Source organism: Mustela erminea, chromosome 7 (assembly GCF_009829155.1).
Source record: "Mustela erminea isolate mMusErm1 chromosome 7, mMusErm1.Pri, whole genome shotgun sequence".
NCBI lineage: Eukaryota > Metazoa > Chordata > Mammalia > Carnivora > Mustelidae > Mustela > Mustela erminea.
Genome location: NC_045620.1, coordinates 25,411,915 through 25,483,303, shown reverse-complemented (window position 1 = coordinate 25,483,303; position 71,389 = coordinate 25,411,915). Strand labels below are relative to the sequence as shown.

The 71,389-nt window shown below is 46.3% G+C and overlaps 1 protein-coding gene across 3 annotated transcripts; it reads right to left on the bottom strand.

Annotated features, from left to right (window-relative positions):
• Positions 1–31,092: 31,092 nt before the first annotated feature.
• COMMD7 (COMM domain containing 7) lies at positions 31,093–52,079 on the bottom strand. 3 transcript variants are annotated; one of them, XM_032350991.1, is made up of 9 exons: positions 51,793–52,074; positions 43,176–43,226; positions 42,980–43,082; positions 34,010–34,066; positions 33,891–33,928; positions 33,339–33,429; positions 32,955–33,004; positions 32,314–32,362; positions 31,093–31,782 (listed from the first exon to the last, which is right to left on the bottom strand). In XM_032350991.1, exons 1-9 carry the CDS (start codon positions 51,874–51,876, stop codon positions 31,706–31,708), a joined length of 600 nt encoding a protein of 199 aa, XP_032206882.1. In that variant the 5' UTR covers positions 51,877–52,074; the 3' UTR covers positions 31,093–31,705. The 3 variants fall into 3 exon arrangements, with proteins under 3 accessions (XP_032206882.1, XP_032206881.1, XP_032206883.1); XM_032350990.1 differs by having other exon boundaries at positions 43,176–43,229; positions 51,793–52,073; XM_032350992.1 differs by lacking the exon at positions 31,093–31,782 and adding an exon at positions 31,789–32,222 and having other exon boundaries at positions 43,176–43,229; positions 51,793–52,079.
• Between the last annotated feature and the right edge of the window lie 19,310 nt (positions 52,080–71,389).

The window sequence follows — 71,389 nt, the reverse complement described above, 5'->3', positions numbered from 1 at the left end:
GTTGGTTAAGCAGCTGCCTTCGGCTCAGGTCATGATCCCAGGGTCCTGGGATCGAGTCCTACATCGGGCTCCTTGCTCGGCAGGGAGCCTGCTTCTCCCTCTGCCTCTGCCTGCCTCTTTGTCTGCCTGTGCTCGCTCGCTCTCTCTCCCTCTGTCTCTGGCAAATAAATAAATAAAATCTTTAAAAAAAAAAAAAAGAAAGAAAGGGAAACTGAGGCAGCAATAGACCACCACTTACCACAGAGTATTAGTATTTGCTAAGGGCATACTGTGGGCCAGACCCACAGCTGGATGCTGAGGGCAGCACGTAATGAGAAGCCCAAGGCTCCTGCCCTCCTGGAGCCTAGATTCTAGTGGTTTCCAGCCCCAGCCCTCCAGGAACCCTGCCTGCATCCCCCTTCAGCCCTGAACACAATGGGAAATTTCTCCAGGGGTTCTTCAAGGTCCTACTTAGGCCTGGTTCTGGGCTGCTGAACAGGGATCCAGAAAGGGCAGGGAAACCCAACTAGTGCCTTCCCTAGGAACTAAATCAAGGCCCTGGGCAGGCCAGAGCTGTTCGGAGGGGTCTGGTCAACTGGAAAGTCAACAGGGGCCACCCATTCAGGGTGTAGCCACCAACTCCTGGGGGTGGGGGCACAACAACTCTCACCAAGTGGAAGGCCACTTGCCCAAGGTGACCCAGGCCTCACCACACCTTTGTCCCTCTGGCTCCCTACCGACAGAGCTCAGAGGTAGCTCCCTCCCTCCCAGCTCAGAGGTAGCATTTTGGCGATTGGGTCCAGCGCCTCCGACATTAGGTCCATATCACAGCCTGGGAAAGGGAGAAATGGGGCAGTGGAAGGATGGCCCAAGATCACCCCAGCTTATGCACAGGCAAAATGGGAACCAGGGTTGGTCGGTCCTCTCCACCAGCTCACACGCCAGGCTCACATGCATAAGGAGAGGCACGTTTACAGACCACAGAGGGAAGCTCCTTTCCTAAGCAACCTCCAACTTGGTTTTGTTTTTGCGTTTGTGTTTCCAGATGTCACCTGAGCTGTGAAACTGATGGGCCCCTCTCAGTGTGAATGGCAGAGAGGGTACCTTGGAACTGCTCCATCTCAGCAGCCAAAAAGCTGGATTTATATTTTTAAGTGGAATTTTAAATGTTTGGGGTGTTTTCTTTTTTTTTTTTTTAAGATTTTATTTATTTATTTGACAGACAGAGATCACAAGTAGGCAGAGAGGCAGTCAGAGAGAGGAGGAAGCAGGCTCCCTGCTGGGCAGAGAGCCCCATGTGGGGCTTGATCCCAGGACCCTGGGATCATGACCTGAGCTGAAGGCAGAAGCTTTAACCCACTGAGCCACCCAGGCGCCCTGGGGTATTTTCTGAGACAGAGAGTGAAAGCATGAGAGAGTGCACGTGTGGGGTGGGGGGAAGGGGGAGCAGAGGGAGAAAGAAAATCTTAAGTAGGTTCCACACCTAGCATGGAGCCCAGTGTGGGGCTCGATCTCACGACCCTGAGATCACAGTCTGAGCAGAAACCAAGAGTCAGACACTCAACCGACAGAGCCACCCAGTCACCACTAAGAGGAATTTTTAAAATTGCCAAATCCCCTTGGTTTAAAAAAAAATAAAAAAAGAGTCAAACTAGGTAGGAAAATGAAAAAAAAAATAGGAGAATAGCTAAATAAATTATTAAGACAGTATTATAAAGCCATTAAGTAACTTTAAAGGAAATGTTAACACTGTGAGAAAATATTCACCATATAATGTCGGGGGAGGGGGGAGCCGGCTCTAGAGAATATTACAATTAAAATATATACTTATATGCATATGTATGATCCACATAGAAGAACATTACTGGAGAGAAATACAACAAAATAGCAATGACAGTTATCTCTGGGCAGTGAGATGACAGATGACTTTCATTTTCTCCTTTACACCTTTTTGTAGTTTCCAAATTTCACCGTGAGTATGAATTGCTTTTATCATTAGACATAAAAGAGAAAGGCAGGGGAGGGGTTGCCCTTGCCCAGTCTCATTCCCTCCACCTCCGCCCACCCTCCACACAGAGCTGGGTAGCCTCTGGGCTCTGTCCTCACTGACCAGTCCAGCACTGACCAGAGCTGCGGGACCCTGGCCAGGCCACCGGAGCTGAGGACAGCCGGCACAGAGGTTGTGGGATTCACTGGCCATCTCTGCCTGTGGAGGAACCGGCAAGGGGACACTGCCCTGCCCGGGCCTTTCAGAAGGGTCAATGGCAGGTTGTAAATTTCCTGGCCAGGGACACTGGGATTTGATGCTCTCAGGGGCTGAGAATCAGAGCATTCATTATCTGCTGCATGAGAGAAGTCATCTTCTTTGTTCTTTGCATTTCTTTCAGAGCTGCTGAGTGCAGCAGGAAGGCTGGAGGAGCGCTGACCTGTGTCACCCTCCCACCGCGGCCTTAGGCTGGCTCTCGGCTTCCCCACGTGGGACTGGAGCACCAGACCCAACGGGTCTCCCTGGGCTTCTGACCTCCAGGCTTGGGTTTCTTCTAACCTGTGGGGTGAAGCCCAGGGGTGCTGGCCTGCATCCACCCTCCCGGGTGACTGTGCTCTAGGAACTACCTCCTGTGCTGCCCCCTCCCGCCTCGCCCCATTCTCACCCAAAGGAGCTGGACTAAAGCAGAGTTTCCAGAGAGGGACCTCCCTGCTCACTGGGGCTGTGGATTTGGGCGGGTTCCAAGAATGGTGCCCTCACTTCCTTCCAGCTGAGATCCTAGCCTCCCCCTCCCTGTTCTGGAAGCTTCCGCCCTTCTCCTGGGCTATTTTAGCAATCAGGTCACCCGTTGGCTCACTCTGAGCCTGCGGTCAATTAAAACCCACAGGCCCTTTTCACAGAAATGGTGGTATCTCTTCCTCTTCCAGATGCTGCTCAAGTCAGGGTCCTCAGGGTGAAAACAGCATGAGGTGATGGCTGGGTGATCCTACCGGAGCAGGGGGCCCTGGCTCAGGAGCTAAAGCCATGCATTGTTTCCATCGCCACTGTGGCCAGGGTCTTGCAAAGGTGGCTGACAGCATGAAGGGGGAGCTGGTCACAAGGACCTTCGGATGACCCGAATACCTACATGGCCTGTACTGTACCCCGCTGATGCTGGACAGAGAGCCCTCCCTCTGGTCCTCACAGGCTCTGGGCAGGGAGCCAGTCCCCACTTAGAGGGGAACTGCGTGACCTCCGAAGGTCATCATGTGGTTAGCAGCCAGGCTGTAAGGGACTCTGGGGTGCCCCAGCAAAGCCCAAATCCAAGTCGGCTGCTCTGGCACTTCCCGAGGGCCTGGCACATGGCCACTGACCCAGGCTGCCAAATGAGTTCTTTTTTTTTTTTAAGTTTTTTGTTTGTTTTTTTTTTTTTTTTTTAAATTCATTTGAGAGAGTAAGAGAGAGAGCATGAGCAGGGGAAGAGGCAGAGGGAGAGGGAGAAGTAGGCTCCCCGCTGAGCCAGGAGCCCCATGTGGGGCCTCAGAACCCAGAGATCATGACCTGAGTCAAAGGCAGGTGCTCAACTATCTGAGCCACTCAGGCACCCCGTGCCAACTGAGTTCTTGTGATGAAGCCTGGGGAGGCTCCATGCCCCTGGTCCTACTGACATAGCAGGTTCCCAAAACCCCACACAAGACCCAAAGCCCCAAACCCCTCTATTACAGCCACCTGTGCTCTGCTCAGAGCCTCTGAGGATGCTGATCGCCTGCTCCAGCTACATGCTCCAGCTCGCCCCCTCCCACCGCTCCAGGCTGAGGAACATGGTGGGGGCCAGCTGCCATCCATCCCTCCCCCGAAGCATGTGACCCACCACAGGCTCTTCCTGGCCAGCCCAGAGTCAGATGCCAGACCAAGAGCCCTGGGGGACCTGGGGAAGAAAGACAGCAAACATGAAGAAGACTGCGGTTGTAGGGGGCCACGGAGAGCAACGGGATACATGGGCCCTGCCTGCCTGAGGCTGGGAAGGGCTGGAGGCCGGCGGGGGGCTGCAGCAGGAATAACACGTAAGCCATGCATGGAATTGACAATTTTCAAGTAGTCACAATAAAAAAGTGAAAAGACAGAAGTGAGGGGCGCTCAGAGGGTTAATCCTCTGTCTTCATCTCAGGTCATGCATGGTCTCAGGGTCCTGGGATCGAGCCCACATGGGGCTCTCTGCTCAGCAGGGAGCCTGCTTCATCCTCTCTCTGCCTGCCCCTCTGCCTACTTGCGATCTCTCACTCTGTGTCAAATAAATAAATAAGCTCTTTTTTAAAAAAGTGAAATTAATGTTAATAATGTATATTAGTTACTCTAAATTATAAAAAATATTATCATTTCTACATATAATCCATATACAATTGTTTGGACTACTGCTTTGAGAGTCAGTGTATATTTTATTTCATTTTTTAAAAAGATTTTATTTACTTATTTGAGAGAGAGAGAGCACAAGCAGGAGGAGGGGCAGGGAGAGGGAGGGGCTCAGAGTGCAGAGCCAGATGTGACATAGAGCTTGAGAGTGGGGCTTGATCCCAGGACCCTGAGATCATGACCTGAGCTGAAGTCAAGTGCTCAACTGACTGAGCTACCCAGGCACCCTGCCAGTGCATATTTTATATGGACAAGCAACATCTCAATTTGGACTGGCCACATTTCAAGAGCTCAGCAGCTCCATGTGGCTAGTGGCCACTGGCAGGGACAGCACCGCTGGGCTACTGGGTGCTGGGTAGAGGGGAAGTGTGAGATGAAGTCAGAGAGGTAGACAGGGGTCATGCTGGGTTTAATTCTGAGAGCTCTGAGAAGCCACGGGAGGGCTTGAAGCAGGGGTGCCATGTGATCCATTGCTGTCTTTTGAGGCTGACTCTGGCCACATAGAAGGCTCCAGAGTGGATGAGACTGGTGCCCAGAAAGATGCGCAGGTCAGGGCCACACGTGGCCTGTGCCTTGCTGTGGACAGCCACAGGGAGGTTCAGGGAGAAGAGGCCACGGAGAGGCCGTGAGACAGGGAGACAGGTCTTGCCATCTGCTTTTTTTTCTCTCTGCCAAAATTCTTCCCCAGTAACCTTGTCTCAACAGTTGCCTCCCTTCCAGGAAGAGATATGCATGGCTGCTGCTTAACATAAGCCTGAAGAAGCTCAACCAGAAACCTTCTGCCGGCCGCCCAGACTCCAAACGGCTGCCGCTTTCTGCATCTCATAGAATCTCTCAAGAAAAGATAAAGCTCCTAGATGCTCAGTATCATACAGTAATTAGGCGGTCTCTGGGGCTGGCCAGCTTGGGTTCGAATCCCTGCTGCCCTCCAATTAGCTGTGTGACCTTGGTTTAGTTACTTGACCCCTCTGGGCTTCTGTTTCCTCATCACACATTGGCTGTGTAAGTATCTCCATCCCCAGGGGCGACCAGGAGGGGATAATGGGTCTACACCCTACAACAGAGCTCTGAGCAGTGTCCGACATGTAGGAAGCACTCATTACATGTCATCCTGTTATTATTCTTGTCATTAACAGATGAGACAACTAAGGCACAGGGACAGGAGGGGACCTGTTCAACATCACATCTAACCTAAGGAGGGCAGGAAGCAGAATCTAAATGTTCTACTTTCTGGTTCTTCAGGCTGACCCACAATTGAAATCACTGGTGATCCCTTCCTTTGGACACTTGCCATGTCCTCTCCACATGGCAGACGCCATGCTGGCAGCTTGGGGGGCGTGGGGTGGGGGGCCACTGAGATGGTTCAAGCCTCATCTCTACAAAATTGAGTCTTTCCCATTCGGAAAAAGCTCTTTCTCAACCAGTCTGGCCCACAGGGGAAGAAAACGTTATTCAATACAGGCAGAGCCACAGGTCAACTACAGCAGAGTCAAAACAGTGCTGGCCTAAGAACTGGGGGAGCCCCTCCCTGTCCTGCCTGCCTTGCTCTGTGATGTGAGCAGAGGGCTTTACTTCTCTGATCTCAGCACCCCTGGCTGTGCACAGAAGAAAACAAATGTTAACTGAGCACCTACTCTGTAAAACCAACTTCAAGGTGAGGAAAAGGAAACAACTGTCAGTCAGACTGGGTTGTGGCCTCCAAGGACATGGGCTCTACAGCCCAGGTTTTCTGGAATATTCTAGACTGACCCATTCATCTCATAAGAACTATACGCACACTGGATCACACATCCTAAGTTATAAACTATAATTGGACATTATAACAAATTATGAAAGTCTGGTTCACAAGATTTCACAGACCAGTAACATTTCTAAAGAAACGCTGGGAACCTGCAAAGGATTGAACATTTGTTATTCTGCCAAGGAAGGCCCTAAAACCAAATAACAAATGGTGCTGGGAAAACCAGATATTCACATGCAAAAGAATGAAACTGGGCCCTTATGTTACCACACACAAAAATCATCTCAACATGGGGCACCTGAGTGGTTCAGTCTGCTTAGTGTCCCAACCCTTGATTTCAGCTCAGGTCATGACTCAGGGTTCTACGGCTGAGCCCTGCATCAGGCTCCCCACTGAGCATGGAGCCTGCTTAAGATTCTCTCTCCCCCTCTCCTTCTGCCCCTCCCTCTGGCTGCTCTCTCTCTAAAATAAAAATAAAGATAAATCCAACTCAACATGGATTGAAGACTTAAATGTAGTCCCTGAAACTATAAAATCCTAGAAGAACACATAAGAGAAAAGCTTCATAACACTGGTGTTGGCAATGATTTCCTGGATATGACACCAAAAGTACAGACAACAAAAGCAAAAATAGACAAGTGGGACTGAATCGAACTAAAAAGTTTCTGCCAGACAAAAGAAACAGTCAACTGGTGGCACCTGGCTGGTTTAGTTGGTAGAGTATATGACTCTTGATCTCAGGGTCATGAGTTCAAACCCCATGCTGGATATAAATCCTATTTTTAAAAATTTTTTTTTAAAAAAGAAAGAAACAATCAACAAAAGTAAAGATGACTTACAGAATGAGAGAAAATATTTGCAAACCATCAATATCTAAAATACAAAAGGAACTCCTAACAACTCAATAGCAAAACAAACAAACAAAAAACCTGATTAGAAAATGGGCAAATGTAGGGGCTCCTGGGTGGCTCAGTTGGTTAAGTGTCTGCCTTCAGCTCAGGTCATGATCCAAGGGTCCTGCGATCGAGCCCTGCTTCAGGCTCCCTGCTCAGTGAAGAGCCTGTTTCTCTCTCTCCCTCTGCCACTCCCCCTGCTTGTGCTCTCTTGCTCTCTATCAAATAAGTAAATAAAATATTTTATTTAAAAAATGGGCAAAGGAGTGCCTGAGCGACTCAGTCAGTTAAGGGTCTGACTCTTGACTTCAGGTCATAGGGTCATGAGATCAAACCCCATGTCAGGCTTCAGGCTCAGCACAGACTCTGTCCCTCTCGCTCTGCTCTTCCCTCTACTTGTGCATGCATGCTCTCTCTCCTAAATAAGTAAATAAAATCTTTTTTTTAAATGGGCAAAGAATGGGGCTCCTGGGTGGCTCAGTGGGTTGAGCCTCTGCCTTTGGCTCAGGTCATGATCTCAGGGTCCTGGGATTGAGCCCTACATCGGGCTCTCTGCTCAGCGGGGAACCTACTTCCCCCCCTCTCTCTGCCTGCCTCTCTGCCTACTTGTGATCTCTCTCTCTCTGTCAAATAAATAAGTAAGTAATCTTAAAAAATAATAATAAATGGGCAAAGGATCTGAATAGACATTTCTCCAAAGAAGACATAAAAATGGCACATGAAAAGATGTTCAACGTCTCTAATCATCAGGAAAATGGCTATCAAACCACAGTGAGCTATCACCTCACACGTGTTAGATGGCTATAATCAAGAAGACAAGAGACAAACACTGGAGGACGTGGAGAAAAAAAAAAAACAACCTTGTGCACTGTTGGTGGTGCAGCTGCTAGCGAAAACAGTATGGGGGTTCTTCGAAAAAAATTAAAAATAGGGGCGCCTGGGTGGCTCAGTGCATTAAATATCTGACTCTTGATTCCAGCTCAGGTCATGATCTCAGGGTTGTAGATTGAGCCCCACATCAGGCTCTACACTGATTCTCTCTCTCTCTCTCTCTCTCTTCTTCTGCACTAGCCACCCCCCCCAAGCCATCTCCCTCTCTAGGGGAAAAAAAAAAAAGAAAAAAAGAAAAGAAAAGAAAAGAAAAAAATTAAAACTAGAACTACCATATGATCCGGCAATTCCACTTTTGATATGTATTCAAAAGAACTGTAATCAGGATCTCAAAGAGGTATCTTCCCTCCCGTGTTCATTGCAGCATTATTCACAACGGCCAAGAGACGGAAACAGCCGACATGTCCATCAATGCATGAACAGATAATGAAAATGGGATCCACCCATACAAGGGAACATAATTCGGCCATCAAAAAAGAAGGAAATCCTAACACATGCTACAACACAGATGAATCTCGAGGACATAACGCTGAGTGAGTTTAGCCAGTCACAGAAGGACACATACTGCACCATCCCACTTCCAGGAGATTCTCAGGGACAGGGGACAAGAGGAATGGAAGCTGTTGGTCAAGGGTAAGAGTTTCAGTTGCACAGGATGAGTAAGTATTAGAGATCTGCTGTACAGCGTCGTGCATGTAGTTAGCAATACTGTACCACACACTTAAAAATGCCCCAAGAGGAAAGGGCTCATGTTACATGCTTTTTACCACAGTAAAAAAACAAATAAACAACAAAGTATCTCCCGGAAAGGACACTAAAACCCCAAAGAACAGGAAGGTCATCATCTCAGAATAAAGAATAGTCCTTCAAATTAAATAGCTTTTAAATAACCAGAATGTATGTGTGTGTGTCTTGATCTCTTCTCTCTTTCTGCTCAAACTGACCGGTCAACAATTTCTCATCACACTAGGCCTTCTGGTTGGAAACCCCGGAAAGGAAGCCAGGGACTCTGACCACTACCTTTCCCTCCCCCTTTCCTCCCAGGTCCACAGCACTCTGCACACACAGGTGCGGAAAGCTGCTTCTCCTGCTCACGCAGGCCTGGCTCTGCTGTCTGCTCACTGGGCTGTGGGCTCCGGAGGGCAGAGTGCCACCTGCTCTCTGTACCCCTCATCTACCAGAATATGGCACCGGAGCCCGTAAATGCTGTTGGTGGGAAATGGATTCTGATTGACATTGAGAGGCGAAGCTGGCGTCAGGCCTGGGAGACCACGAAAGGACCAGAGAAGGGGAAGAGTGGAAGGCAGCAGGGACAAGGGGCTGAAAGGGAGTGTCCAGAAAAGAAGTTGGTCGCCCCGACACCCCTCCGTAGCAAAGAGTCCCACCTCACAGCCTAGGAGGAAGGTGGGGAAAGGAAGTGGGGAAGGGAAGTGGGGCGGGGGTGGGAAGGAGCCCCGCAGAGAGGTCCTCCTGACTGGACCCAGGGCTAGGACAAAGGGCAGGAAGAGGCTGAAGTGGGCCTTCAGAACCACCGACAGGTGGGAGTCCCACAGCCCCTCCTGGGACGGTCCAGCTGCCCCTCCTGCTCCCCTCAACACTGGCCCGAGATGCCTCAGCCCCACCAGCCAACCACAGGGAGAGCAAAGGGCGGAAGTGGCCTGGGCTTCAGACCTCGCTGCCGGAGATGGGCTCAACGGCCATGCGCCCCCACACCGGAGGAGCCCAGGGCACAACAGGTCCCATGGGCCCAGAGGCCCAGGTGGGGCTCCAGGGAACACAGGAAGGCCAGGGAGACTCAGACAGCCACTTTAAAAACACACTGTGATCTTTCTGCTCACTCTTTCCCTCAGACACCCACCCCTGCTTAAAACCCCTCAGGGTCACCTTGTGCTTGTAAGATAAAGACAGAGGCGTGCTGGGCCGTCTGCAGGCTCCCCTCCTCACTCTGCTCCCATCTGTGCCTCTTGCCCTGGCCATTTGGCTCCATTTGTGGGAATACATTTCTTTGTGAAATTTTTCATATTTGCAGGGGTGCATCTGCTTTTGCTCACTGTGGCACCCCCAACAGGAAGCGGAGAGCCTGGTCACCTTAGTCACATAGGGCTGTTTGTTGGTGGAATGAATGAAGTATTCATTCCAAGAGGGAGGGAGTGGAGGCAGCAAAGGGTTTGGAGATCAGACAGGCTGGGAAGCAAAGGTAGCCGAGACGCACTAGCTGTGTGACCTTGGGCAGGTCACTGCCTGCCGGCCTTTGCCAGCTCGGCTCAGCATAGATGGGTCTAAGATACCCACCTCTTCAGTGTCGAGCAGGAGCCATGCTGTCCAATAAGACTGATTCCTTTACACTTCTTTTTTTTTTAATCCAGCCTTTTCATTTTAGGAACAGGACACTTCAGGCAAGTGATCTACCCAGTCTCATTTAAGTTTAAATAAACCAAAAAGGGAGCACAAACTGGTGCAAACTTTTTTTTGGAAAAAGGCTTAGATGTAACTTGCCTACATCTAAAATGCTTGTGTCCACCAATCCTGCACTGTGTGCTTCTAGGAATTTATCCTATAGAAAATACGTTGTATGTGAGTTTATTTGTTTGGGACTCAGGAAAAAAAACCTCAGTTTTATTTGTTTGATACGTTATTATAAGAAAGAGCAAGTCAGAACACATGGGAGTATTTTTAGAACCAACCACCAGGAGGCACCTTTGGGTCAGGGGCTCCGTCGGATTAGCCCACAGTGCCCGGACTTCTGTGATAAACACCCATGACAATTCCCAGACCTTCTCAAAAGACAGGCCAGCCCTGCTTCATCTTAGCCCCGAAGCTTTTGTTACTGACAGTATCTACATGACAATATCTACGTGTCCTCTCTGTCCTTCCTCACAAACAATGCCCCTTACCCCAAAGAAACAAACAGAAATTCTTACTCTTCTACCTGTATAGTATATTGTTCTGCTGGGATGAATTCTGTCCAAGTCTCCATCTCTCAAAACTCCTTGGTCAGGGGACGCCTGGCTAGTTCAGTTGGTAGAGCACATGACTCTTGATCTCAGGGCTGTGAGTTCAAGCCCCACACTGGGCATAGATAGAGCTTACTTCAAAAGGAAACAAAACAAAACAAAAAACTCCTTGGTCAGAATTCACTCCATAAGAATTTGGAACTTGACTTGCACAAGGTCTTTCATGGGATATGGTGGCAAACAGATGCTATAAATCTGATTTCTACAAATAGGTGGCGAAACCATGGCCCTGCACGACGGCCGAGAGGGGAGAGAGAACCTGGGGCCCACAGTAGCCTAAATAAAGCATTGACCTCAGACTCCAGGTGCATCCTCAACCCTCGAACCTCTTCTGCTGCCTCCCCTGTGCCCTGCTTCTTCGCCCATTTTCATGTCTGTAAATGCAATCTTTCTTTCCAGTCCTGTGTGAACTTGCCTTCTATCCTTCTCCCTGGTGGGGAGAGCATCTGTGCATTTTCTGTCTGCCTCGGGTGAGGGGGCCCTCCCAGGGGGTAACAGTTCCCATCACCCAGCCCCTAACGGCATACATCATTATGTCTCTACCCCAGGGAGTGCGAGGCAAGGATTCCTCACTTCCCTCAGAAGCACCGAGATAAGAGGTTCCTTCCCACCCCTGCACCCTCTGCAGCAGAACCCCCCCCACCCCCGTCCCCCACCCTGCCCCCCGCAGAGCCCTGGTGCCCTGGGCGCAGAGATGAGCTAGGTGACAGTGGCACCAGTGACAGGAGTAGGGATGCCTCCTCATAGAACCCAATCTCCCACAAGATACTCCTTCTGAGTTTCTAGAGAGGCTCTGGGTTTTCCTCCCACTGCTCCCTCTCCCCGCTGCAAAGGCTCCATGTGCTTCCTGCAGTGCCTTCCCTTTCAGTTTGGGCCAGACTGTTTGGAAAGAGGACATCCACTACATTCGTTTTTTCGGCTGCACTGGGCATCAAGATTCTTGGGCTCTGGCGGTGTCTCTCTCTGGGCCCTGGCTCCCAGTCTTGAGAACCCCATGCCCCTCTTAGCTCAGGCACGTTCCATTCTTCCCTGCCCTCTATTCAGCAGCATTTTCCCCATGCTACATTCCTTTTAAGAAGGAAAAAAGAAGGGCACCTGGGTGGCTCAGTGGGTTAAAGCCTCTGCTTTCAGCTAAGGTCCTGATCCCAGGGTCCTGGGATCGACCCCCACATGGGGCTCTTAGCTTAGCAGGGAGCCTGCTTCCTCCTCTCTCTCTGCCTGCTTTCTGCCTAATTGTAATCTCTGTCAAATAAATAAATAAAATCTTAAAAAAAAAAAAAAAAGGAAAAAAGAATAAAGAATCGTTCTTATTCCTGGCCTCTAGGCTGTTTATAATAACAGTTCATGAGGAATTGGGCTCAGAGCTGAAAACACCCCATTTGGGAAGGGGTGAGACCTAGAGGAGAGGGAGGCAGAGAGGAAAGAGGCAGTGACAGCCTCTATCCTGGTCTTCTGCCTCCCTCTTTCCTCACCCCTCATAGAGGCATGACAGGAAGGTCTTTTGACAAAAAAAATAAAAAAAATCCTTCCAGCCTTTCCATCTTCCAGGTACTTGGTGTAGTAAGCAAGGCCCCAGGGGATCTAGCACACCTGCTCATTCATTCATTCATTCATTCATTCATCAGACTGTATCCAGCACCAAATCCTGGGCTGGGGAGAGAGACAGCGGAAGAGGGAACACGTAAGTATATTGTTGGACCTGATGTCAAGTGACATAAAGAGCCATGGGAATGAGGAGATGTGGAGGCCTCCTGGGGAAAGGAACACTAGAGCTGAGGCCTGCCTAAGGAGGAGGAGGTAGCCTGGATGGCCACAAGACACCAGGGCAGCCGACGGAGTGATGGAGAGGCTGGCAGGACCGGAAGCAAGAGGAGAAGCGGAAGCGGAAGATGGATTGTGCGGGATTGCCAGGCAGATAGAGAAACCAAGGCACAGAACTAGGTGTTTTGCACATGGACCTGAAGCTAGTTAGATACCCAACCCACCCAACCCTCTGTTCAAACAGGTCTGAGTCACCTGATGTGGGTCCTTTGTCCACCCCCGGCTTTCCAATTTAAAGGATGTTACTTACATATTCTCCTATCTACCTTATCAGTCGGTGCCTGAGCAAGAAAACCTCACCCATGACCACGGATCCAGCAACCACATACCAAGCACCTCGTAGGTTTGGGGCCTTCTACGATGCCGGGGAGGGGTGTGATAGGAGTGGCTATGGCACCCCACAGCCCCAGTTTATCAGCTCCCACAGAGGGACAGAAACCACCAGCTCAGGATGTGGCAGGTGTGAATGAAGAGGAAGTGCACGAACTGCAGATCTGCAGCCGGGCTCCTTCCCGAGGCCCACTGGGCCGGTCTCTCTCCAGGTGCCCGTGCGGTTGTGGCAGGGAGTGGTTTGGAAATGAGTGCGCATCAGCCCCACACTCCCAAGAGGAGCTCAGGGAAGTGAGGGGAAGCTGAGAGCCAGACCCTGAGGCTCAGAACCATGGGGAAGAGCCCTGCCTCCCTGCCTCCCCAACTCCCCCTGCAGAGACTGTCAAAGCATCCATCCAACAATAATGGGTGTCAGCTGTGGGGTGCCTGGCACTAGGATTACAGGAACTCAGGGTCTAGCTGGGAGACAGACGCTTACAGCAGTGAGTGCAGTGCAGCTGATCAGATGAAGTCCCATCAAGGTGCTGCAGGTGGGGGCGAAGGAGACAGCCACCTCTATCCAGGGACAGATTCCAGCGTAATGCGACGGGTGTGACGCCAACAAGAACAGACACCCTCAGCAGCAAGCGCTGTCACTGGCTGGCTCACTGTGGGTGCCAAGCGCACACACCTGGCTTCATGTATGCCTCTAACAGCCCCAGAGTAGGAACTGCTCCCATTTATTTATTATTATTATTTTAAAGTAAGCTTTATGCCCAAGGTGGGGCTTGAATTCATGACCCTGAGATCAAGAGTCACGTACTCCACTGACTGAGCCAGCCAAGGGCCCTGGAATTGCTTCCATTTTAGAGCTGGGAAAATTGAGGCACATAGAAAGGAGCAACTTGCCCATGGGGCCCCAGGCAGTGAGGGCAGGTATGGAAGGAGGAAGCTGGCACGCTGGTTCCAGAGATGTTCCCCCCAAGTACAGCCCCACTGACCAGGACTTCCAGGAAACTAAAGTGTTTAAACTTGCGAGTTTGTTCCATTTTGTTTCCAGCATCACTAGCCGCCCTTGCTACTTCCAGCCCCTCTCAGCTGGCAAGGCGGCGCCTCTTTTCAGGGGTGTGCCACCAAGACCAGGAGGAGGGGGCAGGCCTGATTCAGCCTGCAGACAAGCCTGGGAGGAGAAGACCTTGACCCAGATGCTCCTCAGCAACTAGATTTTCTAGGCTCTCCAGAGGCTGCCCCCTCCCCTCCACCCCCTACTGCCTGCAGCCGGCTGCAAATTGCTTCCAAATGTTGATAATTACAGCAGGCCCGATCTAATCAACACCTGAGAGGGAGGAACCAGGGGCTCCTCCTTCTAGAGGGTCCCAGAGCACTTGGCATCTTAGCTCCCCTGAGCCTTTAGGACGGAGGCTGGATGTGGGTCATGGACCCTTGTTCTCTGAGGCTGGGGCTTCGTGACTTGCCCAAGGTCATGCATACATTTCAGGCAAACGGGATGGTTAGACCTCAGCTTCCACTTACCAGCAGTGCCTTTCCCTTCCTAAGTTGAACAAGCCTTGAAGGTAGAGCGGAAGACCCACGGGAAGGGACTCTAGTAGCTAGTGTCTGGCCCTCTGCAAAGCTCTGGGCCTTGGGAGGGTGATTTCAAAAGGAAAATGCTGGCACTAGCAGGGATCTCAACAACACCTAGTTTAAACCCTTTCTGGTACAGATAGGGTAACGAGGCACAGAAAGAAGGCGTAATTTGCCCAAGATCACACAGTAAGTTAGATACAAATCCCGGATTCTCCCCATCCCATCCTCTGTGGCACCCAGCAGGAGGGGCTCTTCCTCCAAATTCACCTTCACAGGCCTTCCCTCCCAGAGGGAGTGAGGTTAAGGAATGGCTTTAGGGCTAGGCAGACAGGTTTGAAGCCTCAATTCCCCCACTCAATTACTGTGTGTCTTTCGGCAAATGAATTCCCCTCTCTGAGCCTCTTTCCTCATCTGTAAAATGGGGGTGGGGTGGGTGGGAATAACAACTGCTTCTTAATGTTGTACAGGATGGAATGTTCTACCTGGGCCCCTGGCAATCCTTCCTGGTGCCTAGTAGGTGGTCAGACATTCCACAGATTCCCTTCCCCCCTCTCCCTCAATTTCCCAAGCTCAGAGACACACATCTTCTGCCCAGACTCTGAGGCAGGCTTGACAATCCTCCCACGCTGGCCATGAGCACAGGGCTTCTCTCTGGAATGGTTTCTCTGACCTCGGGGAGATGACAGAGCCCGTCAGGGAATTCTCTAAGGAGAAAGCTCCCAAGGGCTGGTGCATGGATGTGAAGGCAGAATCCCTCCTCGCTCTGTCTCTTTGGTTTCCTGAGAGTTCAGCCCCCTCTCTCCTGTACCCTCAAGAACCTCCTGGCTGTAGAGGCCTGCTGGGCAGAGGGGCTCTCAAGGAGCAGCCCTCCTCTCCCCCGCCCCCAACCCCCTCCACCCCCACCCCACCGCCCACAGACACAAGGCTGCTGAGAGCGGCAAGGGAGCGAGGCGGGCACTGGAGCTGAAAGCTGCTGACGGCAGGCCTCTGAGGAGGAGCACGATGGGGAGGAGCGGGGGAAGGAAAAGAAAAAGAAAGGAGGAGGAGGAGAGAGGCCTGGTGGGTCCTGCTGCTTCCCCCACGGCCCACAGTGGATGGGCTAAGAAAAGCTCTGGGGTAGAAAAACCGCCAAAGATGCACAGTTGCCCTCCCCACCGAGCGGGAGGGCCCTTCCTTCCCAGGAGCCAGCTGCCCCAGGCAGATTAGTATTGGGCTCCGGAAAAGCAGGCCCCACACACCAGTCTGCGGGAGGCTGCCCGCTGAGTCAGCCTCTCTACCTGTCAGGAAATCATTCATAAAAAATGACACCTTCCCAGCGCCCAGCTCCTGGCCTCACCCCAACCTCTGTCCTAAAGCCAGCTACACAACGACACTGCCTGCAGCCTCCTCCCTCCTGCCTCCCCCCTACCCACTTTACACTTTCCTCCTGGGTCAAAGACGAATGAGACCAACATGAAATAAGGCCAGCTCAGCCTTGGTAAATCGGTATTTACTGGTTGCTTGCCCTGGGGACAACAGTAGAGTCAAGAACAGCAACAACTTCACTCAATTATGAACAAACATCAGTGACATGGCTTCCAAAAGAGTTTCACTGTCACAGCCACGCCGGTGGTGGACACTTCTTTATCTTCAGTTTATGTATGGATAGCTAGAGGCTGCCAGGATACCTCGGCAGACACAGATCCTGAGCCAATCCTCCCACAAAGGAAAACTGAGGTCCACAGTGGGGACTTGCCCCGGGTCACACATGCGCTCAGACGTTAAGCCCATGTTTCCCAAATGGAGATGATATTCATGCTGTTCTTCTTACTTCCCATCACTCAAACCCCAATGTACCCTTACTTGGAACATAAAACGCAGGTTGCTTTTCTGAAGAACTGAATTCCTTATCACAGCCCCGTGTGCCTGGGCCCTGCTAACTTCTGCCCTCATCACACTCCCTCTTGCTCTCCTTCTCCAGCCACCCTGGCCTCCTCATTTTTCAAACACACCAACCATGCCTTAGGACCTTTGCACAGGCCACCCCCTTCTGTCTACTGTAAGTTACTTGCCAGGCTTCTTAACATCCTCCAGGACTAGGTTCCTTGTCATCTCCTCAAAGGGACCTTCCCTGACCACCATAAGAAGCCTCCCCCCCAACATACACACACAGATTGTTCCCTATCCTTGCATGAACATAGTTCCTAACCCATTTTATGATTACATTTTCTTTACCTATTTACTGTCTGTCTCCACATGCAGAGTCAGCCTATAGGGTTGGTTTTGCTCACCACGGTGTCCCTATGCCTGATGCAAAGCAGACCCTTGGAAAATATTGTTGTATGAACAACTAAATAACTTACTGTATATGATCAGAATCCCTCAGGCTGACACTCAAGTCCCTCTATCCATCTGACCATGTCACCAAGTTGACCAGTCAAATGAATATGTCCATTTCATTCACTGTTATTTTTTTTAACTTTTTTTTTTTTTAAAGATTTTATTTATTTACTTGAGAGAGAGACAGTGAGAGAGAGCATGAACGAGGAGAAGGTGAGAGAGAGAAGCAGACTCCCCATGGAGCTGGGAGCCCGATGCGGGACTCGATCCCGGGACTCCAGGATCATGACCTGAGCCGAAGGCAGTCGTCCAACCAACTGAGCCACCCAGGCGTCCCTTTTAAGTTTATTTAAGTTCTCTCTGTGCCCAACATGGGGCTCCAACTCACAAACCAAAGATCAAGAGTCACACACTCTGGGGTGCTTGCGGGGGATCAGTTGTCTCCCTTGGCTCAGGTCCTGGGATCGAGCCCTGCATCAGGCTCCCTGCTCTCAGGGGAGCCTGCTTCTCCCTCTCCTACTCCCTCTGCTTGTGTTGCTTCTCTTGCTGTCTCTCTGTCAAATAAATAAATAAATAAATAATATATATATATATACACACACACACCCCCACCCCCCCCACACACACACACATAATAAATAAAATCTTTAAAAAAAAAAAAAAAGAGCCACAAACTCTTCCAACTGAGCCAGCCAGGCACCCCTCACCCCCATTGTTATTATTTAACATTCAGGAGAGAAGCTCAAAAGAGCACGGGAGGGTGGGGGAGGAGCCAGGAGTTTGGAGCCCAGGTCCAGGGCTGCTCTGCCCCACCCACTCAGGCAAGCACTGGACAGCAGGGTCTGTCTGTGAACGATGGTATGTTGGAGTGTTCTGAAGACACTCTGCGAACTGCCATTATTCTAGTCTCTGTGGCCCCAAGGGTGGCAGAGTGTCATCAAACACCCACAGCTTCATGAGAAGGTTTTTGAGCTGTGTCTGCATCAACCTTCTGATCAACCTCTAATCCACCAGGACTCAGACCTACGTTAGAAGCCAAAGCAAATACAGTCAAATGATAGGATCAAGGGTTCTGAACATTATATGGACAGGAGAATCACCCAGGGAGCCTGTTAAAAATGCAGATGCTGGGGCACCTAGGTGGCTCAGCCGTTAGGGTCTGCCTTCGGCTCCGATCATGATCCCAGGGTTCTGGGATCAAGCCCCTCATCCGGCTCCCTTCTCAGCTGGGAGCCTGCTTCTCTCTCTCCCACTCCCCCTGCTTATGTTCCCTCTCTGGTTTAAAAAAAAAAACCGCGGGGCGCCTGGGTGGCTAAGTGGGTTAAGCCTCTGACTTTGGCTCAGAGGGTCATGATCTCAGGGTCCTGGAATGGAACCCCACATCAGGCTCTGCTCAGCGAGGAGCCTGCTTCCCCCTGTCTGCCTTTCTGCCTACTTGTGATCCCTCTCTGTCAAATAAAAAATAAGTAAATAAAATCTTTAAAAAAAAAAAAACAACCTTAAGAAAAATGCAGATGCCCGGGGGTGGGGACAGCCTGGGTGGCTCAGGTGGTTAAGCATCTGCCTTCCTCTCAGGTCATGATCCCGGGATCCTCAGATGGAGTTCTGCATCCAGCTCCATGCTCAGCAGGGAGTCTGCTTTTCCCTCTGACCCTCCCTTTTGCTCGTGATCTCTCTCTCTTGCTCTCGCTCTCAAAAAAAAAAATTTTTTTTTCTTTAAAAAAACACAGGGGCACCTGGGTGGCTCAGTCATTAAGCTCAATCATTAAGTCATTAAGCTTTTGGCTTGGGTCTTGATCCCAGAGTCCTGGGATCAAGCCCTACATCAGGCTCCCTGCTTAGCGCGAAGCCTGCTTCTCCCTCTCTCCCTACTTGTGTTCCCTCTTGCCATGTCTCTCTCTCTCTCTCTCTCTCTGTCAAATAAATAAATAAATAAATAAAATCTTTTAAAAAAAAACATGCAGATGCCCCAATCCCTCTCCATCCCACCCCATGCCAATTTCACAAGTCGGGGCTGGGGCGAGGCAAACGCCCAAGGGGAGGGGATTCTGATGCACAAGGGAGGCTCTCAGTGTTCCAAACCCTGGCAGTGCCCTGGAACCATGAGGGGCTTCTGAAAACACTGCTGCCAGCCTGTCTGCTGCCAGAGATCTGACTTCAGGGCTGGGAACCTGCCATGCGTGTTCTCAAACATTCCTCGGGGGATTCTGTGGTGCAGCCAGGGTTAAGAACCACTGCCTAGATGCTTGTTTTCTAGATTATTCCAGTTGACCCAAGTCAGAGGACCTGGATCATCTCATGGGAGATGGATGTCCAGGGTCAACGTCACCCAACTGCTATGCCCAGCACTTTTGGTAACACCAAACATTTCCTACGGGTTGTGCTGGACACGTCCCCTGCCCTGAGGCCTTCTCACCCACATGAGCTAGGAGACAGCTGGGATAAGGGCCAGACCAGAGGGCAGGGCACAGACGCTCCTGTCACTCTTCTGCCTAACACCTGGCTGTGACTCCCTTCAGGACCAAGTTCTAAGGCAGGCCTGGTAGGATCTCTTCCCAGCCCAACATTAACCCTGGGTTTCTGGCATCTTAAACTGTGGTTAGTTGTCCACAAGGGTCAGGCCCCTTCTCACCTCCCTACGCTGTTGCCCTCAGCAGTACCATCACCTCACCTTGCCGGCCTGCCTGGCTCCTGATGGTGCCTCTCCCCAGTCTGAGTCAGACCTGCCTCGTCAGGGCTTCTAGGGCGTGCCCCACATGCTTCCTCAGGCAAGCATCTGTGACACAGCCCTGGGGTCACTGTCCATAAAAGCAAAGCTGGGCATTCCCAGCAACCCACCCAGGCACACAGGGCCCTGGGAGAGCAGAGGGTAAGCAGGAGCAAGATGGGGTTTCAGGCTACTTTGGCCAGGTTCTTAGAGAACAGAGAGCCTCAGCCAGGCAGTCAGAGAAGAGTCTACTCTGTACCAACCCAAAACTAGAAGGTTGCCATAAGAATGGAAATCTGTAAATTGACAGGCTAGGAATTACCAATTACTTTACCACTTGGTTAGAATCTGGACTCTGTACCAGCTGTGGGCCATTGGACAAGCTATTTAACCTCTCTGAACCAATGGAGATCATTATAGCTCTAAGTCAGGGTTGCTTAAAAGCTGTAAAAGAAGCCTACATATATAAGGCACTTAAGGCAGTGCTTGGCATAAAGAACCACCCAGTAAATGTAGGCAATTATTATTATTACTCATGGAACACCCGTGTAGAAAAGGCCTTTAGAGATCTAAATTAACTCCTACATTTTATAGTTGGAACTAAGGCAGGAAGGAGGAAGGTCCCACTGGAGCTGTGTCCAGCCCTCCCAAACCCAGAGCAGGACCCACTGGAAGAGTGGTGAGAGCTGGTGGGGGCTGCTGGGAATCACCTGATGGGCTGGCAGGATCCCAGCCCAGACTTTCCAATGACTTGGAGCCCGTCAGAGTCCCAACATCTTGGCTCTGTTTCCAGCAAAATCGTTGAGCGTATTTTAGGATCAGCAAAAACCCACAATGCCTTTGGCTGAGCACTTTTCCTCTTCTTGTTGAAGCCCAGGGGTATTTTCGAGGAAATTGAGTCCATCTGTTTCTGATTCATTTGTACTTAACTCATCACCAAGCTGTTTTGTAAGAGCCCTTTGATGTGAAAGCCGCCTTATCCCATAAGCCTCTGTAAGCCTTTATTTAGTCAACAGTAGGTAAACGGTCTCTCTCTCTCTGAAGAAGCCAGAGGCAGCTTCTTGATCTCCCTCAACACACAGGCCAGGAGAAGGGTAAGTGTGGCCCTGGGACTCCTCCTCCTTGGGCTCCTGACTCTGGTCCAGCCTGCAGTGAGGCCTCCCCAACCATCCACCGCCTCTGCTCTGGGGCTAGTGATCCCCCTTGTCCACCATGCGTAGCCTGTCCACGTGGATTTACGGTTTCCTGTGTGTTGCCTGGGTTTCTTGAACTTGATTTCAAGGTCCTGGAAGATGAGAAGCCAGGTCTCCTCATTCACTGTGCCCCGCCATCCCTGCACCATGCCTTGTACACAGTCACAGGGGCCATCACTTCTAAACCAAAAACGCATGGAAAAGATCTCACAAGCTTTAAGGGCTCCCAAAGAGACAAGGGGGCAGAATTTTGAAACTGGGGCTGCCCTATACACAGCAAGCAGCTAAAAGAACCATTGATTGAACTACACACAGAAAGGTATAAAGGGAAGAGTCTGCCTCTCCCTCCCTCTGACATCCAGACAAAGCACACCACAAGTCTCAAATCCGCCCTGTTTCATACAGCAGGATGAAAAAAAATCGAAGAAGCCCCTAACCCAATAGATGAAACTCTTCACTAAAGGGTGACTGAACCATAAGATATTCCTGGAGAAAGCCAAGCAAGCTGTTTTAAGGGATGTCCCTAAATTTCAAGGCTCCACAACCCATGATCCAGAGGCATCTCTATCAGAGGTAGACTGTTTGCAGGGTCCCTACTAGGCTGGTCATCTTCTGTGTTTATTAGAGATGTATTCAGGGTCTCTGAAAGGCAGGGGATGGTGTATGTAATCCTGTGGTTCTCAAATTGGAGCATTTATCACAATCACACTCCAAAGGCTGGTTAAAACACAGATCACTGGGTCCCACCCCAGAGTTCCTGACTCAGTAGGACTAGAGCAGGGTCTTTTTTTCTTTTTTTAAGATTCTACTTAGTTATTTGAGAGGGAAAATGAGTAGGGGAAGGAGCAGAGGGAGAAGCAGACTCCCGTGGAGCAGGGAGCCCCAGTGATGTAGGACTCGATCCCAGGACCCTGGGATCATGACCTGAGCCAAAGGTAGACGCTTAACCAACTGAGCCACCCAGGTGCCCCTAGAGTGGGGTCTAAGACTGTACATCTAGCAAGTTCCCAGGTAATGCTAATGCTATTGGTCTAGGAACCACACTTTGAGAACCATTGGTCTAGCCAGTCCTTCAGTCCTGGCATGGAAATTTTAGGGGAGGGGTGTAGGTACCCAGTGCAGATAATTTTACTTCCTTTTTTCTCTGAATACTAACAACCCAAAGATGGGTGAGAGTGCTGACAATGCACCAACCTCTCTGAAGCAGGCACTGGGCTTAGGGCCCTACAGAGACCACCTCATTTAGTCCTTAACAATTACCCTGTAAGGTAGACACTCTCAATTTTACAGATGAACCCAAAGGTGCACATAGGTGAAGCAAACCTCAAGGTCACACATAGCTTAACACCTGAGCAGATGCACAGCAGGTGGCCAACATATTCTCACAGAACAAGTGTATCTATGAACACAGATGATAAAAGGCAGATCTGACGCCTGGGTGGCTCCCTCCTGGGATAGAGCCCCACATCAGGCTCCCTGCTCAGCAGTGAGGCTGCTTCTCCCTCTATCCCTCCCTCTGTGATCTCTCTCCCTCTCTCTCAAATAAAGAAATAAAATGTTAAAAAGGGGGGGGGGGGGCGCCTGGGTGGCTCAGTCGTTAAGAATCTGCCTTCGGCTCAGGTCACGATCCCAGAGTCCTGGGATGGAGCCCTGCATCTGGCTCCCTGTTCAGCGGGGAGCCTGCTTATCCCTCTCCCCCTACTTATGTTCCTTCTCTGGCTGTCTGTCAAATAAATAAAATATTAAAAAAAAAAAAAAAGGTAGATTTGAACCCAAGTCTGACTCTATAGCTCAGACTCATTCTATCCCATCAGCAGGAAGCAATAAAGGCCGTGCAAGCTCTGGGAGGCAAAGGACTAAAGCTTCTCTGTCTGTCTTACCCTCCCTCCCTGCCTTTTTTTTTTTTCTTCCTTCCTGCTTTTCCTTCTTGATTTTATAATAGTAGTGTTACACTAAAGCTTTTCTGAATCAAATGTACTGTCAAGATGTTCAGGGTCAGGGGCACCTGGGTGGCTCAGTCAGTTACATGTTCACTCTTGGTTTTCGCTCAGGTCACAATCTCAGGGTCATGAGATAGAGCTCTACACTGGGCTTCACACTCAGCCCAGTCTGCTTGTCCCTCCCCGTCCCCAACCTGTGCTCTAAAATAAATAAATAAAATTTTTTAAAAAGAAAAAAAATGTACAGGGTTGGATCTAGGGGACTGACAATGAAAAGGAATGGTAAGGAGCTGGTTCCAGAGAGGCCATGGGAGAGAAGTGGGACTACCAACTGGAAGAAAGGAAGACTCCCAGATTATGGGTCAGGCCAGCCCTGAGGAATCATCAGGGCCTTGTTAGGGACAGGCATCCAGAATTAATTCAGGTAGTTGGTGTGGAGGAAGTTAACTGTTTTGGTTCAAACATTTTTTACAAAAATAATAGATGTTCTTTGCAATCTTGGGGGCAGGGAAGAGGCTGGTTTTTAATTTTCACCATTTTCAGTTCTGTTTGAACTTTTGACTGTGCACCTTTCACATATTATCTTTATAAATAGAGCACACTAATTTATGTGCATATTGAAAAATTTAGAAACTACAAATAAGTGAAAGAAAAAATTAAAAACCTGTAATTCTATGTAAACATTTTTTCCAAGAGTAGGTTCACGTTGATTTGTCTTGTAACCTGATTTGTTTGCCTCTACATCATGACCATGATCCCTTTTATAATACTATCTTCTTCAGTGTCAGTTTCAGTGGCTGCATGTTATCCCATTCTATACCCATACCATAACGTATATAACTGATCTCCTATTGCCTAATTCTAGACTATTCTCAATTAGTTGCTAGTATAAATTTTGGTTTATTTTTGGACTATTACCTTTTAGTCATCATAGGATCACCCACTGTTCAAGAAAAGACCAATTTGGGGGGGAAAAGTGTCTAAAGGGGTGCCTGGGTGGCTCAGTGATCCAGAGGCATCTGGATAAGCATCTGCCTTTGGCTCAGGCCATGATCCCAAGGTCCTGGGATCGAGTCCCACATTGGGCTCCCTGCTTGGCAGAAGGCCTGCTTCTCCCTCTCCTACTCCTCTGCTTGTGTTCTCTCTCTCACTGTCTCTGTCAAATAAATAAAATCTTAAAAAAAAAAAAAAAAAAAGAAGTGTCTAAAGATTCTTCCTACTTTAACACAGAAGAAGAAATAAAATATTATTGGGGCGCCTGGGTGGCTTAGTTGGTTAAGCGTCTGACTTCAGCTCAGGTCATGATCTCAGGTCCTAGGATGGAGCCCCATACCGGGCTCCCTGCTCTGCAGGGAATCTGCTTCTCCCTCTCCCTTTCCCCCAGCTTATGCTCTAGTGCTCTCTCTTTCCCTCTTTTGCTCACTCTCTCTCACATAAATAAAATCTTTTTAAAAAAAGAAAATATTATTGGAGATGTTTCAGTGGGGGGGGGGGTAGCTTGTGTAATAAATACTTCCTAGTTTATTTAAGTTCTGTTAAAACCTTTTCAATTTTATGGAATTTTATGGAATGTGTTTATCTCTTAAACAAACAAAAGCCCTTTCTAGTTGGGAGTTAGATGACCAAGGCTCCAAATATCACCCTGTGACCCCATGCAAGTGTAACCCTTTTTCCCAGACTGGTGAAACAACTCCTAACTCTGAGAGTGTCCTGAGCTTCAGAGGAGATGATGGATGTAAAGGAATGAATGCTGGAAACTATACTAGTGTTCCTGATTCTAAAATCATCAATGAAAGAAACAACCCACTCCACTGGTCAGCAGTAAATGGACAAAAATAAAAGAGACTCAGTGCGTTAAAGCCTCTGCCTTTGGCTCAGGTCATGATCTCAGGGTTCTGGGATCAAGGCCCCATACTACGAAATATAAGCTAGGTATAAAAAGTTAAAAACTCCTGATGTGTCAATAATATAGATGAATCTCAAAAAACATTATGCTAAGTGGAAAAAGCTGGGCACAAAAGGTTCACACTGAATGATTCTATTTACATTCTGGAAAAGGCGAAACTATGAAGACAGGTATCAGGTCAGTGGTCACCTGAATTAGGGGTAAGAGAAAAGGACTGCCTATGAAGAACATGGGGGATCTTTTGGAGGTGATGGAAATATTCTATACCCTGACTGTGGTAATGGTTACATTACTACATACATTTATCAAAACTCAGCTGCACACTTATAAAGAATGAATTTTTAAAGATTTTATCTATTTGCTAGAGTGTGAGAGTGAGAGCACAAGTGGGGGGGACTGCGCCATCCAGGTGCCCCCCCCAGGGGCCCCCCAAAAGAGTGAGTTTCATTGCATGTAAGTTATGTCTTAAATTTTGACTCCCCTCGGGGCACCTGGGTGGCTCAGTGGGTTAAAGCCTCTGCCTTAGGCTCAGGTCATAATCTCAGGGTCCTGGGGTGGAGCCCCGCATGGGGCTCTCTGCTCAGTGGGGAGCCTGCTTCCTCCTCTCTCTCTCTGCCTGCTTCTTTGCCTACTTGTGATTTCTGTCAAATAAATAAAATCTTTAAAAAAAAAAAAGTTAAAAAAAATAAATTTGACTCCCCTCAACACACACACACACACACACACACACACAAACACACAAATACAGTGCCATCCAAATACAAGGTATCCTCCATCAGACTTTACCTATAATAATTTTCACAGAAATTCTGAAATACCTTTGTGAAATATTATGCCAAAAAAAAAGCAACCCAGAAAAGACCAAATATCTTCAAATATTTTCAGGAAGATATTTGTTGTTGGGTTATCTGGCTTTTGGAAAGGCCATTTCTATACTCTAGCAAATGCTCATGTGTGAGGCAGCTGGTCCCACTGTGGAGCAGCTGACCACTTGGGACTGTTCGGGGATTTTCCTTGTCATCACCAGCTTGTTTCTTTTGTTTGTTTTTTTCTTTTTTATACCACCAGGGTAAAAAGAAACTCTGTGTCAGAACCAAACAGTGAATGTTTCCCCACCCCAAACAGGACAGTTCTTTTTCCTCCAGGGAAGAATACAGGTCTTTCTGGTTGATCTTCTCTTGGCTTGACCATTGCTATCTCAACGAATACTATGCTCCAATAGCAAATAAAATACAAAATAAGAATAACCTGCAGCCAAAAACTAGGTTAACAGAGAGAAGATTTCTTTCTTTTTTTTTTTTTTTTTTTTTAAGATTTTATTCATTTATTTGACAGACATAGAACACAAGTAGGCAGAGAAGCAGGCTCTGCACTGAGCAGAGAGCCCGATGCGGGGCTCGATCCCAGGACCCTGGGATCATGACCTGAGCCAAAGGCAGAGGCCTTAACCCACTGAGCCACCCAGGCGCCCCCAGAGAGCAGATTTCTAAGCAGGATAGTAACAAGAGTGAATCAATGCAAAGATGAAATACAGTTAAAAAGGCCCTGCTCAAATCCCCCAGCATTGCAGCAAAATCCCTAACTGTCTACAGGCCCTGATCAATGCTCCTGATTCAATAGGTAATATTTGTGACAAGACCCCAATACAACAAAGTGACTAGAGGGGTTCCTAGAGTTCATAATGAAATCTGAACTAGAGCAAACGGGAGTGAGGCTATACTCTCCTCCTGCATAGAAAAAGAGGTGCTGAAAATACAAAATTGTCAGTTACCTGTGCACACAGCTTAGCTTCCCATTCCCAAAGGAACCAGAGGAGCTCTGGCCCACAGGAGGCGTTCCAAGAGCATTCTTGGAATCACGCGGCAAGAAGCTCAGGGGCTGGTGGGAGATGGCCCTTGGAAGATGGGTGCCCAGCCTCACCGGCTGCCTTCTATCTATGATCTCTGCTGAAACTAAGCAATGATCAAACTAACTTCCCCCAAAGCTAGGTAGGTTCACTAACAGTCCTGCCAGGGAAAATCTATACACAGCCTCATTTCATTTCAACTGACAACAGACCTGTGACCAGGCAGGGGTGTGGAGCTGACTCATGTTAGGGTTACCGAGCTGAAAAACAAGTCTTTTTTTTTTTTTTTTAAAGATTTTATTTATCCATTGGACAGGCAGTAATAGTAGACACAAGTAGGCAGAGAGGCAGGCAGAGAGAGGGAGGAAGAGAAGCAGGCTCCCCGCTAAGCAGAGAGACCGATGTGGGGCTCCATCCCAGGACCTTGGGATCATGACCCGAGCCGAAGGCAGAGGCTTTAACCCACTGAGCCACCCAGGCGCCCCTGAAAAACAAGTCTTATCAAGAAACTCATGGGCTGGTGTGGAAGAGAATCCTGGAAACAAATGATGACAATTATTTGATAATGAATAGCTCACCATTAGTTGAGCAGGCATCATGACCAGCTCAATAGCCCGGTGAGGGAAGAACTACACCCATTTCAAAAAGGAGCTATCTCAAGTTGAGAAGTCGGGGGCTTGCCTGAGGTCACACAGTTGGAAAGCAGAGGAGCCAGGACTGGAACCAAGCATTCTGATTCCAGAGCCTACACCTCTGGCTTCTGTAGTGGGTACATTACTGGAGACCAGAGATCTTATTATGGCCTGGACATGTCAAGGGAGGCCCTCAGAAGTGCCCTGCATGCTACATCTCGAAGCATGGACAAGCACTGTAGGCCCAAGAAGAGGCAGATGGCTTCATGGCTTGACAGCTGTCAGCAGTCTGGTAGGACCGGACACTCCTGGAGAGGATACATGCCAAGACTCAAGGGAGAGGGAGGGGTAGAAGGTATAGGCAGGGCCAGACTGGGGGTTTGGTGTGCTAAGAGGTTTGGGCTTTACCCTAGAAACCAGGCAGAGTCATGAGTATCGGGATCTGTCTGCTGACATGAGACTTGCCTGTAAGAATGCTCACGCAGGAACAGTTCAGATTGTGGAAGCTAGGAGGTTGCAAACTGGGTTGGGACCATCAGGAAGCCACTGTTGTGATACAGGTGGGGTAGGAACGCTTGAATTGGGCAGGGCACAGAGCTCTTTGGTCAGAATCTGTCCAGTGGCCCAGTGGGTACAATTCTTATGGATTATCCGAAGACCAGGGCTGGATGGCTTGCCAGGCTGAATCCATTTCTGGTCTCTCAGGATCCCTCTGAATGAACTAAAGCAGGATACCCATGACTCACAGGGTAGCACTGACCTCTGGTCAGGGACCAGTTTCAGTCTCTAGGGATTGAGGACTTCATTTCCCTATATGTAAGTATGAGTGGATTTAACTAGACTGTATTTTAGGTGTCTAAAATTCACATTCTGTGAATTCACCTTAGATTTCCATTGTAGGCACATGAGGCCCTCAGAAAGCTCACACATTTGGACACTGTCCAAAAGCATCAATTTGCTCTTCTTTGGTGTTTGTAAAATTAATCTGGTAATCCTTCATAAATTGGAATAATCTCTATGTAAATCAGTTGGGCACTGTGATAGTTAATTTTGTGCATTAACTTGACTGGCCTGCTATGTCCGAATATTTGGTCAAACATTATTCTGCATGTTTCTGTGAAAGTGGTATTTTGGGGGGATAAGATTAATATTTAAATTGGTGGGGGACACCTGGGTGGTTCAGTCAGCTGAGTGGCTGCCTTTGGCTCAGGTTGTGGTCCTGGGGACTTGGGGTTCTGGGATAGAGTCTGGCATCAGCAGTGGGCTCCTTGCTCAGAGGAGAGCCTGCTTTTCCCTCTTCCTCTGTCCCCCTACTCCCCACTTACTGACAAGTAAAATCTTTAAAAAAAAAAAAACATTTAGGCTCAGTTGGTTGGACAACTGCCTTCGGCTCAGGTCATGATCCTGGATTCCCGGGATCGAGTCCCGCATCGGGCTCCCAGCTCCATGGGGAGTCTGCTTCTCCCTCTGACCTCCTCGCTCGTGCTCTCTCTCACTGTCTCTCTCTCTCAAATAAATAAATAAAATCTTAAAAAAAAAAAAAACATTTAAACTGGCAGATCTTTATTTTTTAAAGTATATGTGTCCTTAACATTACCTGATCGATGGCCAATGTTGTTGCTGTTGGTTTTTTTTTTTTTTTTTAAGATTTTATTTATTTAATCTTGGCTTGAGTGAGAGCAAGAGTGGGCATACACACAAAGTGAGAGGGAGGGCAGCAGACTCCCCATGGGGCAGGGAGCCTGATGTGGGCTCAATCCCAGGACCTGGAGTTCATGACCTGAGCCCTAGGCAGACGCTTAACAGACTGACCACCTAGCTGCCCTTAAACTGGTGGACCTTTGTATCAGAATAAAGTAGATTCCCTTCCATAATGTGGGTGTGCCTCATCCAATTAGTTCAAGGTCTTAACAAAGACTGACTCCCCTACCTCCCCAGCAAGAACAAATTCTTCTAGTGGACTGACTGTCTTTGGACCCAACTCCTTCCTGGGTCTCTAGCCTGACAGCCATTCCTGCAGATTTTATTAATTTATTATTATTTTTTTGAGTAATCTCTACACCCAATGTGGGGCTTGAACTCATGACCTGGAGATCAAAAATTGCATGCTCTTCTGACTAAGCCAGCCAGGTACCCCATCCTAGGGTTTGTTTTTTTTTTTTAAGATTTATGAGGGGGGCGCTTCCCCCTCTCTGCCTACTTGTGATCTCTCTCTCTGGCAAAAAAATAAATAAAATCCTTTTAAAAAATTTTACTTACTGGGGCACCTTGGGCTCAGGTCATGGTCCCAGTGTTCTGGGATGGAGCCCTGCATTAGGCTCTCTGCTCAGCAGGAAGCCTGCTTTCCCTCTCCTAGCCGCCCCCCCCGCCATGTTCCTTCTCACTGTCTCTCTGTCAAATACTTAAATAACATCTTTACAGAAAAAAAGATTTTATTAATTTGAAAGAGAAAGCACAGGGGCGCCTGGGTGGCTCAGTGGGTTAAGCCTCTGCCTTCTGCTCAGGTCATGACCCCGGGGTCCTGGGATGGAGCCTTGCCTGCATCAGGCTCTCTGCTCAGCAGGGAGCCTGCTTTCCCCCACCTCTCTGCCTGCCTCCCTGCCTACTTGTGATCTCTCTCTCTCTCTCTCTCTCTTTCTGTCAAATAAATACATAAATAATCTTAAAAAAAAAAAAAAAGAAAGAAAGAAAGAGAAAGCACATGTGTGCAAGCAGGGGGAGAGGCAGAAGGAGAGGGAGAGAATCCTCAGGCAGATTCCCTGTTGACTGCAGAGCCTGTTAGATTTCATGACTCCTGAGAACATGACCTGAGCTGAAAACAGGAGTTGGAAGCTTGGGGCACCTGGGTGGCTCAGTCATTATGCGCCTGCCTTCCACTCAGGTCACAATCCTAGGCTCCTGGGATGGAGCCCCACGTCCTGCTCCCTGCTCAGTGGGAAGCCCGCTTCTCCCTCTCCCACTCCCTCACCTTATGTTCCCTCTCTGACTTGTTTCTGTCAAATCAAACAAACATACAAACAAGTCTTTAAGAGAGTTGGACACCTCACTGACTGAGCCACCCAGGCACCCCAGGAAGGACGTTTAAGAAACAGCAGAGGTTATCTGTTGGAGGAAACTGAGTAAATGAGAGAAGGATCTTTTTACTTTATTCCTTCTTATATATTATACATGCATATATTCTTTGACCTGGCAATTCCACATCCATATATTTATACTTCCACTCATGCAAAATGACATACATACAAAAATACTCAGATGCAGCATCATTTATAGGAGAAGAATGGAACCAACCTAAACACCTACCAGGAGGAAACCAGTTAAAAAAAAAATCATCCATTTGGAGAAACGTGGTGCATCTGTTACAAAGGAGGAGGTTGCTCTGTTGTTTTTGTTTTTCCCTTTCTCTGTTCAGATGTGGAATGATTTCCAGGTAAAGCAGAAAAAAGCAAGACACAAGACGCTGTGTGTACACTATGCTATCACTTGTACGGGAAGTAGGTTAAACTCTATGCCTATGAATTTGCAAATGCAAGAAATATGTCTGGAAGAACACAGAATAAACTTAACAGTGGTTACTAAGGGAAAGGAATTAGGTAACTGGGGAATGGGGATGAGAAGGAATTACTTCACAATGTACCTTCTAAACCATGGGGATGTATTCTCTATTCAGAATTTTTTAAAAAATTCCTGAGGAAGATAAATCATACGCTAGGTGGGACCCTAAAGTCATCGGAACACAACACTCATGCTTTTCTTGATGTTTTTAACCTGAATCTGCCCTGAACTGCTCTTACAAATCCTACCTTTGGACCACAGCTAATTTCACTGAAGACTCACAGCCTTCACCAAAACCAGGGTAACTGCTGAAGATTAGAGCACTAGCGCTCTGCAAGGCAGATGACTCTTTCATCCATTCATAGAGACAACTGGATTCAGACCTTTTCTTTAGAAGTTTTTTTTATTCATTGTCTAACCAACAGAGGTCAGCTTGAACCAAAACAAGCTAAAATAGCCTCATTACAACACAACAGGGCACAACCCAAAATGAGGACAGAGGTTGGCCTCAGTTCTTTTCAGAGCAGACCAAGCAAGTATTTATACACAGGTGCCCCATTAAAAACTGATTAGCAATGCACCACCACCCCACAAATGCAGAGTGCATAGAGAGATCGCTGGGGGCTCCCCACATGTGTCAGCCATAAATAAGCCCTTGCTTTTTTGAGGAAAGGATGACCAGTGTGCATCTTGAGTGCATCTGCTTACTCTGGAACTCTGATGGGGAGGTAACCATTTATTTCCTCCCCTGAATTTGAGATGCAATAATAGCCCGTATGAATACCTAAAAAGTGTCCTGGGAGACAAGGTTCCCTTAACAAAGAATTCAGAGTAATCTTATAGGGCTCTTCAGTACTTAATCCTGTCGTTTTCCAGAAAACTTTGCACATGGGCTCCCAAGAAGCAAGCAGGGCCCTTATCAGCACCCCACAGGCCTGTGAGTGAGGTGCCTCTCAGAGCAGCCACCCATGGAAGAGAAGAGGGAAGGGGCCAGAAATCAGCTCAAACACTCCATGCTGCTTCTGACTCGCTCCATCTCGTGCAGGAAGCTGTAGAACTGAGGCAAGGTTAATTCTGGGGAGAGAAAATTCAGCTTCAGGTAAATGTTTCCAACTCCACAGAATCATCCAAGAAAATGAATTTCCACCCAGAGATTTTTTTTTTCTTCTTTTTTGACTTAGTACATCTAAGCAGCACTTGATGGGTAATTGACCACAATAAAGAACTGAGAGCCTTGAACACAGAAAGGTTCTCGGCTCCCTACAAAAGTGGAGAATTTAAAAATGGCATAACTTCACAGCACAAAGAGATGAAAGGGCATTATTCAGGATGTTCAGCACGACTTTTGCAGCAAGAGCGGCTTGCTCTTCAATCTTTGCTGTCCCTTCTCCCTGCACTTTCCCTTTTTCAAAGAGGCTCTTCAACTGTGGGGTCTCCAACCTGCTGATGGCTTATTATTTATGAGAGGAGAGGCAGTGGAATGGCTACTCCACAGCTCAGGGATGACTTTTTTCCTAGAAGAAATGATTTGTGGTGCTTCACAAGCCCACTGATTGCAGAGAACATGGAAAAAGTGAAAAGGCTCAAACAGGAATTCAGACTCACCTATGTACAAATTTTCAGTTTGATTTCCTTTCTTAACCACCAACTTTAACTGATTAAAAAAAAAAAAAAGAGGCAATAAAAATTTAAATTAAAATGATGACAATAGGGCAAAGAAATTTTTGAAATCTTTTCACTTAAACATCAAAGCATCCAGCTTCTGACTTGAGCATCAAAGAGAAGCAATCTGGATCCATGATCACCAAAACTTCTAACAATTCTCATGACTACAAAACAATCAAGCTTTTAATAAAAATATGAAGATCCTATTAATCTGAGAGTTGGGATGTTAGTGGCCACGTGTCTCGCTGACCACACCGCTCTGAAGTACTTGGCACTTCAGTGAACAGCCGCTTAACTGGGTCTTTAAAAAAATCCAATGACAGGAGCGCCTGGGTGGCTCAGTGGGTTAAGCCTCTGCCTTCGGCTCAGGTCATGATCCCAGGGTGCTGGGATCAAGCCCCGCATTGGGCTTCTCTGCTTGGCAGGGAGCCTGCTTCTCCCCTCTCTCTGCCTGGCTCTCTGCCTACTTGTGATCTCTGTCTGTCAAATACATTAAAAAAAAAAAAAAAAAATCCAATGACAATTTAGTAATTCTTAACCAAGTCAAAAATCTACCCATTTTCACAGATCAGAAGACTTACTTGTAAAAAAATACTTCCCACTTTCTCCAGTTCACTGCTCCCAGATGTCACTGTGACACAAAAGAGAAAATTCGTTAAGTGATGGGTTGACAACGTACCTACTCTCAACACCTCAATCTCACAGGCTGTCCAGCAGAAGCCATGCAGGGATGAACATGAGGACAGCAAAATGTGCTCTTCAGGAAGTCAACTTACCAAGAGCCAAGGACACAAAAACAGCTGCCAAACGCCAGCAGCAATACAGAGCAGCAGTTGCTAGCCCCAACTGTGAGCCCTCAGTCTGTGAGGACTGAGGACGTGTGCTCCCCATGGAAACTATGTGAAAGCCTCTGCAATCCCACCCTACACCCCCCGAATGACCCGGAACTAGCTCTAACTAGTTACCTCCAAATTTCCACTCCATATCTACAAGCTGGTTAATCATCAGAGTTTGTCCTATGGCCCATCGAGCAAGGGTGGGGGCACTCTGCTTCCACTAGAACAAAAGCAAAAAGCTGAAGTCATAACAATGGGGAAAATGCCCCCTCTTCACTCTGTACCCCAAAACAGCAACGTTTAGTTTTTATACAGACAAGGGGAAGAATGCAGAACCAAGGGCTCAGCCTAAATGCACAGATCTGAAAGACGGGCAGTAAAGACCGGCAGAAGACCACATAAATGTTTTCTTTCATTCCAAGATGGAGTCCCAGTTTGGGACAAAAACTGCAGGACAGCTAAAGTCAGTCAAATCAGAGGCAAAAAAACATCAGAGATGCACTAAATAATGCCGCCATTTAAACACTGTATGTATGTCATTTGCATGAAACCCATTAAGCTGGGGAAATGACACAGAATTGATTGATGGCTTTTCCTTAGTCGGCATTTCACACTTATTTCTTTTCATGAAATAAAAACAAAACAATCTTAATTAACTCTGATTAAGAGGAATTATGATACCTTTTCAGAAAAGTAAGTGGCTTTCTCCTCACTAAGACCTATAAGAGAACAGAAAGAAACTTGAACAAAATAAAGAGCTGCCAGGCCTGTCACCCTGAGCAACTTTGGCAATGACCTACCAAGAGTTATGAGATCAGCCCGGACCTGATCCGCTGTGAGACTCTTCTTCAACGCACCTGGGAAATGGGAGAAATCAATTAAAAAGGACGTATCAGTTAATCAACTGGCAGTAAGTATTAACAGAACAACTGATACGACAGAGACGACAGAGGGGATACACAAAAGACGGGGCTAGCTCCAGGAAAATCTCAATCCAGCTGGGAAAAAAAGACACAGAGGAAGCAACTGGAGAGTGGGACAGCATGCTTTGTTTCTTGTACAATGCAAGTGTTTACCCCTCCGAAAGCATGAAAGAACTTAGAAAGCAAGAAGGACTTTATGGGCTTGGGGCTGGGGATACCCATGTGAGCAAGGAATAAGGCCACAGAGTCCTGGAGCCAAGCCCGGGAGCTCAATGTCAGGGTGGGAAATAAGGGCAACAGCCTAGTGCTGCGCTGTGCCATCCAGAACCACTAAAGATGGGTGGGTCATTTAAATTTTATTTTCTCCTAGCACCCCCTTAAATTTTAATTAATTAATTAAAATTAAACAAAATTTAAAATTCTGCTCCTTAGATGTACTGTTTCATGTCCTCAATGGCCACACAGGTCTGGTGGCCATAGTACTGGGCAATGTGGACTGGAAACCATTTCCACCTAGTTAGTTCTACTGGACAGAGCTGCCAAAGAAAATCAGCTTTCAGAAGGTAAACGAAGATGGAGTAACAGCTGGCTTCTACAATTCCCAAGTCACTTCCAGAGGGGCAGACAAAGCTTCCCCTCACAAGCCCTAAGAGCACTCCCCTGTGGGGGCTGCTTTGTTCTGCTTGCGAGGTCCAATTCCTGAAAACAAAGTGTTGCCAGCAATCTGGGCTTCTCAATGATTAACCTCGGGCTACAGCCTAGAGTCACAAATGGCAACCGCCTTAAAATTTTCCACTTCTTAGTCTTCCTGAAGCTGACTAATTAAAGAATAAGGAGACATCCACCACCATCCAGGGAGAGCCCTAGCGTAATACCCTGAGCCCAACTCCCCACCCCCAGCTCACTCCTGAAAAACAATCCTAAAGGCTGTTTGTCCCCTGCAAAATAAACCATGTAAACAAAGGGAGGAAATCTTTTATCGCCAAAATCAGACTGAGCAAGGAAGCCATAGCAAAATGAAAAAGGCAAGACACCAGGAAACCTTGGCCATAAAGGCAATCCAAGACAGCCACTCCCTAGCCAATTCAATTAATTCATGACTACAACATGTATAGCTCCTTAGTGTGTATCTAGCTCAAATCCAGTATTTTACCTGATGATCCCAAAGTACTCTGAAGTGGGGATTACTAATAAAACCTTTAATTTACCAGGAAACTAAAGATAAGAAAGATTAAGCTTTTGGAGAGAAAATGTGGCAAAGCCACAGTCACCAACTACACTGCCAGTAAGTCCCCCACCGGATGTGCTCTTGAGAGCACCCTCAAATATACCTGCAGAGCGCTTTAGCAACGTCAGTAGTAAAGATAAAATGTCAGGAACATAGCTGACGTTGAAGGCTGACCAGATGAATCCACTTCTCTGGCCTCATGGAAAGGCTCATGGAAAGACAGAAGTCACAGTCACTGCACGAGCATTTACTGAGGACCTGCCAGTGGCAGAACTATGCTACTGCTGGGAAACATCCATAGACATACAGACAATGTCTGCCCTCGTGAGGCTCACCTTCTATTGGGAAGAAAGACTACAACAATAATTTAACAAGTAAGGAAGCCATATAGAGCATGGCTGAAAAGTGCCACAGAGAAAAGCAGCAGAGTGGGGTGAGGTTGGAGTGCTAGGAACTCTGCTCAACAGTTGATTAAATACCATTTGTGACTACTGCTCATTGCTGATTCCTCTGTTTTTGTCCAGTGAGAAAGAACTCCCTTGGGAGAGGAGAAGGGGTATTATCACCTTTTCTTAAGTAACAGTTACCCACAAGGACTAAAGATCTTGCTAAGTAATAAAATAAAACCAGGCTTAAACAGTAGTCCTAAAGCTGAGTTATCTATAATCCGGGAGTTATCTGTATCTAGAAGACAATCATAGTATTAGCAGCAGTGCGCTCGCACTCCCTAAAGTATTTCACATTGAGTATCTTCCTTTATTCTTACAGTGATGTAAGAACTTCTATTATAGGGGCGCCTGGGTGGCTCAGTGGATTAAAGCCTCTGCCTTCAGCTCAGGTCATGATCCCAGGGTCCTGGGATCGAGCCCCACATCGGGCTCTCTGCTCAGTGGCAAGCCTGCTTCTCCCCTCTCTCTGCCTGCCTCTCTGCCTACTTGTGATCTCTCTCTGTCAAATAAATAAATAAAATCTTTAAAAAAAAAAAAAAAAGAACTTCTATTATAAGATGTTTTCTGAGGACACAGATTCTCAGAGAGGTTCGGTAACTTGGCTCAAGATCTCAAAGCTGTTAAGTAGCCATGGTGACCAGTAAGCACACAAGGGCCATCCAGTAACCAAATGCAATGTGGGAACCCTCCCTGGATCCCGATGACAGCAACCAACTACAGACAAACAAAATGCCTGAGACAATGGGGACATCTGAACACTGACTGCATATTTTAATTTCAGATACGATAATGGCATTGTAGCTTGATAAGGGGGGGATTTATCTTTATCTTTTGGAGATAATGACTAGGTATTCAGAAATAAAATGGCACGACCCCCTGGACCTCCTGAGATGCGACTTCCGAGATGCGCTTTAAAATAATCCAGTTTGGAGAGCAGTGAGAAGTGGGTGGGGTGTAGATGAAACAATCTGGCTATGGGCTGATAACTACTGAAGTCAGGTGTTTTTAAGAATTACATACTAAATAGTAAAAGAAAAACATTAAAAAACAAAAACAAAAGCCACTGGGCTTTATGCCAACCATGGGAGGTACTGGTCCCAGCTTCCCCACTATAAGATCCTAAACAAGTCACTTCCCTTCTCTAGGGCTCTCTTTATCTGTAAGACAAAGATTAAACTAGAGCAAGCTTACCTGACCCTCTCCCTGCAAAAGAAAGAGGGGGAGGGGGAAGGGTAAGGGAAAGAGAGGACAGGTTCTATGGTTAACTGTTTCTCAGATACTGGGTAAGCAAGTTTCTTTATTGTGGGACTTCTCAGAGCCTGAGATATGTTAATATGTTATGTCTCTCCAAGATTCCAAGGCTGGGGTGGGGGACAGTAATCCTGGCTTCTGGCTGACCACAGAAGCCTTTTCTGGATGAAAATACCAATGGGGGGGGGGCGCCTGGGTGGCTGAGTTGGTTATTGGACTGCCTTTGGCTCAGATCATAATCCCGGGGTCTGGGGATCAAGTCCCGCATCAGGATCCCAGTCCCTCGGGGAATCTGCTTCTCCCTCTGATCTTCTCCCCTCTCGTGCTCTCTTAACTTGCTCTCTCTCTCAAAAATATAAATAAAATCTTTAAAAAAAAAGAAAATAAAATACTAATTTGGGGAAAACTGATCTGGAGGGCTGTGACTCCCCCAGCACTAATAAGCTGTACTTCTACAGGGAAGCCTTCCTAAAAGGCAGGCCCAGGATGAGGGACAAGGAAGAGGATAAGGACTTGGAAGCCCTTACACTTCAGATGAGACTGGGAAAGCCTTGAATGCCATGCTGAGGATTAGGACCTCACCATGCAAAGTCAGCAGCTGTGAGGTGCAACAAGATCTCGGATGTGCTGCAGGGGGGTACTCCAGGCCAGGCAGGAACCAGGGGAGCAGACATGGAGATGTTATTGCCACAATATGGCAGGAAGAACTAAGAACTTATTTTGGGTGGAAGAAGAGAGTAAGTGATTTATAAGCTACACCCTCAGATGCTTAGTTCCCATAATCTGAGAAGGCACAGGACTGAAACTAACTGAACTATCAATATATAAAGCTAAAGTTTAGTCAAACTGTATTAAGTACTTTGCATATATTAACTCATGCATTCCTAGTGCCACAACTATACTGCTCTTATTACTGTTTTTCAGATAAGAAACTGAGGCTGAGGGCACCTAGGTGGCTCAGTGGGTTAAACCTCTGCCTTCAGCTCAGGTCATGATCTCAGGGTCCTGGGATCGAGTTCCACATCGGGCTCTCTGCTCAGCAGGGAGCCTGCTTCCCTTCCTCTCTCTGCCTGCCTCTCTGCCGCCTTGTGATCTCTCTCTGTCAAATAAATAAATAAAAATCTTAAAACAAACAAACAAAAAAACCCTCTGCCTTTGGCTCAGGTCATGATATTGAGGTCATGACCTCAGGTCAGGTCCCAATATCATGGGATTGAGCCCCCCATAGGGCTCTCTGCTCAGCAGGGAGCCTGTCCCTGCCCAACCCCGCCTGCCTCTGCCTACTTGTGATCTCTCTCTGTCAAATAAATAAGTAAATAAATAATAAAAAAAAAAAAAGAAAAGAAAATAAAGAAAGAAAGAAACTGAGGCTCATCTGACCAAGGTTTAAAAGCTATACAGCTAATGTGACTAACATGCTGCAAAGCCCACCTCTTTAATGGTATGCTAGTTCTTCAGGGTTCTCTGCACCAACAGTAAATACCTGCTATAAACAATGACAATCAATCTTGCCTGAAAAATATACACCCAACATCCCCCGGGAGGGGCACAGGATCTCCTAAGTTCAGCTCAACTCATGCAGCATGTACTAAACATCTGCTTTATGTTATCGCTTTACTTGCAACCTTGGCTCAGGAAAGAAGTACAAGATCCTCCTGTGACTTCAGAGGAAAAGCTCTCTGTTAAAGTCACAAAATAGATACATGTAAAACAGCATGAACAATAGAAAGCTGTGAACAATTACAGTCCAAAATGAGAACTGTGGATAAAAACCATCTCTCTGGAGCTAACAGGAAGGGAGGTCACCGTGGACTGAAGTCAGGAAGGCTTTCTGAGGCAACATGGGCAGAAGCTCCCAGGTTGGGGAGGACTGAAGGCAGTTTGACAGGACTGAGGGGGTGGGAAGCGGATCTAACGAAGATGGGAAAGCAGGAAGGCAGGAATACCAGAAGCAGAAATCTCTTTGAAAAATCAGTGTCCACACAACTGTTAGGTAGACAGGTTTCTTTTCCTTTTTTAAAGATTTATTTATTTATTTGACAGAGAGAGAGAGAAGAAAAAGGCAGAGAGGCAGGCAGAGAGAGAGGGGGAAGCAGGCTCTCCACTGAGCAGAGTCCGGTGTGGGGCTCAATTCCAGGACCCTGAGATCATGACCTGAGTTGAAGGAAGAGGCTTAACCCACTGAGCCACCCAGGTACTCCAGTAGACAGGTTTCCACTCACAGACAAACCCATCCCCACAGGCCAGAATGAGACGACTCTGGTACCACACACCCAGGCCCTACCCTACAGAAACACTCACACTGGGGCGTGCTCAATGTCCTGAGGGCAGTCACTGCGGCACCAGCACCGTTTGAGGCTGAAAGGTTACAAAGATGTGCAGCAACAGCATGAAAGAGGACTAACTGAAGAGACATCCAGTGCCTGGCACATTACAGCCCTCAGAAGAATGAAGTCGGCATGGAGAAATCTCTGCGACATACCATGTAGGAAAAAATACAAGCTGAAGAGCACTTTCATGGTTTCCAACCACTCATGAAAAACAAAGACTACACATGTGCATATATGCATGTCCGCCAGTGGACAAGAAAATATAAAAGGATACAGGGGCGCCTGAGGGCCTCAGTTGGTTAAGCACCTGCCTTTGGCTCAGGTCCTGATCCCAGGGTCCAGGAATGGAGCTCTGCATTGGCCTTCCTGCTCAGTGGGAAGCCTGCTTCTCCCTCTCCCAAACCCTCCCAGCTTGTGTTCTCTGTCTTGCTGTATCTCTGTCAAATAAATAAATAAAATCTTAAAAAAAAAAAAAAAAAAGATATATACCAAAATTAAACTGCGATGGTGTCTGGAGACAAGAGTAGCATGAGGGGGTGCTTGGGTGGCTCAGTGGGTTAAGCCTCTGCCTTTGGCTCAGACCATGATCTCAGAGTCCTGGGATAGAGCCCTACGTCGGGCTCTCTGAGCCTGCTTCTCTCTCTCTGCCTCTCTGCCTGCTTGTGATCTCTCTCTCTCAAATAAATTTTAAAAATCTTTAAAAAAAAAAAAAAAGAGTAGCATGAGGGGATTTTTTTCACTTCTGACTCTGCACCGTTACAGGTTTGCAATGAAAATGTATTGAATCAATTTGCAACTGAAAATTTATTGCAATGAGACTGTATCCCCATGTTAGGAAAGACTGTACATTCTCATCCAGCCTTTGGTTCACATGCCTTTAACCCACCACAAAGGCAACAAATACAAAAGCCCTATGAACAGATGATGAGAAATTTCAGAGTTGGAAACCTCAGGATGCTCTGATTTGAACCCACAGAACCTCAGGAGCAAAGAACAAGCAAAGGAAAAGACCTGCACTAAGATATGGGAAGGAGCACAACAGGAACAAATAAATTAAACACCCAACTTTCACTACATCACTGGGATGCGGGCTTGGGAAGATCAGTCCATTGCTAATTTGTAAAGCGCTGTTTTACCTCCTCTCAACCCGGTCAACATTGATTCATTCTTTGAGACTGGCCTCAAATGTCGCCTCTCTCTTTACATAAAATTAACTTTTGATTAAATTGCCAAATCTAGCAACTCTGTAGATAATATACAGTCAAAAACAAACAAGACAACCCAAAGTCCCTCCACCCAGATATAACCACAGTTAACATTCCTTTTTTTTTTTTTTAAATAAAAATAGGACTGTGGTACATAGTTTTATAAACTACTTTTTTAAAAGATTTTATTTATTTATTTGAGGGAGAATGAGTGAGAGAGAGCATGAGAGAGGAGAAGGTCAGAGGGAGAAGCAGATTCCCCAAGGAGCTGGGAGCCCGATGCGGGACTCCAACCTGGAAGTCCAGGATCATGACCTGAGCCGAGGGCAGTTGCTCAACCAACTGAGCCACCCAGGTGCCCTATAAACTATTTTTTAAAAGATTTTATTTATTTATTGGATAGACAGAGATCACAAGTAGGCAGAGAGGCAGGAAGCAGGCTCCCCGCTGAGCAGAGAGACCTATGCGAGGCTGGATCCCAGGACCCTGGAATCATGACCTGAGTTGAAAGCAGAGGCTTTAACCCACTAAGCCACCCAGGAGCCCCTAAACTACTATTTTTATTAAACAGTATATTGTGAACAATTTTCTGTATCATTACATTTTCCTCATTAGCACCTTTTTAAATTATTACAGAATTTGAAAAGAGCAACCTTTTACTGAGGTACTATGCTATGCATATCATTTACATTATCTCAATCTTCAAAATGAGCCCCCTCCATTTACCATGAAAAAGCTCAGATTGGCAGGAAAATGTTAGGAGGGGTTGTTGCCAAGGGCTGGGAGAGACTGGGTACCTAAGTGACAGACCCACATCTACCTAACTCAGAACTATGAATTTTGACCACCAAGATGTTCCCCTGTAAAAATGGACCTCCATGCATTATACTAATCTCTAACTTCTGGGCAATTTCTTTCTTTTTCTTTTTTCTTTTTTTTTTTTTTTTAAAGATTTTATTTATTTATTTGTCAGAGAGAGAGCGAGCGAGAGCGAGCACAGGCAGACAGAGTGGAAGGCAGAGTCAGAGGGAGAAGCAGGCTCCCTGCGGAGCAAGGAGCCCAATGCGGGACTCGATCCCAGGACGCTGGGATCATGACCTGAGCCGAAGGCAGCTGCTTAACCAACTGAGCCACCCAGGCGTCCCTGGGCAATTTATTTCTAATTCTTCTATATCATCAAAACAGTGCTGTGATGGATATCCCTACAGCTAAACCTTCGTGATCACTTCCCTCCTGACTAGAGATTTTCCTGATTGCTCTAAGCAAATTACCTCTGAAACCATATGCAGTGAAAGAACTTTTTTATTTTCAAAATCCATCATGGACTGGTATTTTTGTGAAGTTCAATGAAAATTTAGAAAAATGCATATAAAATATAAGTCCCAGATAGTTAAAGTAGTCAATTTTACATTTTGTATATCTTTCTTTTTTAATATTTTGTAACCTTCGCTTTTTTTTTTTTTAAGATTTTTTTATCTATTTGAGAGACAGAGATCACAAGTAGGCAGAAAGTCAGGCAGAGATAAAGGAAGAAGCAGGCTTCCTGTCGAGCAGACAGCCCGACACGGGGCTCGATCCCAGGACCCTGGGATCATGACCTGAGCTGAAGGCAGAGGCTTTAACCCACTAAGCCACCCAGGCACCCCTACATTATGTATCTTACCACATTAAACACACGCACGCGCACATGAGCGCCCATGAGGTGCCTAGCTGGTTTAGTCAGTAGAACATGTGACTCCTGATTTCAGGGTTATGAGTTTGAGTTCCACATTGGGTGTAGAGACTATTTAAAAATGAAATCTTTATTATTATTATTTTTTTAATTTCATTTATTTATTTGATAGAGACACAGCAAGAGAGGGAAAACAAGCAGGGAAAGTGGGAGAGGGAAGAGGGAGGGAGAAATAGGCTCCCCGCTCAGCAGGGAGCCAGATGCAGCTCTATCCCAAGACCACCACCCTGCCACCAGAATCATGACCTGAGCCAAAGTCAGATGTATAATGACTGAGCCACCCAGGTCCCCCAAAATAAAATCTTTAAAAATACAAGCCCCATTTGAAAAATCAGTATATTCAAAAGATTTTGGCCAAATTGCTATAAAAGCTTCTAAATGCTTACTCTTGATTTCTGTACTTACAGTGCAGAGGACCAGACAGCAGTCTGGGGACAGAAGCTGGGATGCAGACTGCACTCTGAGCTGTACCTCTATTACATTTTACTGCAGTTCTCTGTACCGGGCTTCTTCCCTTCCTAGACTTCAAGTCCTGCCCCTATCTGGTTCTCTACTGAGTGCGCTGGCTCAGTGCCAGAGCAGCTTGCAGACCCTGTGGACTGAAGAATTCAAGTTAACATCTCCAGCCTCAGCTGCCAGAGAGGCTACTCACCGTTTGGAACCAGAAGGAGGCTTTTCACGATGCTTCTGAGAGGGCCAAGACTGATCTGATTGGTGGTGGCAAACTCAGAGAGCTGAGACAGAAACCTTTCCACCTGAAGAAAGGAAACAAACCCAGCCTTCACTTGCTTAGCATCTCAGGGCTGCAGACCCACATTCAGAACTCTCCCTATCATAAGGTACTTTACCTCTTTTGGCTCAGTTAGGAAGTGGAAAAGCACTTCTGTCAAGGCCGAGAACTGCTGTGAAGAAAATGACAGAACATCAGTAACATTCTACTCCTAGGTCAATGTTCCCACATTCCATCCAACTACAGACCCTTAAGAGAGAGTATTGATACCTGTCTGATCATCTTAAAGTTCAAATATTCAAAACACCCACTATCCAGTGTCAATATATCAGTGCTACTATACTGTCTGAAAAACTTGTGTATTTTATTGGAACACTTGGGAGATATACACCGAGACTGTGAGTATATGCATACATATGCATATATACATCTCAAGGGTCCAAGTACACGTGTGTACACACACACACACACACACACACACACACAACCTGAAAGGGAGATCACTGGAAGATTAATAGTAGTTGTTTTTTTCTTTTTGTTTCTATTTCCCCATATTTATTATTCAAGCACAAGCCAATCCAAATAATGTGATTTCTTCTTTTTCCACCCCACACAAATGTTAACATACTATACAAGCTTTTTCTCTACCTGGACTTTTTTTTAAAAGACTTTATTTCTTTATTTGACACAGAGAGAGATCACAAGCAGAGAGGCAGGCAAAGAGAGAGGGAGAAGCAGGCTCCCCACTGAGCAGAGAGCCCGATGCGGGGCTCGATCCCAGGACCCTGAGATCATGACCTGAGCTGAAGGCAGAGGCTTAACCCACTGAGCCACCCAGATGCCCCTCTATCTTGTCTTTTAAAGCAGTTATTTCTGTGTAGTGAGATTTTAGGTGATTTATTTTCTTCTGTCTATCCATATTTTCTGGGTTTCTTCCCCAACAAACGTCTTATTATGTATATGACAAAACAGTAAAGTTATACTTTTATCTACTATCCTAGAACAGTTTATTCTTTTAAGATTTTATTATTTTTAACAGTTTGTTTTCATTTTTTTAGTAATAAAATAAAATTACTCTCCCTGACACCCCCCCAACTCAGTCCCACTGCCCACAGGTAGTTACTGCTAACACCTCTGGCTTTCCCAGAACTGAATTTGAATTTAATTTCTTTTAAATAGAAATGAGATGATGATAGTGAACCTGTACCCTGCACCTTGCCTTTTTTCATCCATTTTTATCTTAGAAATTCATCTGGTCAGTAAATACAATTCTACCCAGTTTTTTTTGTTGTTGTTGTTTTTTGTTTTTAAGATTTTACTTATTTGGGGCCCCTGGGTGGCTGAGTGGTTTAAAACCTCTGCCTTCGGCTGGAATCCAGCCCTACATCAGGCTCTCTGCTTAGCAGGGAGCCTGCTTCCCTTCCCCTCTCTCTGCCTCTCTCTCTGCCTACTTGTGATCTCTGTCTGCCAAATAAATAAATAAAATCCTTAAAAAAAAAAAAAAGATTTTATTTATTTGTAGAGAGAGAGAAAGAGCACACCCAAAGAGCGGGCTAAGCAAGGAGCCTGATGCAGGACTCAATCCCAGGACCCTGGTAATCATGATCCTGGGATCATGACTTGAGCCAAAGGCAGGCACTTAACCAACTGAGTCATCCAGGCATCCCTCTACGCAGTTTTATTTTGTTGTTGTTGTTGTTGTTAAGTAATTTCTACACCCAACTTGGGGCTCGAACTAACAGCCCTGAGATCAAGAGTGGCATGCTCCTTCAACCCAGCCAACCAGGTACCTCTCCAGCCAATTCTTTTAACAAATGCACAGCATTCAACTATATAGATTTAGCGTGTGTGCCTACTCTGTTGTTATTCTAAATAATACTGCAATGAATATCCTCCCACATATTTCTTTGTGACATGTGTCTATACATTTTTTTTTAAAGATTTTATTTATTTATTTGAGAGCGAGAGCAAGCATGGGAGAGAGAGAGCATTAGAGGAGAGCGGTCAGAGGGACAGAAGCAGGATCCCCTTCTAGCAGGGAGCCTGATGCGGGACTCAATCCCAAGGATTCCAGGTTAGTGACCTGAACTGAAAGCAGTTGCTTAACCAACTGAGCCACCCAGGTGCCCTAAAATACATTTTTAAAATGTATCTTAGGTGAAATGATATATGCATTTTAAAATCTGAGAAAATGTTGCCAAACTGTCCTGCAAAGAAGTTGCATGGATTTATACTCATACCTGCCAATGGCACAGAAGCGTCTACTCCCTCAAACTTAATGGATATTCCCTGGAAAAACTTTAACCAAGGCTGAACCAGGGGTTGTCTTTCTGCAGCACTTATGATACTGGGTATTAGCCTTGCATAGCTGCTGATTCTATATAGTAAAAACAAGAAAAGTCAGGGACTAGTTACACACTGTGTCTTCAGACTATGAGTTTTCCTTTATTTCCCCCTGCAATCTGTGGACTGTCAGATCTTTGGCTAACTGTATTTTCTTTTTTAAAAGATTTTATTTATTTATTTGATAGAGAAATCACAAGTAGGGAGAGCAGTGGGAAGAGAGAGAGGGGGAAGCAGACTCCCCGCTGAGCAGAGAGTCCGATGCGGGCTTGATCCCAGAATTCTGGGATCATGACCTGAGCCGAAAGCAGAGGCTTAACCCACTGAGCCACCCAGGCGCCCCAGGCTAACTCTATTTTCTGTGTCATCCTGGGCCTTTTACGAAATGGAGCAGCCGGGATGCCTGAGTGGCTTAGTCGTTAAGGGTCTGCCTTTGGCTCAAGTCATGATCTCAGGGTCCAGGAATTGAGTCCTGCACAGACTCTCTGCTCAGTGTGGAGCCTGCCTCTCCCTCTGCCCTTCCCCCTGCTTGTGTACATTCTGTCTCTCTCAAATAAATAAATAAAATCTTAAAAAAAGAAAAATGGAGCAACTGAGAAGCCTTTCAGTGGCTTTTCCATTTCCAGACCTCAGCCTAGCATTCAGGCTCAATCTCCCTGTGAGGCCTCAACCTAATCTGGTCTGCAGGACCTGCTGAGCCCCATCTCCACTTTTCCCCCATCCCTATCTCCACTTTCCCAGAACCTCCTTTATCCTTCAGTGTCCTGCTGTCAGGACACCACCACCCTCCTAACAAGAAAGTGACCTACCCAGATTCTTAACTTCTGAGGCTCCCTCTTGGAACCTTGCCTAAGGGCACTTAGAACTTTAAATCTTGATAAGAAACACAGACTTGTCTTAGCAGAGAACGCTCTATGTACCTGCCTTAGAATGCTCACAGAGCCTTAGTTATCAGAGTGTGCAGTTAAGCATTTGTTGAATAAATCTTCCCTAAACACCTTTCCCATTCTTTGCCTTTGTATCTGCATAGCTGTCTCCTTCTGGAATGCTCACCTGCTCATCATCATCCATGAAATCAAATCTTAACTATTCTTACCAGTAAATATATGGAAAGATGTTCAAGATCATTCTAGAGGAGAAATGCAAATCAGCAAAATAAGGAAATACCCCTTTTTAACTTATCAGATCTTCAAAAATATAAGTTTGATAAAACCCATGCTGGTGAAAGTACCAGGAAACAGACATGCTTGCACTGTCGATGAGAGGATTAAACTGGGACTTTTCCAGAGGGCAATTTGATAGTCCTAATTTTTTTTTAAAGATTTTATTTATTTATTTGACAGAGAGAGATCACAAGTAGGCAGAGAGGCAGGCAGAGAGAGAGGAAGGGAAGCAGGCCCCTTGCTGAGCAGAGTCCCATGTGGGACTCGATCCCAGGACCCTGAGATCATGACCTGAGCCAAAGGCAGCGGCTTAACCCACTGAGCCACCCAGGCGCCCCATTCCTATCTAATTTTTAAATGCTCCTATCTCTTGACCTAGTAATTCCATTGCAGGAAGTATACCCTTCAGATATGTTCCAAAAAGTAAGCCCAGACACATTTACACAAAGCAATTCACTGACAGCATTGTTTATAAAAACAAAAAACTGAAAGCAACTTAAGTGTCTATTAATATAGGGCGGGTAAAATAAATTATGATAGATCCATTTCAAGGAATTTCACACAATCCCTTCTGTGTAAAAGAAGATTTTAACAGATACCCATATATATAAAGGCAGATGCAGGGTTTTTTCCTACAAAGATACAAAAGAAACTATTAAAATGACTTTCTGCAGACAAGAGAAATAGGTATTCTATTTTAATCTTATACCTTTGGGGGCGCCTGCGTGGCTCAGGTCATGATCCCAGAGTGCTGGGATGGAGCGCCGCTTCAGCCTCAATGCTCAGTGGGAAGCGTTTCTCCCTTTCCCTCTGCCCCCAGGCTTGTGCTAGCTCTCTCACTCTCTATCTCAAATAAATAAATAGAATCTTTAAAAAAAAAATTTGTACCGGGGTGCCTGGGTGGCTCAGTTGGTTAAGCAACTGCCTTCAGCTCAGGTCATGATCCTGGAGTCCTGGGATCGAGCCCCGCATCGGGCTCACTGCTTGGCAGGGAGTCTGCTTCTCCCGCTGACCTCTCACCTTTCATGCTCTCTCTCTCTCTCTCAAATTAATAAATAAAATCTTAAAAAAAAAAAAATTTACACCTTTGAATACTGCTTGAATTTTCTAACTGTATGTGTTGCTTTCATTTACAGCTAGGTGAGAAGACCATAGACCATTTGTTTTCTTCTTCATATTTTTCTGAATTTCCTCTCTTATAACCATTCTAAAAATTATTTTTTTAATCCTATTCTCAAAAATGCTCATTACATAGGACAGGCCACAGGCATCAGAGAACACATCTAGCTGCACTTAGTACTGCGCCGGATCTCTGTTTTCTGACCTGACCTAGCAGATCACAACTTCCCCAGCATAAAAGGCTGTGTCCATCATGCCTTTGCAAACCTCACTGGGTTCAATGGCTTTCTGGTATAGAGTAGGCATTCCGAAAAATATCCACTGAGCAGCAATAAATGTTGATACCCACACTGATACAATGATTCTTTTTCTCCCAGATGCCTAGGCCTCAAACTTCAAAATAAACTCAGCCAATAGAGTGGGTACTTGGAAAAATCTGATCATCCAAAAAGGCAGGGGAAAGACTCCAGCTCATCAGGAAAAAGCTCTGTGTGTTAAAAACGAAGGTAAAGGGGCAGCTGACTGGCTCAGTGTTAAAAGTGTGCAACTCCTGATACCAGGGTTTTGAGTCTGATCTCCCCACCCCCAGCACTGGGTGTGGAGAAACACAAAGAAAAAACAAAGAAACGAACACATCACACACACTCACACACACACACACACACACACCCTGCCGCCCAAAACTTTAAAAAAAAAAAAAAAAAAGGTAAGGACCTAGAATTTTTTTTTTTTTTAAACAGGTTCTAAGTCCAATGTGGTGCCCCATACAGCCCTAACTCATAACCCTGAGATCAAGACCTGACCTAACACCAACAGTCAGACACCTAATCTACTGAGTCACCCAGGCACCCCTGGAGTGTGTTTTAAAGTTAGAATATAGGGGCTGCCTGGGTGACTCAGTGGGTTAAGCCTCTGCCCCTGGCTCAGGTTATGGTCTCAGGATCCTGGAATCAAGCCCTGCATCTGGCTCTCTGCTCAGCAGGAAGCCTGCTTCCCACCGCACCTCCCCCCTCTACCTACTTGTGATCTGTCCGTCCGTCAATTAAATAAATAAAATCTTTAAAAAAAAAAAATAAAGTTAGAATATAAGGGCAAGCTCTGATTTTAAAAGAATGTGGTTTATATTTTTTCTATAAATACCAAGTTGGAGGTAAACTTAGGAAACCTACCGTCCTGCAGCTTCAAAAAAGGTTTTTAGCAGCAGAATCTTTTTTATTCTCCAAATGGAAACCTTCCAGAAAATTCTGCCACATAAACAAGTGAAAGCTAAGCTACGTAGTTGGGGAGATCATCTACAAAGCTCTGTTCTGTATGTTTCATTCCCCAGAATCTAAAGTCAACATCTGGTCCTGAATTCCTGGCTCTAAAACTTCCTGGCTGCCTGACCTTAAAGAGGTAAATTTCTTTCCTGGAACCATTTTTCTTACGTGTAAAATAGGAATAATAACAGCACCTACCTTTTAGGGGTGCTACACATAAAGCACTGAAAACAGTGCCTGCCACATGGTACATGCTCAATAAATTGAGGGCTCTTTTTGACTGCTCTGTGATTCAGTCCCCTTAATCTGTAAAATGGAGATAATAACAGTACCTACCTCCTATGGTGGTTCTAAGGACTCAGTGGCTTAGTAATATACATAAAAGCACTTAGGGGCGCCTGGGTGGCTCAGTCAGTTAAGTGTCCGCCTTCAGCTCAGGTCATGATTCTAGGGTCCTGGGATCCCTGCTCTTCGGGGAGCCTGCTTCTCCCTTTCCCTTCCCCCATTTGTTCTCTCAATCTCTGTTTCAAATAAATAAATAAAATCTTAAAAAAAAATAATTAAAAAAAGGGCACTTAGAAGTGCTGTATGATAAACAGTGGCCACTAGCCACATGCAGCTATTAAATACTTGAAAAAGGCTAGTCTTGGGGCGCCTGGGTGGCTCAGTGGGTTAAAGCCTCTGCCTTCGGCTCAGGTCATGATCTCAGGGTCTTGGGATAGAGCCCCACATCAGGCTCTCTGCTCAGCGGGGAGTCTGCTTCCTCCTCTCTCTGCCTACTTGTGATCTGTCAAATAAATAAATAAAATCTTAAAAAAAAAAAAAAAAGAAGAAGAAGAAGAAGAAAAAGGCTAGTCTAATTTGAGATGTAAAGTGCACACCAGAATCAGAAAAATTAGTATCAAAGCACCCGGGTGGCTCAGTGGTTAAAAGTCTCTGCCTTCCCCTCAGGTCCTGATCCCAGGACCCTAGGACCCTGCATCGGGCTCTCTGCTCAGCGGGGAGCCTGCTTTCCCCTCTCTGCCTACTTGTGACCTGTCAAATAAATAAATAAAATCTTAAAAAAAAAATTAGTATCAAAAAGTAAAATATCTCATTGACTTTTTATATGGATTACATGTTAAAATAATATTCTGATTAAATATTATTTAAAAAAAATTTTTTTTAAGATTTTATTTATTTGACAAGAGAGAGACACAATGAGAGAGGGAAACAAGCAGGGGGAGTGGGAGAGGGAGAAGCAGGCTTCCTGTGCAGGAAGCCCGATGCGGGGCTCAATCCCAGGATCCTGAGATCATGACCTGAGCTGAAGGCAGATGCTTAACTCAGCCACCCAGGCGCCCCTAAAAAAAATTTGTTTCATTTTTACTTTGTTTAAAAAGATTTTTAGTTTATTTATTAGAGAGAGAGCAGGAATGGGGAGAGAGGCAGAGGGAGAAGCGGACTCCCTATTCTAGCTCCCTAGGGAGTCTGACAACTTGGGGACTCAATCCCAGGACCCTGAGATCAGACGCTCAACAGACCGAGCCACTCCAGCACCCCCTTTATTTATTTACTTTTCATTTTTACTTACTTATTTTTAATTTTATCTATTTGAGAAAGAGAAAGCACACACAAGCAGGAGTGGGAGAGGGAAAGAGAGAAGCAGACTCCCCTTCCAGGGAGCTCAATGCAGGACTCAATCCCAGGACCCTGAGATCCTGACCTGAGTGGAAGACAGATCCTTAACTGACTGAGCCACCCAGGTGCCCTATATTTTTTACTTTTTAAAGATGTTATTTTCAAGTAAGAAATTTCTACACTCAAGGTGGGATTTGAACTCACAATCCCGAAATCAAGGGTCACAGCCCTGCAACTCTTTTTAATTTTTAAATGTGACTACCAGAAATGTAAAATTAGATACGTGGCTTACGATTTATGTTGGACAAAGGGGTTTCAGAGTATGTCTAGCATTATAATTTGTGTTACTTTATGAGAAAACAGTAAGCTGTGAGGGATGTTGAGATGAAGGAGACCGACCGCCACCTCCTTGGATATTACAACCTAGTGGGGGAAACAGATGTACCTTTACAATGGTGGTGAGAAGTGTCATTTTCACCTATTTAGTTTGGCTGCCTTGGTGCTTTGAACAGGGCAGGTCAACCGGCAGAGGAGCAGGAAGTTGGCTGGCTGGCATCTGCAGCCTCAACAAGCAAAAACAGCTTTTCCAGCTCCACTACTACCAAGGGGTAGTAATGTAGAGTAATGTCGCTTTTTTGCTTTGAGGACTGCCAGATAGTCCCCCTAATCGGAGCCTCAGGCCATTACCCAACCCTGTATGTGACCACGGATTACCTGCCCCCCCCCACTCCAGGCTCCCCTGACCCCCGCAGGATGCCAAGACCCCCCTCAGTCTCCCTCACCGGCCTCCCTACAGAACATCGCAGTCCCTCCCTGGCCCACCAAATTCCTCAGCTCCCCAAACTCGCACTATTATCTCAGTTCCCCAAACTCCCTTCAGCCTTATCAAGACGCCCCTCAGTTCCTCCGCTAAAACCCCACATATTCTCCTCGTTCCCAGGACTCCCGGAAGTCCCACCTCTGAGCGCCCCCCACACACACACCCCTGCCTCGGGCCCCCTCAGCTTGCCCCGTAGGCCTCTAGAGATTCCTCGGCCTCCCAAACTCGCCTCGGCTCCCGGATACCCCCTTAGCCTGTCCCTGAATCTCCCTCTGGCCACACGGCACACCGGACGCCCCCCTGCCTAGCCCGTCCCACTCTCCTCGCCCCCAGGCGGCCCTCGGCCCATACCCCTCCCCTCCCTCAGCCCTCGGGACCCACGCCGGCCCGCGCCCCGGCCGCCCGACCCACCTGCGCGCCCAGCTGATTCAGCTGCTGCATGTCGCCGCCCACGGCCTCGGGCACGGGGTCCTCCGTGCAGTGCAGCCGGCCCATGGCGTCCGCCCGACCCCGCAGGGCCCGCCGCCTCTCTGCTTCCTCGTCGCGGCCGCCTGCCTTGCCGCACTTCCGCAGCCGCACTTTCGCCACGGCTGCAGCCGCCGCCGACGCCGCCGCGCTCCTCCCCCGGGCGGGGCGGGGCGTCCTCACCGAGCGCCCTCGCGGAGCCGCGGACGCGCGCGGGCCCCGGTGGGGCGGGACGGCCTCGCGGACACGCGCCGATGCGGGACAGGCGCGAACCGCGGGGCGGGGCGGGACGGAATGCACTTGCCGCGCCACCGACGCGCGCGCCCCCGCGACCGCTGGAGAGTCCGGAGAAGCCGAGCTGCCGCACGTGGGATTCCTGAGGGGATCTCCCTCTGCCAGAACCCAACACAGAGCTTGGCCTCCCTGAACCTCGGTTTCACTCTCCGTAAAATGAACCCAGGGATAGCTGCTTAACTGAGTAATCCTCCCAAAACGTTTATAGAGTGTGGCCTGACCCACAGGAGGTCCTCCATCAGTGGCTACCAGCTATTAACATAGTTCTGATGCATTCAGCAGATACTGTTGCACGCCTACTCTGCCAGGCCCAGGAGATAGAGAAGTGAACGATGCAGGCCCAGTGTCCCGCCCCAGGACAGTTCAACATCAGAGCAGAGCGGTAACTACTCAAACTTGGGCTTGCATCAGAATCTCCTGGAGGACTTGCTGTAATGCAGATGGCTGGGCTCCACCCCCAGAGTATCTGATACAGAAGGGTCTAGGGTAGAGCCTGAGAATTTACATTTCCAACAAGATCCTAGGGACCACACTTTGAGAACCCCTGGAGTGGAGTAAAGTGACCCCAAGAAGTGCAAGGACTGATCGTGCCAGGGAGGGTGGTGCTCAGGTCCATGAAGGGAGATGACTAAGATAGTGTTGATCACTTTAACCTGAAACACTTGAACCCCTATGTTGTCTCTTCCCAAGGACCTCTCACAGCCAGGGGTAACTATTACCCTGATCCCCAATGAACAGATGAGAAAACTGAGAGGTGCTCCCTGGAATCTAGTACATGACCCCCAAATCCAAGAGCTTCTTCACTGATCCCTGCACTCAGCCTTGAAAGTTGGGAGGGGAAGGGTAGAAACATGGAGTGTGGGCTTTCTTCTCCAACCTTCACTAAAAATCCATCTGGAAGGGTATGAACAAAATGTCTTCCACCTAGAGGCCAAGTGCGCCTTCCCTTTAGTGATTATTTCATTCATGCACTCATTCAACAGATAATATCAAGTGTCTACCAGAGAGTGGATACCAGGACAGGCATTGGACACCACAGTGACAACTGATGCAGTGCCTGGCCCCGGAGAAGTCCGAGTTTAGTCAGGATAGCAGATGTGTGAAAGACGCTTGTGAAATTCACACGTGTGTGTGAAATTATTAACTGATGACAAGAAGTACAGAGTGCTTTGAAAATGCATGCAGCGCACTTCTCCAAGTCCAAGGTATCTGGAAGAGAGTAAACCAAGTTACTGACAGTGACTGAATTCAGGCCCCTTGACACACCATCCAGGAATTTTTATTTTAAAATATTTTCAACCTTTTAAGAAAGATTCCTGCTGGGGCGTTGTGTTTATTTATATCTTTAAATGTTAAATTACCTTTGTTGAGGTATAATTTAAATGAGATGCACTCCTTCTAAGTGTGTTTCTTTTTTTTTTTTAAGATATTTTTTTAAGATTTTATTTATTTATTTGACAGAGAGAGAGCACAAGTAGGCAGAGAGGCAGGCAGAGAGAGAGGGGAGGAAGCAGGCTCCCTGCTGAGCAGAGAGCCCAACGCGGTTCAATCCCAGAACCCTGGGATTATGACCCAAGTCTAAAGCAGAGGTTTTAACCCACTGAGCCGCCCAGGCACCCCTTTAAATTATTTTTAACTTAAAAAAAACTCCTTTAAAAAAATTTCTTGGGGGGGCGCCTGGGCGGCTCAGTGGGTTAAAGCCTCAGCCTTCAGCTCAGGTCATGATCCCAGGGTCCTGGGAATGAGCCCCATATGGGGCTCTCTGCTCAGCAGGAAGCCTGCTTCCACCTCTCTCTCTCTCTCTCTCTCTTTCTCTGCCTGCCTCTCTGCCTACTTGTGATCTCTGTCAAATAAATAGATAAAATCTTTTAAAAATAAATAAATAAATAAATAAATAGTGAAATAAAATTTCCTGGAGCACCTGGGTGGCTCAGTGGGTTAAGCCTCTGCCTTTGGCTGAGATCATGATCCCAGGATCCTGAAATTGGACTGGCTCTCTGCTCAGCAGGGAGTCTGCTTCCCCCCCTCTCTCTGCCTGCCTACTTGTGATCTCTCCGTCAAATAAGTAAAATTTTAAAAAAGGAGAGAGAGAGGGAGAGAAAAGAAAGAACAACTTTTCTTTTCAAAAAAAAAAAATTCCTTGAGGAAACCACTGGATTTTCCTTCCTCTTTGCTCCCATAATACTGGTGCTGAAGCACACAATAAATATTTGTGGAACTGAATTGGTCCATGTGACAGAAAAGAGGGAAAGAGAAAGAAATTGACTAGAAGCTGCTGTCCAACACAGTAGTAACACAGCAACTATCTAGCCTTCTAGTTTTCTTCCATGTGACAGGTCCTTGGGGCTTCTGTGATTTGTTTTGTTTTGGCATATTCAGGGCTTTCCTCCTTCCCCAGCCTATTTAATCTCTGATAGAGTGTGGTCCTTGAAGGACATGGACACCATCTGGGAATTTGTTAGAAATGTAAAGTACGTGTACCACCCACCCACCCAGACCTGCTGATTCAGGATCTGCATTTTTAACAAGGTGACTCCCGGGCACATTCAAGTTTGAAGTATAATAACAACCATTTTTAGATACTCACCATGTGCTCAGTTTTATCTGAAGCTTCCAAACAGACAACAGGTATAATGATAATACTTGGCACCGTCTACCTATTGTTGCTTATATTATTTCTGTTTTAATGTTTATCACATTGTGTTATTGCTGTCATTTGCACATCTGTCTCTCTCACTTACTAATAATGTTGTCTTGGGCAAATTACTTAGCTTTTTGTGCCTCCATTTCTTTTTTCATTTGTAAAAACGGAGACAATAATAGAACCCACTTGAAAGGATGAAATGAGACAAGGCTCATAAACCACTTAGCCCAGCAACTGGCCATGGTCAGAGCTCAATAAATGCTTATTATTATTCCAATTTTTCATACTTATAGAAAGAATATGGCAATAAGCATCCCTGTACGCATTTTTCCCCCCTACATCCGATTATTTCTTTATGAGAAATTCCTAGAAGGGTTAAGGAATGTTATGTTCAGACTATTTGGCTTATAAACTGCAATAGAATGGCCAACCTTCCTAGGTAGGGACCATGACTGATCTCTCAGAGAACAACCAGAAATTAGCATTTCACCCTGAAGAGGGGGTCTGGTGGCAGGTTCATTTCCCCGGATGAGGCTCTTAAGAACAACCCTGCTCTCCTTCCAAACCAGCACTCCTCAACATCGAGGACAATCCCAAGTCCTCTAAAAGAAACCTCAAAATCTCAGGCAACCCCATTCTTGGCTTCAACTATCAATGCTATGCAAACATTTTTCTAAGACCCTGCATACTATTCTACTGAGTGAAAGTATAATGCCTGTAACTCATCCTCATGGTTGCCTACTGAAGTCTCTACAGTTTTTCAATTTTATTAAGAACTTAGCAGTTAACAAAAACAATAGGTAAAAAAACGGTCTTCCCAATGTTTTTCTTCACAGTCCATTCTACGATGAAGGAAGGAGCGGTGATTACTCTTAATGCGATAACTTTGTCGCAGGAAATGCAGACCTGGGGCCAGGCCTCCTTTCTAGAGAACCCCCGCCCCCAGCAGCTCCCATTTCAGCCTTAATGAGGGACCTTGCTCCCTTCATTCACTTTAAAATGTCCCTGTGGAGGGCAAAGGAGGCCCCCCTTCCCCCACCCCTGCAAGTGAAAGGAGCTCATTAAGAAGTCCTTTCTCAAGCACGAGGATTCCCGCTGGGAATTTCACGAAGGGGCCAGGATCTTCCCCGGAGAAAGGTTGACCCTTCATGCTCTGAAATGCCAAAAAGCATTTAAAAAAATTCAGTGTTTAATTTTGAGATAATTGTAGACTCGTGTACAGTTGTAAGAAATAATAGATACCTCAATATACAGATCTCATCTTGCAAAGCGAGGTACTGACATAGATGATATACTGAGATTGAGATGAGATGCAGAACGTTTCCATCAAACCCCCCCCCCCCAGGATCCTGTGTTGCCCCAGGGCATTATAACAGAAGCAATAGATTCCAGATCCTCCTCCCACCAAACATGGGGGTCGGGGGTGGATAATACTATGAACATTTTCGTGTTTCCATTTATTATTACCCTCATCATACCTACAGTACTAGCTCCTTTGTTATAAAAGCACATAGACAAAGGCAAAATTACACTTGGCCTACACTTTTCAAAATACCTATGTCATAAAAGTCATCAACAAAAGAAGGCTGGGGAATTGTTCCAGATTAAAAGAAACTAAGACAAGATAACTAAATGCAGCATATGGTCTTGGTTGGAGGTAAGCAATTGCCGTAGAATATATTACTGGCACAACAACATGAATATGCTTAACACTACTGAATTGTATGCTTGGAAATGGTTAAGACAGTAAATATTATGTTATGTGGGTTTTATTTTTTTTTTTAACCACAATTTTTAAAAAGATTTTATTTATTTGATAGACAGAGATCACAAGTAGAGAGGCAGGCAGAGAGAGGGGAGGAAGCAGGCTCCCCGCTGAGCAGAGAGCCCGATGTGGGGCTTGATTCCAGGATCCTGAGATCATGACCTGATCCAAGGGCAGAGGCTTTAACCCACTGAGCCACCGAGGCACCTCTTTAACCTCAATTTTTTAAAAGGACATTATTGGGGCAATTTTTTAAAAAAGATTTTATTTATTTATTTGAGAGAGCGAGAGAGAGTGTAAGCATGAATGGGGAGAGGCAGAGGGAGAGAGAGCAGCAGACTCTCCTGCCAAGCAGGACTTGATCCCAGGAACCCAGGATCACAACTTGAGCCAAAGGCAGATGCTCAACTGACTGAGCCGCCCAGGAACCCCATTATTGGGACAGTTGATGAAATTTAAACATGACCGTAAACTAGATAATAATGTATCAATGTTCACTTTCCTGAATTTGATAATTGTACTTTGCTTATGTGGGAGAATGTCTTTGTTCTTTAGAATTACATGCTGGAAGTATTTAAGGTAAAGGGGGATAAAATAGTTCAAGAAAAAAAAAAGAGGCGGTAAATAGCACAAACATACAAACATGGTGAAGGTTAACAGTTACTGACTCTGGGTAGAGTATACGGGTTTTTTTTGCAACTCTTTCGTAAATTTGAGTTTACTTACATATTTTTAAAGGGGTCAAAAGAAGTTAAACGATCTTTATTCCCATCCTGTCACAAGGGAAATCAATTTCTATTTTAATATATCTGAGTACTAACTCCAGAAGTACTGGGCATTTACATGCATTTTTCTTCCTTAATCCTCTCAGTAAGCCCCCCAGGAGGTCTTAACTCTTATCCTTGTTTTTTTGTGGGAGGGGGGGTTGGAGCAGATAGAGGAAAGGTTCTATTTGAGGTCGCACACTGGTTAGGAGCCAGAGTGAGATTGGAACTTCTCAAGTACGCTCTCTGGATCATTCTAGAGTGGCCTACACTTCTTCTCTGTTAACATTTTTGCTTCGAACCATGGACTTCTGTATGCATCAACATTTAGCTTCTTGCCTTTTCACATACACAGGTATCCATGTATACAGGTATCTTATGAATGGCGTTACTGGGTCTTAGAATGGAATTGCCCGGTTGGTACCTTTCGTTTGGGTAGGAGCTGCCAGATTGCCCAAGACGTCAACCCTGTGGATATGTTTGTCCATTCATGCAACATGTCTTTACTGAGCATCATGCTGGGTGCTGGGACAGAGCAGTGAACTGGACAAAAACTCCCCTATTGGGAGGCTGCTACCGGCTGAAGAAATGAGCCACTTAAAGGAGGAAGATTAAAAAAAAAAAAATCAGGATCAGATAGGGTGCAAACTCACCAACATATGGAGCAATGGAGAGATTATTGATTGGTTTTCAAATTGGCTCTGAGTTTGCTGGAAGCCATGGGGAGAGGAGTCAATTCCTCTTTTAATTTTCTATCCTGTATCTGCACATTCACGTAAACAGCCCTCTGTTGGACTCCTAGGAGAATCCTAATTCTCTGATTTTTCTATGGGAGGCAGTGAAGCACTTGATTAGGTGTTCAAAAATCTCCCTCAATCTCAAGATTTTTCTTTGACAAATTCTGGAAGTGGAATTCCTAAGGTAGAGGTTAAACCTTTCGAAGATTCTCGGTCTAAGCTCCAATGGACTTTTAAACTGCCTCCTCTAGAAATTTGTTTTTTAAAGGGCCCTTTGGGCCGTCCCCAGTTTTGAGGGTGGGGGCGATAATGCCTCCACCTTTGGGGAAATCTCACCCCTTATTTCAAATTCAAGGTAGGAATCTCTTTGCCTGAGAAAATGAGACCTCGGATCTCTATTGTCTGTTTTGTTTTTCTCCTCAGGACAATTATAAAATGAATGCCTGGCCTAGCCGGGCTTTAGGAGGGTCATGCAAATCGCCACAGGGTGCTGAGATGCGACCTGGGTGTAACCTGGGAGGGGCTGCCAAGGAAACTTTCTCTTCTAGAACACTTGCTTATCTACAAGGTGGAAAAGTCCATTCAGCCCTCCTGCCGTCCACACTCTTTGACCGCCTTCTAGACGCCATGCGCTGTGCTAGGTGCTGAGGCCACAGCGGTGAACAAGACAGATTACAGCTTTGCCCCCATGTAGTTCACAATCTAATGCGGCAGACACACTGGATTGGAAGAGTCGCTGTAGGGCAGTACCAAGCTAGGAAGGAGGGGGAGGTGGTGAGCAGGTTCAGTGTGGGGCAAGGCCTGGTGGGGGTAAGCCCCCTGTGAGTAGACCTGAAAGGTGAATGGAAGTTAAGCAGACTAAGTAGTCCACCTCTAACTGGCCACGGGCATCAACATAATAATCAAGGGGAAGCCGTGGGGTCTCGGGCTTGTTACCCTACCTTTTCTCACTACTCCCCAGGTCAGCATGTCTGAGCAACCACTTTCCCAAGCCCAGCCTGCAGGCAGGGTTATCTGCAGGCTGTATCTAAGGACTTCCTGAAGCCTGGTGGGAGAGGGACTGCCCAGAGGAGATAAGGACAGGTCTGTTTATCCCAAAACAAAAGAGAAGGCAGAGTCCAGATCCAGAGCAAATCTGGGAAGTAGAATCCTTTTCTAGCCCCTCAACAACAGTTATTATAACTGTATCTGACACTGTGTGACAAGCACTTTCCACGTGGCTTTTTTGTAACCTTCAGGAAGTTTCTGAGGCAGGTACTAAAAGGGCCAGGGAAACTTGTGGCCGGTCACTCAGGTGTCAGGGCTGAGTGCCCTAAGCCACAGGGCCTCTGTACTGTTAGCCAGGCAGCTCTCTATATCATGTGTTTCCTGTACCATTTAACCATTTCACAGGAAAAGTTAAATTTTTAGGAAGGAAAAAAAAAATTCGGAGCTTTTTTTAAGGGAGGAATCCAAGCCATAGAAAGGATCATTGCTAGAGCTAAGTTCCAAGCCCATGTTCCCTGACCGACCAACAAATATTTACTGAGCACCTGTTATGAGCTAGGCCCTATTGTAGGTGGACAGTGAAAAAAATACAGCAGCAGTCAAAACATAGGTGAGCTGTCCATGGAGCTTACATTCTGGTCAGGCAGGAGGAATAAATGAGTAAATACATAGCACATTGGAAGATGGTAAGGGAAGATGGGGAGTGCTGGAGGAGGACGGTGGACGCTTGCTCTTTGACAGGCAGGTGAGGAAAGGAATTTCTAATATAAAGTGTTTTCTGAACAAAGACCTGAAAAAAGTGAAGAAAGGAGCCATGAGAATGGGGGAAGAATTCCAGGTAGAGGGGAAAGGAACCACAGAGATCAAGGTCAGAATGTGCTTGGCAAGTCCAAGGACAAGCAGAGGTCACGGTAGTGAGAACTGAAACAGTAGAAGGTGGGATTGGGTCAAGGTCATCAGGGCCCTTGTGGGTCATAGGAAGGACTTTGGCTTTTGCACTGAGTGAGATGGGAAACCATGGGAGGGCTTTGAACAAAGATCAGTCGGCTCTGGAAGAGGAGACAGAAGTTGACAAGGTTGGAAGCTGGGAGCCCTGTAAGTGGGGTTGGTACAAGAGTCTAGCGGAGTAAGGACGGTAGCTTGCACTGGGCACCAGCAACCAAAGGGTGGTAAGGGTCAGATTTGGGATCAGAGTTGAAGGAAAAACTGTCAGAGGTGCTGATAGATCCTGCATGACAGAAGGGAGTGGAAACGACACCAAGGGTTTTGGCCCCGTCCCATGCTGTACCGTCTTCCTCGTTTGATAGTGCTAGAAGCCAGTGCCCAGACTGGGGGAAAATATTTGCACAGGGTCACTCAGGAGGCAGATGGAAGAATGAGATCTGGCTGTTGACCTTCCCTTAACCATCCTACCTTCCTCAGGAGGAACCTAAGATTCCAAAAATAAAGCAAGGCTTACCAATGTTTTATGGTTTGTCTGAAAGTGAGAGAAAGATAGATAATAAGCCAGGGTTTCAAGGGAACAAACGTTTATTAAGCACCTACTGTGGGGATAAATGTGGTCCCTGAACTTAGGTAGCTCAGAGCCTAAATACAGGTGTCCCAGGGAATGAGAAGTTAATTGTTTATTGGAACTCAAAGGAGGATTAGAATTTACCTGATCAGAAAGAAATACATCCCTTGGGGCACTTGGGTGGCTTAGTTGTTGAGCTTCTGCCTTTGGCTCAGGGCATGATCCCGGGGTCCCAGGGTCCTGGTCCTCAATCCTGGGATTGAGCCCCTCATCAGGCTCCCTGCCTGGAGGGAAGCCTGCTTCTTCCTCTCCCACTCCCCCTGCTTGTGTTCCCTTTTCTCACTGCCTCTCTCTGTCAAAAAAATAAAATCTTAAAAAAAAAAAAAAAATTCCTGGGGTGCCTGGATGGCTCAATGGGTTAGGCTGCTGCCTTCGGCTTGGGTCATGATCTCAGGGTCCTGGGATCGAGCCCCGCATCTGCCCCAGCATCCCTGCTGAGTGGAGAGCCTGCTTCCCCCTCTCTCTCTGCCTCACTCCCTGCCTACTTGTGATCTCTCTCTCTGTCAAATAAATAAATAAAATCTTTTAAAAAAAAAATCCCTTTATGGGGCGCCTGGGTGGCTCAGCGGGTTAAGCCGCTGCCTTTGGCTCAGGTCATGATCTCAGGGTCCTGGGATCGAGTCCCATATCGGGCTCTCTGCTCAGCAGGGAGCCTGCTTCCCTCTCTCTCTCTCTCTCTCTGCCTGCCTCTCTCTCTGTCAAATAAATAAATAAAATCTTTAAAAAAAAAAAAATCCCTTTAGGCATTGGAGAGGAAGTGAGTTTTTTTTTTCCCTCTCCCATTAAAATAAAAGAAGGCAGGAAAAAAATGTGTACTTGGGGAGTGTGCCCCCCTCCATTAAAAAACATAAAGGTCTAGAACAGGCAATCAGTTGTGGAAACAATCAGAACACTAATTATCTCTGTAGTAGTTGGGGTAGAGATTGCCTGGAAGGGACAAAAGAACTTTCCAGGGTGGTGATGATGTTCTATATCTTTTTTTTTTTTTTTAAGACTTGTTTTAGAAAGAGTGAGAGAGCACAAATGGAGGCAGGAGTGGGCAGAGGGAGAGGGAGAAGCAGACTCCCTGCTGAGCAGGGAGCCCAACATGGGCCTCGATCCCATGACCCTGGTATCATGACTTGAGTCAAAGGCAGACCTTTAACCAACTGAGCCGCCCTGGCACCCTGATGTTCTATATCTTGATAGGGGTTTGGATACATGAGCACGCTCGGTGTATGTGCCTATGAATGTTCAGCAAATGTACACTTAAGATTTGTTTGTGTCTTTTACGTAGTAAATTTTACCTCAAAGACCAAAAAGTACAAACAAATATTAAACTCTAGTTCACGATATGCATGTTGAAATGTTCAGAGGGAAGTGTACTGATGTCTTGCAATTTCCTTTGAAATGCTTCGAAAGATCAGACGGACGGACAGACGGATGGATAGATGTATAAAATGTCAACACCAAAGTCTGGGTGGTAGATAAGGGGGTTCCTCATAAATTCTTTCAACCTGGCTGAATGTTAGAATATTTTCCACAATAAAATGTTGGAAAATTATACAAGTAATTAATAAATTATTATGTAGTTGTCTCATACAATTGAATGTTAATTGTAACAATTAGGAATGTATATACATACGAGGAGGAATGTAGAGGATGTTCTTGGTAACCAGGATTGTAATGGGAAAACCTGTAAACCAATGAATTGTCTACTAACGAGATCAATTGTGCAATAAATTACAGCCCATTCATACTGTGAGATTCTATGCAGCAGTTACAAAGAATGGCAGAGTCATACATGTTGACATGGACATTTTGTCCATGTGGGTCGACCAAGCAAAGGACTAAACGTTACACACATGAACATAATGTGACCTCCACCCTACCTCCAGGACTTTGGGTTTGGGCATTGAGAGTAACCTGTGTGAAGGTTTCAAGAAGGCTGGAGGGTACTGGAGTAGGGGGACTATGACTCTATCACCTAAGATCCTTTAGGTAATCTGCCTGTGCCTAACAGACGAGAACTTTGGGTGGGCACCCTGGAACTTGAGAGGTGGGCAAGAGGTTTCCTGGAGGCCCCAAAGACGGAACCAGGATGGGTGCTGGGGCTTATAATGTTTAAAAGGTGAGCACGTCCTGGTTGCTGGTTGCTGTTGCTGTCACCACCACCGTCCCAGTTGATGTTTCTTCAGGGAGATCTCTAGACTTCAGTCCGTGCCAATGTGCATGAGGACAGATGAAGGCATGTGGCATCCCTTTGCACACTCACCAGATCACATCTGGAGAAAGTAAAGCTCAGACAGGCGAGGAGGCTGTTCTCTGAGGTAGCAAGTGGCTGATGCAAGCCTTATTCAAAGAACTTCCAAAAAAGTAGAAACCCATCAAGTATGGATGAATATCTCACTGCACGAACATGACAAGATAGGGAGGAGGGGCACCGGCTGGCTCACCATCAGAAGAGTGTGTGACTCTTGATCTCAGGGTCAAGAGCTCGAGCCTCATGTTGGGGTAGAGAGATTTCTTAAATAGATAAAAAACTTAAAAAATATATATATATATGGAGGGATATTCAAGAGTAAGACATGCTAATGCTGTCTGTTTAGGGCTCAGGATGAGGAAAGCAATCCATAGTTTAGACCCAGGACTCAAGTCAGAAGCCAAAGAGAGATCACAGACTACTTTGCAGTAAAAGCTCTTCTCACAAGGGCCACTCTGAGGGCAGTGGGCAGTAGTGCTGTGTTCTTTCCTTTCCTTTTTTTTAAAGAGTTTGTTTGTTTATTTATGTAATCTCTACACCCAATGTGGAATTCAAAGTCAAAACTCTGAGATCAAGAGTCCCATGTTCTGGGGCACCTGGGTGGCTCAGTGGGTTAAGCCTCTGCCTTCAGCTCAGGTCATGATCTCAGGTCCTGGGATGGAGCCCCACATCAGGCTCTCTGCTCAGCGGGAAGCCCGCTTCCCACCCCCGCCCCCTTGCTTGTGATCTCTGTCAAATAAATAAATAAAATCTTAAAAAAAAAAAAAAGAGTCCCATGTTCTTCTGACTGAGCCACCCACGCGCCCCAAGGCTGTGTTTTCTTTTTTTTTTTTTTTTTTTAATTTTTTATTTTTTATAAACATATATTTTTATCCCCAGGGGTACAGGTCTGTGAATCACCAGGTTTACACACTTCACAGCACTCACCAAAGCACATACCCTCCCCAATGTCCATAATCCCACCCGCTTCTCCCAACCTCCCTCCCCCCAGCAACCCTCAGTTTGTTTTGTGAGATTAAGAGTCACTTATGGTTTGTCTCCCTCCCAATTCCATCTTGTTTCATTGGTTCTTCTTCTACCCACTTAAGCCCCCATGTTGCATCACCACTTCCTCATATCAGAGAGATCATATGATAGCTGTCTTTCTCCGCTTGACTTATTTCGCTAAGCGTGATACGCTCTAGTTCCATCCATGTTGTCGCAAATGGCAAGATTTCATTTCTTTTGATGGCTGCATAGTATTCCATTGTGTATATATACCACATCTTCTTGATCCATTCATCTGTTGATGGACATCTAGGTTCTTTCCATAGTTTGGCTATTGTGGACATTGCTGCTATAAACATTCGGGTGCACGTGCCCCTTTGGATCACTACGTTTGTACCTTTAGGGTAAATACCCAGTAGTGCAATTGCTGGGTCATAGGGCAGTTCTATTTTCAACATTTTGAGGAACCTCCATGCTGTTTTCCAGAGTGGCTGCACCAGCTTGCATTCTCACCGACAGTGTAGGAGGGTTCCCCTTTCTCCACATCCTCGCCAGCATCTGTCATTTCCTGACTTGTTGATTTTAGCCATTCTGACTGGTGTGAGGTGAAAGGCTGTGTTTTCTTAACCATGTCTTCTTCCTTTTAAAAATGATCTCCAGGGGAGTGCCTGGGTGGCTCAGTTGGTTAAACTTCTGACTCTTGATTTCAGCTCTGGTCATGATCTCAGGGTTCTGAGATCTAGCCCTATGTCCAGCTTTCCGCTCCATGGAGAGTCTGCGTCTCCCTCTCCCCTGCCCCTCTCCACACCCATGCATGCACCCACTCTCTCTCTCTCTCTCAAATAAATAAGTCTTAAAAATTATCTCCTTAGGCAATTTAGGGGAAGCAAATTAGGAGTAATATTATTATCACTATGAATACTAATGATAATGGGGCGCCTGGGTGGCTCAGTTATTAAGGGTCTGCCTTCGGCTCAGGTCATGATCCCAGGGTCCTGGGATCCAGCCCTTGCATCACACTCCCTGCTCGTTCTTCCTCTCCCACTCCCCCTGCTTATATTCCCTCTCTCTCCGGCTGTGTCTCTCTCTGTCAAATAAATAAATAAAATCTTTTAAAAAATAATAATGATAATAAATAACTTGAGCATTGATTCACTTGATGTCTGTAGAAATTGGGATAAAATGTTATCTAGAGATACAGAAACTTTACCTATGTCTATAGATACAAGACTATTCCAAATGAAGGGAGGGCTTTTTGCCTTCTATCAGCTATCATTGTGCTAGACACTATGCAAAATGCTTTATTTATATCCGATCACATTACTATCCTGTCTGCTGAAAAACCTCCAATGACTTCATTTCTTAAGGTTTCATGATCTGGTCTCTGCCTTCTTCACCCTGCATGCTCTAGCCACAAGGGGCTCCTCTCAGTTCCCTGTGTTCCAGGACCTTATTCCCAATTGCCCAGAACACATTTCCCTTCACCCAATGGCCTGCTTTCCCTCAGAGCTCTTTCTCAGATACGATTCCTCAGCCGCATGACCTAAAACACTTCCTCTTACTTACCCTCTCCTCTTCTTAGCATTGAATGTAATTGTAATCTCATAATTGTTCATGAGATAAATTTAATTAATTCGTGTCTGTTTCCCTACTCAGTTGTGAGCTCCAGGAGGGCAGCCCCAGGATTGAGTCTGTTTTTGTTGTCTGCTTTGTCCCCAGTCCTTACCATAGCACCTGGCAGGTAGTTCCAGTAAATATCCACACGCCCCCCTGCCAAGACATTCCCTTCAGTGACAGCAGCAAGGAAAGAACTGCTTCTGTAGGGGATGGAGAGAGAGAGGTGCAAGACAAGGAGAAGGGTACCCCCACTTACTATCCTAACTTCCACGCTCACCCCAGGGCATTTATCTATTTGGAAGGGGAGAAAGGAGGAGTAGATAGAAGGTGCCAGGAAAAAAAAAAAAAAAAGAAGGTGCCAGGAGCAGAGCCTCAGGATAGAGCTTCCCTGGCTGAGAGAGAAGGGGCACACTCACCTACCCAGGCAAAAGTAAGTCAGTGGGACTGTGCAGCCAGCAAAGAGCTCTCAGGGATACTCAGGATCCATCTGCCTGTTCACTAGTGCCTTCTCCTAGGAACCATGCTAAACCTTTTATATGGTAGAAACTCGGTTAAGACCACAGCTTAGAATTTAATCCCAGCTCCCAGCACACTTCCTGACAGTATGACTTCGAATACTCACTCTGCCTCTCTGGGTCTCAGTTTCCCCCTGTGTAAAATGGAGCTAACCTCCTTTCTACTTCATAAACCCGCCCCAAGAATCAGTGCATAATATGCATAAAACGCTCAACCGAGCGGTTATCCTCTCAGCACATGGTTATTTTCTCTCTCTCTCTTTTTAAAATATTTTATTTATTTGTTTGGCAGACAGAGATCACAAGTAGGCAGAGAGGCAGGCAGATAGAGAGGGGGAAGCAGGCTCCCCACTGAGCACATAGCCTGATGTGGGGCTCAATCCAGGACCCTGAGATCATGACCTGAGCCAAAGGTAGAGCCTTAACCCACTGAGCCACCCAGGCACCCCACATGGTTATTCTCTTTATGGCTGGCTGCTAATAACATGTTATTTAATAATAACTAATAAATAATACCTGGCCAGATTTGTCTAGGCAGGTATATTTAAAGCAGATCTTTCAATGGCCCATTTTTAGGTTTAAAAAGGCATAAAAGAAAAAAAAGGGAGGGCATAAAAAAATTCTTTCTGCGGGTGGACTTGGGTAGAGAGGTCTGGGTGTTTCTGGTGAAAACGAAAGGTGAGGAACCCACTTTGCACATGAACGTGGCCTCTGAGGACACCGCAATTAAGACCGGAGTACTTTACAATAGGGTTCTTTCACATACACCGGCTCTGGGGATCCCTGCAGTCACTCCCGGAAGTAGGCATTACTATTATTATTATTCCAATCAGACTGGGAGTTGACTGAAGCTCAAACTCCTTAGCATAGCACACACAGAATGGGGGTGGGGTGGGGGTCCGTGCAGAGTGAGGGTCGAGCTGGGAGTCTAGTTGCAACTCTGCCACCAACCAGTTGCGGCTTTCAGGAAAACCGCCTTACCCTGCACAGCCTCAGTTTCCTTGACTGTGAAATGGGGGTCATCATACTAGGTGCTAGTTGCAGATTCAGTGATGAACTGGGCTGGCCTTAAGCAGCAGACAGTCCAAGGGACAGGGTTCTGTGGTGCTGAGGGGATAGCGAGAATGTTCCTCTCCACACCTGCCAAGAGCTGAGACTGCTAGGGGAGCAGATCAGCATGAATTCATTATTGATAACCATGTATTTTTTTTAAAAGATTTTATTTATTCATTTGGCAGAGAGTGAGAGAGGGAACACAAGCAGGGGGAGTGGGTGAGGGAGAAGCAGGCTCCCCGTGGAACAGGGAGTCCAACGTGGGGCTGGATCCCAGGATCCTGAGACCATGACCTTAGCTGAAGGCAGAGTCTTAACCCACTGAGTCACCTAGGAGCCCCTGGCTTTGTTGTTGTTGTTGTTGTTATTTTTTGTTGTTTTTTAAAGTTTTTATGTAAGTAATCACTATGTCCAACATAGGGCTCGAATTCACGATCCTGAGATCAACAGTCCCATGTTCTTCCAACTGAGCTAGCCAGGTGCTCCAATAACAATGTATTTATTTTTTTAATTTAAAAAGCACATTTAATGGTTGTTACGATTCAGAAAGCCCTATCTGTATTAATTCATATGATTCTCACAACAATTGTACGAAGTAAGGACTCTTTTTACCTCCGTTTTATGGATGATGAAATCGAGGCATAGAGAGTTGAAGTCATTTGCTCATGAAAATACCGACCACATCTGAGGTGCCTTTTATGCAACAAGTACAGTGCTAAGTTAGCACTTTGAGGGTTATTAAAACCTATAGCTGCTCTGAGAGCTGAAAAATTGGTGGTAGAATTCAACACAAATATTATATTTAAACACGACATGGGTTTAAGTCCATCTATGTGTTGATTAGCACAAAGGCGTGAAGGATGTATATATTTGTGTGCTTTAAAAAAAAAAAATTTATTGACAGAGACACAGCGAGAGAGGGAACACAAGCAGGGGGGGTGGGAGAGGGGGAAGCAGGCTCGCGCCCCTTATGTGTGTTTTTTAAAAGTAATTTATTTTAGGTAATCTCTACACTCTACATGAAGCTCAAATTCATAACCTGAAATCAAGAGTTCCATGCTCTACTGACTCAGCCAGCCCTGGAATCTCATATGTCTGGAGTTTTTGCTTTGTGTTTAAAACAATTTTTTTAGAGGTGCCTGGTCATTAAGTGTCTGCCTTTGGCTCAGGTCGTGATCTCAGGGCCCTGGGGTTGAGCATGCCCCACATTGGGCTCCCTGCTCTGCCAGAAGCCTGCTTCTCCCTCTCCCACTCCCCCTCCTTATGTTCCCTCTCCCTGTGTCTCTGTCAAGTGGATAAATAAAATCTTTAAAAAAATTTTTTTTCAAAGCTTTTATTTTTAAGTAATCTCTACACCCAATGTGGGACTCGAACTTATAACTCTGAGAACAAGAGTCGCGTGCTCTACTGGCTGAGCCAGGCAGGCACCCCTTGTTTTTATTTTTGATTAAAAAAAATTTATTTATTTATTTGTCAGAGAGAGAGAGAGAGCACAGGCGGACAGAGTAGCAGGCAGAGGCAGAAGGAGAAGCAGGCTCCCAGCCAAGCAAGGACGATTCAGGACTCGATCCCAAGAAGCTGGGATCGTGATCTGAGCCGAAGGCAGTTCCTTAACAAACTAGGACCCAGGCGTCCCTATTTTTTTTTAATTAATTAATTAATTTATTTTTTAAAGATTTTATTTATTTATTTGACAGAGAGAGATCACAAGTAGGCAGAGAGGCAGGCAGAGAGAGAGAAAGGGAAACAGGCCCCCTGCTGAGCAGAGAGCCCGACATGGGACTCGATCCCAGGACCCTGAGATCATGACCCGAGCCGAAGGCAGTGGCTTAACCCACTGAGCCACCCAGGCGCCCCCCTATTTTTTATTTTTAATATAATAATTAATTAACTAATTAAAGCATGGAGCGCAATGTGGGGCTTGAACTCAGAGCCTGAGATGAAGACCTGAGCTAAAATCAAAAGTCGGATGCTTCACCGACTGAGCCACCCAGGTGCCCATAAAGTTTTATTTTAAGTAGGCTCCATCTCCATGCCCAACATGGACCTCGAACTCACCACCCTGAAATTAAGAGGTGTGTGCTCTATGGACGACTGTGTGTGTGTGTGTGTGTGTGTGTGTGTGTGTGTGTGTTTTAAACATTAATTTTTTGAGGCATCCTTTTATTTGATATAATCCCTCATTTGTAGAAGAGTTGTAGGACTAGTAATAGGAACTCATGAATGAATGTCTTTTTAGCCATATTTTCCTTTTTTTTACATTTTCCTCCATTTGCTTTACGTTCTCCCTCTCTGATACCTAACATATTGTTGTTTCTGAACCATTTAAGGGCAAACTGATGACAGTGTGCCCCTTTACCTCTAAATACTTTAGTGTTTATTTCCTAAGAGCAAGGACATTTCTTTATCTATTTTTTTTTTTTTTTCCGGATGATGAAACATGACCTTTAATCACAGAATTTTTGTTGTCTCCTTAATAAACATTGATTACCATCATGATGAGTATAATGATCATGCTTTACTACAATAAATTTTTATTTTTACTTATTGTTTATTTTTAAATATTTTATTATTATGGATTTATTTTATTTTATTTTTTATGAATTTATTCTTAAATAATCTCTGCACCCAACGTGGGGCTCGAACTCACAACCTGGAGATCAAGAGTCCACTGCTCTATCAGTTGATCCAGACAGGCACCCCTGTTAAAACGAATTTTTTTTTTCAAAGGTTTTATTTATTTGACAGAGATCACAAGTAGGCAGAGAGGCAGGCAGAGAGAGAGGAAGGGAAGCAGGCTCCCTGATGAGCAGACAGCCGGATGGATGCGGGGCTCAATCCCAGGACCCTGAGATCATGACCTGAGCAGAAGGCAGAGGCTTTAACACACTGAGTCATCAAGGCGCCCCTTAGGACAAATTTTATAAAGAAACACGGTTTCACCAGTGCACAACCATGGGAAGACTTGAAATCAGTCTAGAAACTGGTTTTCCTTCTGATCGTCCATGTTCTCCACTGCCTGTGTGTATTTGTGTAGTAACAGCTATATGAATTTTATTTATTTATTTATTTATTTATTTTATTTTATTTTTTTAAACATTTTATTTATTTATTTGACAGACAGAAATCACAAGTAGGCAGAGAGGCAGGCAGAGAAAGAGGGGGAAGCAGGCTCCCCGCCAGAGCAGAGAGCCCGATGCGGGGCTTGATCCCAGGACTCTGAGATCCTGACCTGAGCCAAAGGCAGAGGCCCAACCCACTGAGCCACCCAGGCGCCCCGAATTTTATTTATTTTTATTAAGTAATCTCTATGCCCATCAACATGGGGCTTGAACTCAAGACCCGGAGATCAAAAGTTGCACTCACTCTCCACCAACTGAGCCAGATAGGCTCCCCAACTGTGTGGTTCTTTCAACATCAAAAAGCAAAACCTTGGGGATCACGGGGATCATGAGGGAAAAAAGGCAAAATCTTTCATAAAAACATTTTTTTTTTTTCATAAAAACATTTCTTTGGGGGCTGGAGCCTTGTCTGCCTATCTGGGTAATCCAGCACCAATGTTTTCATTTAATGATTCATTCATTGGTCCCAGGGGCAATGAAGTATTTATTCTCTCCCTTTGGCTGAGGAAAACTGAGGCTCAGAGAGACCAGGTGATTTAACAGATTCCTGCAACCTTGGAGGTGGAATTCAACCCATAGTGTCTGATGAAAATTCCCCCCATAGGACATGGGGTCTGCCCCACTGAGAATGAGTGCTGGAGGAGGGGGTGTGGTGTGGGAGATGTATATGGTGTGCCTTACCACCCAGTCACTGAAAGGAGCATTGGACAGAGTCAGGGGACCATGTACCAGCCCTGACCACAGTGTGAGTCCACATTCATGAGGCCAAGCAGAACTGCTGTGCTCCCCTCCAAATCCACATTAACCTTCTTAAACCTTCCTCATTTAGGTAAATGCACCACCCTTCCCCCAGGTGCTCAGGCTAAAATTCTAGGGGCCACCCTTGATGTCATCCCACCCTTTACCCCCTGGAGTCATCAGCACCCCTTGGCCCAATCTCCACAATCTATCCCCAATTCAGTCACTTTTCTCTACCTCCTCTGCTCCCACCATGATCCAGGCTACCATTCCCAGTTTTCCCGATCAGGTCTCCTCCCCATCTACCTGTCCACTGGATCTCATTTAAACATTTGAGTCAGATCATGGCTTAAATGGTGACATCCAAAATCCCTGCCATGGCTTATTTGTCCTACAAGACCTGGCCCCCTATTGTTTCACCCCTTCTCACTCCCTCTGCTCTGGCTACAGTGCCATCCTGGCCCCTAGCACATGCCGTCCACAAGTTGAATCCTGACCTAGGTCT

Coding starts and splice junctions, on each gene's coding strand:
- COMMD7 (XM_032350990.1), bottom strand. CDS start 51,876: ATGGGCCGGCTGCACTGCACGGAGGACCCCGTGCCCGAGGCCGTGGGC. Junction 43,083..43,175: donor TCCTAACTGAGCCAAAAGAG/GTAAAGTACCTT, acceptor TCCTTTCTTCAG/GTGGAAAGGTTTCTGTCTCA. Junction 33,430..33,890: donor CCACTTACTTTTCTGAAAAG/GTATCATAATTC, acceptor CTTTTGTTCTAG/TGGAAGCAGAGTGCCCCCAC.